At 44.0% G+C, this 66,210-nt stretch overlaps 1 protein-coding gene across 1 annotated transcript; it reads left to right on the forward strand.

Annotated features, from left to right (window-relative positions):
• The first annotated feature begins 1,505 nt into the window (after positions 1-1,505).
• zgc:195282 (uncharacterized protein LOC100192223 homolog) lies at positions 1,506-27,922 on the forward strand. Its single transcript, XM_048527701.2, has 4 exons — positions 1,506-1,621; positions 2,732-2,826; positions 11,351-11,405; positions 27,241-27,922. Exons 1-4 carry the CDS (start codon positions 1,579-1,581, stop codon positions 27,303-27,305), a joined length of 258 nt encoding a protein of 85 aa, XP_048383658.1. The 5' UTR covers positions 1,506-1,578; the 3' UTR covers positions 27,306-27,922.
• The last annotated feature ends 38,288 nt before the right edge of the window (positions 27,923-66,210 follow it).

The following is a 66,210-nucleotide window of genomic DNA, read 5'->3' on the forward strand; positions in this document are numbered from 1 at the left end:
AATCCCACCAGATGTTCTAAATTGGAGTTTGTTTATCATGTTTGGTCTAAAACCCTAGCAATGTACAGAAAAATTCATTCATTCAAAATTCAGGTCTCAAAAGCTGTTTTAAAATAAGTCACCATGCTATAGAGATAAGTACAAGTTATTTATTGACTTCAGGTACACAGAAAACCCATGTTACTAACTCAAAACCAAAATCGAAGTGTACTTTAAACGATGCTAAAAATATATATAAATCACATAGCCCACAGTGGACCTCACTTTTCTCACCCCTGCTAGAAATAAAGCCAGACTGTTCAACCTATCCTCATAACATCCCTCCACATTTGCCTATTCATTTACTTATCCAAATGTGTTTTAAACTTACAAAATCGTTTGACACTTCAACACTGCACTTGTGTGTGTTTGGACAGCACCCAGCTAAACGACTGAACTAGGCTGTATCTCAAGGCTACTTGCTTGCTCTTTTGCAATTATCTGTATGTTCACCGTATCTAAGTGATTTTTTAAAAATGCTTTGGCCCCTTAACCATATTTTAAAAAGATCCTGTACTTCTGACTTGCCTTGCAGTTTACTGCAGACATAAATCTAGGCAGCGATTCATGCTTGTCAGCATGAGCAGTGAAGTGGATGGACATACTACTGTATAGCACCATTTTGTGTCAATTACACTCCTGTACCATATGCCAGCATGGAGCTCTTTAAACTTACAATGGATTTGTCAGTAAAAGACCAGCTGGTGCAAACTGTCCTATTCAGAAGTGACACCACATCAAAGTGACTCCCGAGTCCACAAGGTACCACACAGACTCCTGGGAGAGGAAACCTAATCAAACACTGAAGGGATCAGAATGGGGGGAGGGCAGAGGTGGTCAGTGAGATCTGGAAAATTATCCTTTTATTGCCTCTAGGTTATTGAAGTTAGTCCAAATTTTGCATGACTTCTTTTACATGCTAGTCTCTTGTATAATAAGGTCTTCACTCCAGCCAGCAATCTGCTGAAGACGACTCTGAGCAACGCCAAAAGACATTGGGAACTAACCTGCAAATTTCCAATATCAGCCTCTGACATGAAAGATCTGGGTTATGTAGTATTAAAGGAGATTCTGAGAATGATTCTTTTATGAATATTCACATATTTGATCTTATTTTTTAGCACTTTTGATCTAAAAGGAATAATTGTTTTTGGTGACGGAAATGCAGTATACCATCCTGAAACATCACGCACAATATTGATCAAAATAGTATGCAAAATGAAAAATGAAATAAAATCATTTGTTTTAAAAGCTTTCAGGAAGAGTCCTGTCACATTTTTTTATGCCTTTGCATTAAGGGCTGGAAAAATAATAAGGTTTTTGCAAATACTCTTGATTGTGTAACTTTGTAGGTTTTGGTTGATAATTATATGGATGTTTTAGCTTAACATATCAGAGACTTCTCTAATGGTTGCCCTTAAAGAAAACCACATCCTGTCTCTGACGTTAAACACGTCATGCTTGTTTTTCCTGTCAGTGTTATGTTTTTTTAAAAAAACAGCATTTGCTGTACAATTGAATAAGACAAGTTTTCAGAAGATGATTTCATACTGTCCAATCTGTGCAAAACCTGTCTATTTTGGTAAGTCTGTCTTCCTTTCTAACGTGGAGCTGAGCTGAATTAAAAATTCATTCTGTAATTGAATTGATGTTGCTTGTTCCTGCTTATGTTGATGCAGTGTTGTGCAACATGACTAAAATTATTGTTTGACAAAAATGACAGTGGTAATTATTGTGTTGTCCGAAGGGAAGTGTCCTTTCCATAACTGTTTGAATTGGGCCTCATCCAGACTTTTTGAGTTGAAACAACATGTTGCAGAGATACTTTCAAACTGTTGGGTCAGTCATTACTGATGTGAGACGCATGTAAGAAGCAAGTGCTTGGCTTCTGAGTGACTTCAATCTTTATTGTTAAACTTTTCAACACAAAGCAAAGATGGATGTTGATAAGTTATAACTGAGTGAATAGATTTCCCTACTTACCAAATATACGGCGAGGTCTTAGGGTAAGCAAGAGGAAATAGGCCTGGCGATATCAGTGCAGCTTATCATACGCACATTGCTAGCACGAGGAACTGATCTTTCTATCGAGCAAATACTGATTTATTTGTCACAAAAACAGTATATTGCTGGGGAAACTCAGCAGGTGTGGCAGCATCTGCAGACAGAAAGCAGAGCTAACTGGGAGTTCTCGAGAATGGCCACTGGACCTGAGTCATCAACTTTGCTTTCTTTCCTTGAATGCTGCCAGACCTGCTGAGTTTCTCCAGCAATTTCTGCTTTTGTTTCAGACTTCCAGCATCTACATTTCTTTAGTTTATATCTGATTTAATTGTCATTGCAAAAATAGCTAAAATCATGTGGCATAATGGTAACATTTTAATTTCTGAAGAAAAACTTCATTGCAATGATACCTTGTTTTAGACACCATTTTAAAAGATGCACATTGGAAAGTGACTTCAGTATAAACTTGCTAAAGAAATCAGGGAGAAAGGATATCAGCATCACAATGTGAGAGACAAAATTAAAGCTTTCAGCAAAAATGGGAAAATGTATTCTGTTTCTAACATAGCATACTGAACCAAACATATATTGACATTTTAAAAAATATAATGTATGAAAAAAAACTTCAGCTGAAAGTGGTGACTTTTTGTTTAACAGAATCCCTCATTAACATCATTTCTTTTTACAGCGGAGAGGAAGCGATCTTTAGGTAAAGACTATCACCCTCTTTGTCTAAAATGCTATCGTTGCAAGCGCCAGTTAAGTCCAGGCCAACATGCAGAGGTATGTAATGTGTTGAACGCCCATTTGTCTACCCCAGTATTTAACTGTATAGCTGTAATGTGACTATAATCTGTCTCCTCAAACTTGCTCTATTTTTGCTCTCTTCCTGTGGGAATTATAAGCAATCAGAACGTCTTGGGCTTGTTTTTTAATCATGACCATCAACATCATTTTTCTCCAATTTACACCTAGATTTGAAAGTAATTATGTATCATCTTTTTATATATCATCTGGGCCAAAATCCTGGACTTCCCTCTCTAAGGGCATTGTGGGTCTACCTGCAGCAGAGGGACTGTTGTGTTCAAGAAGGCAGCTCATGACCACCTTCTCAAGGGCAGCTAGGAATGGGCAATAAATGCTGGCCCAGCCAGTGATGCCCACACCCCACGAGCTAATATATAATTTTTTAAAAAATCAGTGTTAGAATTCCATTGCTGAGCATTCCTTATTTACATGACAGGCTGCCTGGGAGAATGTGATTCTCATCGGGGTTGCATGTTTAAGCAGTGGCTGTATTGGCTGCAACTGGTTTGTGTGAGTTCAGTCGAGCTTGTTTCATAAGGGTGTGTGCGCTTACACATCAATGTGAAAGGATGGCTGTAATATAAGGAACTGCCACTAAAACTGTTGGTACAAATAAAGGGTATTAATTCAATCGCACTGTTTGAAGTTAGCTCCTTTCCAGGGTGAAAGTCAGACTAAATGAGTGCACTTTAAAAAAAGGTTTGCACATTTTACAGGATTACTGGTAATTCAAACCACATCCCACATCTTTTAAATAACTCCTACAGAACCAAATCCTTCGGAATGGTGACTGTTGCTGTATAAACGCATTCAAACTAAGACTGCATAAAAATTCACGCTTGTTACGGGATGTGTCAAATTGTCAACCGTAAAAAGGTAAAAGTCAATATAATGTGTAGTAATATTACAGCCTCTGTAAAACAGGATAGTAATATCTCTGTGTGTTGACAAACAGAGAATTTTGACTAACAGTGAATTCCAATAGTTAATTTGCCAAATGAGAGACTATTGAAGTGAATGCAGTTAAAGAGCAGGGGATTTCTTCTGATGGCTGAGCCAATATTTTTCTCTCTATGGTGAAGCATATATTTTTAATCAGTGCTGTTTGCAGGGCCTTGCTGATAAAGGTTGAGAGTCTGTAATTCCTTGCCACTAAGATCTGTGGGGGCAGAGTCTTTGTGTCGATATTTTTTGATTTACCAGTTCTGACGTGTTATTACACACCTCTAAAATAGGTACCCAGGTCTCCTAGCTCAGAGGCAGGGACAATATCACTGCACCGCAGGAGTCTAAATGTAGATTTAAAGCCAAGATGGACAGATAGATATTTGACCAGTAGGGAATCAGGGGTTATGGGGAAAAGGCAGGAAAGTACGCTTGAGGAATGCCAGATCAGCCATGGTCCTACAGAATGGTGGAGCAGGCTCAAGGGGCCAAAAGGCATACACCTGTTCCTAACTCTTACAGTCTTATGGTAATCTGATCAACCTCTTAGAATTGATTTTTGTCTTGCTTGCCCCAGTGGCTGTAATGATTGTAATGAGGTCAGCCATGTGAACCTCACAGAACATGAGTTTCCTGATTGGGGCTGTTATTTGTTCCAATCAGGGAGCCCTGGCTGACAGATAAGAACAGGAGTGTCAGACATCCTGTTCACTCTGAGAGCTGGCTCTGAGGGAGCTGGATCAGTGTCAAGGACTCGCCGTGTGTAAATAAAGGATGACTTGGCGATGGGATACCGGCCATTGTGGAGTACATGATCAGTGGTGTGATCGGTATGGTCAGTGGCGATGAGAGGAAAGTATGCTCCTGAAGAAATTTACTCAGATCAGTTGTCTTTGAGTTGGGGACGGCATTTCCGGCATCATGACATTATTTGAGAAGCATTTGATCCTGCTGTCAAAGACTAGGCCCAGTATGTGGAACGAATGCAGTCTTTTTTGAGCAAATGACATTGGGACTGATGAAAAGCAATGAGTAACTCTCCTGACAGCTTGTGAACTTGCAGCTTTTTTGGTTATTAGGAGTCAAACTTCCCCTGAGGTGCCATATACCTCTCAAGAAGGTGACAGATTCAGTTAAGGAATATCGCGATCCTAAGCCTCCTCTAATTCTAAGACCCTTTTCGTTTTACTTGGCAAATCCATGTCAGGACTTTTGACAAGATTACGATGACTGGCAGAGGCATGCGACTGTGACTTAACCATTAATGAGATGCTAAGAGACCATTTGGTGTGTGGGATTAATGATGAACACATGCAAAAATGGCTACTAGCTGAAGACCAACTGAACTCCAAATCGGCATCAAAACTGGCTTTATCATTGGAAAATCTAGCTAGTAGACCATATGAGTTGCAGGGTAATCTGATGGAAGTCAGGCTGACTATGCTTGGGGAACACCACTTGAGTGAAGGTAATTGTATAGCCTCACTCAGGACATATCCTGAACAGAGGGACTCTAGGCCAGCCCACAGCAAAACCCCAAAACAAAGGCAGGCCTCTGCCAAACCGTTAAAATTATCTTCAGGATCCAGGCAGGCAAGCCATTGTAGTTGCTGCCAATTTGTGAACTCGAGACAGCTAAAGAGTCCCACCAGGCCTAAATGGAGTAAGAGAACTCACAAACCAGTATTCAGGAGAGTGCACATGCTGGAAAGTCCACCTACATTTGGATCTGAACAGTTAAGTTGCTTAACAACATCCAAATCAGAACCAAAGCTAGTTAAATGGTCACCAGGTTCTAATGGAGGTTGATACCTCTACGGCTGTATCAGTCATTGCAGAACCAATCTTTATCAAAATTCTCTCTGTACTCAAACCCTTAAGTTTATGCAAGACATTGGCTAGACTGAGAACCTATACTGGGGTGTCTTTACAAATTAAAGTTATAACTCTGGTTCCTGTCTGCTAAGAGAAGCAGCTGATTCAGATACCAATGATCAGAGGAGAGGGCTCAGGCCCAAGCTTGATGCAGCGAGACTGTTGAGAAAGATTCGCTTAGATTGTCTCAACATGTTTTGATTAGAAAATGGCTGCCTGTGTGAAGTCCTAATTACAAACCCAAAGGTTTTTCAGGAAGGTCTAGGGACTATCTATGAGGCCAAGGCCACCTTGCATATTGACCAGGAAGCAATTCCACAATTTTGCAAGGCCCGCCTAGTGCCGTTTGCCTTATGGGCAAAAGTAAAGGCAGGAATCAGAAGTCTGGAAAGTGAAGGAATCATCAACCCAGCCCAGTTTGCAGAATGGGCAGCACCAGTTGTGAAGCCCGACAAGATCGGTTTTTCTTTGTGGGAATTTTAAACAAACAGTAAACTGCTTTTCGCAGCGGGATAAATACCCACACCCTCACTGAGAGGATTTATACATAAAGCTGGCAGGGGGCTGTCCTGCATGAAGCTAGGGATAAGATGTGTGTTTGCAATTGTGGTTAGATGAGGATTCCCAGAAGTACACTACAGTTAATACACATAATGGCTTGTACCAGTATAAGAGACTGCCATTTGGGGTATCATCAGCCTGTGCAATTTTTCAGCAGATGATGGAGAATATTTTAGAAAGTCTACCTCAGGTCACCATTTAACTAATAACAGAAAAGACCAATAAGAAGCACTTAGAGAAGTTGGTCATATTCCTTGGCCATTTCTCCCAGGCAGGCATATGCCTCATAAGGGGAAAATGTGGTGTTCCAGGTCCCCAAGTGACCTACTTGGGCTAAAGCATCAACAAGACCGGATTACACCCATTGGAAGCTAAAGTGAGGGTAGTCAAAGGTGCCCCAGCTCCCATGTCTGTACTGAAGCTTAGATTTTTCCTTGGGCTGGTGAATTATTGCAGAAAGTTTGTACATAACTTGGCCTCCATCCTGGCATCTTTGCATCAGTGGGAAAGGCCCTACATGGGTAAGAATCATGGTTGACATGAGGTCAGATTCAGTGACAGATAAAGTTCAGGCAAGTACGACGGTCCTGAACAAGCACATGGTACATGTGGAAGCTGCAAACTAACAAATGGGAGAAAAATGTGCCTCGCTTCTTGTCAGCCTTTCCAACTGTTCTGGAACCAATGGTTTCTCCCTCTCTGTCAAGAGTTGAAGATATCTCAGAAGCTGCGACAGACACAGCAGATGCTTCCGTCTCGATGCCTTTCCTACCTGAAGAAGAGAATGAATTTCTTCCGAGATGTTCCAGGCACAAAAAACTTGTCAGGGGCAGAGTTGGAGGAACCTGACCCAGCGCTAAAAATGCCCCAGGAGGTGCTGCAGAAAAAAAAGAACTGGCCTATGTCCTTGGACTCTGAGGGGGAGAGATGTAGTGATTGTAACCAGGTCAGCCAGATTGATAGAATGTGAGTTCCCTGATTAATCCAGATTAACAGCCCCAATCAGAGAGCCCTGGTTGACAGATAAGAACAGGAGTGACAGACATCCTGTTCACTCTGAGAGTGATCTTTGAAGCAGCTGGATCAGTGTCAAAGACTCTATGTGTATATAAAGGGTGACTTAGTGATGGGATACTGACCTCTATGGAGTTATTACAGCAGCAATCTTACAGGCCATTCATTCTAATGGAATGAAAATTAGGCTGGTTCTATAAAAGACCAGGAATCTGCTCCACTGGGTGTAGGTGTGAAAATGCACCCTTAAGAAATCATTTGAATTTACCTAAGCTTCAATAAGATTTCAGTTGGAGTACTGTGTGCAGAATAAGTTTTCACATCACAGGAAGGATGTTGAGGTTTTACAGATACTTTAATATAATCAACTCGACTTGGAATCATTTGACAAATGTATCATTTTCCAATTAGAACAATACAAATTAATGGGGTGAGCCAATAGAAATGTTCAAAATTGCAAAAGATGGAACAGGATAGGTAAACACTGATTATTTCTAGTAGCGATGGGGAATAGAATGAACAACAATAGAAATAGGAAATAAATTTAAGAGACTTAAAATGGAGAGTATAGTTGGGAGGTAGTAGACTTTGTTTTTTGATTTAGTGGTTGAGGGAGAAATTTGGGTTGTATTTTATGTTGCTAGGGTTGGAGGATTTGAACTACAGGGAGAGGCTGAATAGGTTGGGATTCTTTTCCCTGGAGTGTTGGAGGCTGAGGGGTGACCTTACAGAGATCTGTAAAATCTTAAGGGGCATGCATAGGGTGAACAGTCAAGGTCTTTACCCCAGGGTAGGGGAGTCCAAAACTGGAGGGCATAGGTTTAAGGTGAGATTTAAAAGGGACCTGAGAGGCAACCTTTTCACGCAGAGAGTGATGCTTGTATGGAATAAGCTGCCAGAGGAAATGGTGCAGGCTGATACAATTAGAACATTTAAAAGATATCTGGATGGGTAAATGAATAGGAAGGATATAGAGGAATATTGGACAAATGCTTACAATTGGGACTAGATTAATTTGGGATATCTGGCCGACATGGATGAGTTGGGCCAAAGGATCTGTTTCCATGCTGTACATCTCCATGACTCTATGAGTCTATACGGCCATGGGGTTTAGGTAGCTGGATGCTGAATGATGATATTTATTTGAGGTCCTGGTTGTTTTAGCTATCAAACCTCATTTACATCTTGGCTATCAGCTTATCAACCTAAAGAGATAGAAAGAGGCAATTGGTTAACTGTTGGAAGATAATAATTGGTTGGGCTGGAAGCAAACTGCTAATTGCAAGAAACATTTTGATGGAGTCTTCTGACCACACCAATAAAAAATTAACACTTATCTCAGGATGCCTTCTCTTCCTATAGACCAGGAGTTGTTGAGTGTGACAGCCACAGTGTGCCCCCTGGTAAATTGTCAATTAGGATGTTATTAAAGTCGAAATGAGATTATAGAACTCCAGTTTGTGACTATTAATGTCGTTCACAGACAAATGAACAGAAGCCTCAATTGCCAAGAGAGAGGACAGTCGAAGTGGTGGTAGAAAGAAGTTAAGGTTGACAATGGCAAAAGTTCAAGGTGACTGTAACAATGCATGCAAATCATCTCTTTACCTGGCATTCCACAGAAACCTGCCCGGTTTAATGTATCATCCAACTATTTTATAAGTAAACAGTGGTAATGTTGTTTGGAATAGAAAGTAAAGTATAGCTTAGGTTACGTGTTGAACAGACATGAAAGATTTCAGTATGATTAAATAGAAATATACAAAGTTGCAGTATGGGAACAGGCATTTGGATGGAAAAAATAAAAAAGAATCGTATTATCTAAACAATGAGAGGTTGCAGAGCTCTGAGATGCAGAGGGATCTAGGTGTCCTAGTGTATGAATCATGGAAGACTAGTGAGCAGATACAATAACTAATCAGGAAAGCTAACAGAATGTTATTGTTTATTGTGTGAGGAATTGAATACAAGAGCAGGGAGATAATGCTTCAGATATACAGGGCGTTGCATCTGGAGCAACGCTCGCTCTAAGCTGTGTAGTTGTGTGTGGATATAGCCACTCCAATGTTTTGCGTACAATGATCGGTATCAACACTCTGATCACAACATTGACTTCCAATTCCAGAGGCTGCTGCTGTGTACACTGCTGCGATGCCTCTGCAAGCAACAGGAAATCTCTGAGAGAGTGCTGGTTGAAGTACTGCATATAGTATTAGTCTCTGCCCATACAGAAGGATGTTAGTGCATTGGAAGCAGTTTAGAGAAGGATTACTAGACTAAGACCAGGATGGAACCAATAGGCTAAAGAGAGGGCTGAAACATGAAATTGATGACTAGGATATGGATAAGTAGAGGGAATATGTCATTGACAGCAGAGAAACATCAACTGTTTTTTAGTTTAAATACCATCTGCGGATAAAGTACACCTCTCGTCCAGGCATATTTTCATCTGATGTAAGACCATAGGACTATAAGATACAGGAATAGAATTATGCCATTTGGCCCATCAAGTGTGCTATACCATTTGATCATGGCTGATATGTTTCTCAACCCCATTCTCCTGCCTTTCCCCCCACACACGTTGATCCCCTTACTAATCAAGAACTTATCTATCTCTGTCTTAAATACTTAAATGACTTGGCCTTCATAGCTCTCCACAGCAAGGAGTTACAATGATTAACCACCCTGGCTGAGGAAATTTTTCCATGTCTCAGCTCAGTAAGTTTCAATCAAATCTCTTCTCATTCTTCTAAACTCCATCAAGTACAGACCCAGAGTCCTCAAATACTCCTCATATGACAAACTCTTCATCCTTGGGATCATTCTTGTAAACCCCTCCAAGGCCAACATATCCTTCCTGAGATACGGAGCCCAAAACTGCTCAAAATATTACAAATGTGGTCTGACCAGAGCCTACATTGTCAGCAGTACATCTCTGCTCTTGTATACTATTCCTCTTGAAATGAATGCTAACATTGCATTTGCCTTCCTAACTGCCAACTGAACCTGCATGTTAACCTTTTGAAAATCCTGAACTAGGACTCCTGTGTCCCTTTGTACTTCAGATTTCCCAAACTATTCATTATTTAGGAAATAACCTGTGCCTCTATTCTCCCTAAAGTGCATAACCTCACACATTCCCACATTATATTTCCTCTGCAACTTCTTTGTGCACTGTTGTAGCCTGTTGAAGCCACTCTGCAGCCTCCCCACAACCTCAACACCACCTGTCCCTCCACCTATTTTCACGTTATCTGCAAACTTAGCAAAAATGCTCTCAGTTCCTTCATCTACATTGTTAATATGTAACGTGAATAGCTGTGGTCCAAACATCGACCCACCGGAACTCCACTCGTCACCGGCTGTCATCCTGAAAAAGATTACTTTATCCCTGCTCTCTGCCTTCTGCCAGTCAGCCATTCCTTATCCACGCCAGTACCTTGTCCCTAATGCCAGGGGCTCTTATCTAATTTAGCTGCCTCCTGGGCGGAAACTTGGGGTCCAAATTAATTTTTTTTAAATTTAGATCTGTTTCACTTCAAGAGAATAACTTCCATCTCTGATTAGGTCGGTGCAACATCGAGGACCGAAGGGCCTGTTCTGTGCTGTATTGTTCTATGTTCTATGTTCTATGTTCCACGTTTATTACTTACATTGTTTTTCTATATTAAATGTCAACTCTAAACCTTGGCTAATTTGCCCATGGATCAAAGGGTTGTGAATTTAAAACCACTTGCAGGAGCTGAGTGCTATTCTGACAGAGGTGTTGCCTTTTAAATGGAATGTTAAACAAGCCCCCATGTGACTGTTGAGATAAATGTAAAATATGCTTTAGACTATTTGAGAAAATAATAGGTGGTTGTCCTGATTAACTCTCTGTCAATTCCCTCTCAACCATCACCACAAAATATACCAGCTGACTATTGATCTTAATGTGTTGTATGTTAGATCTTACAGTATTTGTTACGGAAAATTTGACTGCTCTTAGAGATAATTGATTATGATGAATTTTGAGACAGTGAGGATGTGATAATATTCTATTGAAATTATTTGAGAAATTAAATTATTTTTATTTTGATTATCTTTCTTTTTTTATTTTGTTTAGTATGATGAGAAGCCATACTGCAATCACTGCTACTTACAGCACTTTGGTCCAAGGGGTAAGACAATTTTTAACTAATACACAAGGACATACAAATATGGATACATACAGGCGCAGAGACACACAGATGTAGAAACACACATAGATGCACATATAACAAGGCCAGCATGTATCACCTGGTCTGGTGGTATCTGTGGAGAGAAATCAGAGTTACTGTTTCAGGTTGAGTGACCCTTCCTCAGAACTCTGACTTTTCTCCACAGACATGTTGAACTTTTCCAGCAACTTCTGTTTTTGTTTCTGATTTACAGCATCCGCAGTTCTTTCGGTTTTTACCCTTCAAAGTTGTTGAGAGCCGTTCATGTAGTTGCCTGTACTGATCTGTGGTTCACTTCAGTCCTCCTCTTAACCCTACAACAGATGATTTACTATAATTGGCTTTAACAAAGAAACTCTGTATTTAGAGGTAGAAATGCAGCACACTGGTACAAAGTTGAAGGAGGATAGCACTGTCAGAGGTTCCATCTTTCAAATGAGGGAGGAAACAAAGGCTAGCCTGAACTCTCAGGGGTTCATACATGATCCCATGGGACTATCTGGAAGATGCTATGCAGATGACCTGAACAAGATTTATCCATCAAACAGCATCATGACAACAGATAGCAATTCAAAGTAATTCATTGTCTGTGAAAGAGTTTAGCATTTCCTGAGAATGTGAAAGATATTGTACAACATGTTGGTTTGGTCTTTATTTTTATAAATGCATTGACAGTTGATGACTGCATTAACCTTTCATACACTTCTGTTATTATACTTCTGCTTTTTGAAAAATTGAACAAACTGTGGAACATTGGCCGTACACCTCCCTACTATGTGGGCTAGGATATATATTTTATTATTCTGTCGAGGTAACACTGCAAGATGACTATTTATTGCTTTTATGTAATTACCCTGAGATTGTAGTGGTAGGCTTTCTTCTTGATTTTTCGTAATTGAACAGTTTCCTGGAGCACCTCAGAAAGTAGCAAATATCAACCCTATGTTGTGAAGTAAAGTCACATATCATTCAGACCAGGTTCCCTATTTCTAAATAGCAGGCGATTGCAACAGTTCAGTAACTGAGTGTTTTCTTTGTGGTCTCAATCTACAAATAACCAAACTGATCAAATTCAACTTCATACCTTGTCATGGTGGAATCAGTATTTGTAACCTTTGGGTTAATAAAATGACAAAACATACTTACGTTGTAAAAAAAAACTGTATTAAACGTCCTACAAACAATGCTCTCATTTGCCCTTCACCTACTCTACCAGAGTATTTAGAGGTAGGATGCTACCTCTCAGGTGGGCATCTGCCAGCCCATATGGACCGAAAATCCTATAAGCCTTTGACATTTAGATGAGTTGGGTGGCACGGCCCATGCCAATGTAATTGGGTCTCTCAGGCTGCCTCAAGAGTCATGAAAGGTCTAGCAATTTGACAGTGTCTTGAAAGAAATTGCTGTTTTAATTTTAGAATGGAAAACCTGTTGTCAGCTACAAGGATCCATAATAGATTTAATTCTATCTGTGAAAAAGCAAAATGTTGAAATCAATGATTTAAAGTGAAATTAAATGGTGGCACTATTTTTATATTTTGATAAAACATAACTTACATCTAACTAATTTGTGATGTCACTGTGCTCTTTTGCCACAAATTGTGAGGAAAAATACATTGGCAGTCAGAGCTGGCGATTAACGCTGTGAGAGATATAGGAAGCACCAATGCTGGAGAATCTGAGATAACAAGGTGTAGAGCTGGAATCACACAGCAGGCCAAGCAGCATCAGAGGAGCAGGAAAGCTGATGTTTCGGGTGTGGACCCTCCTTCTTGTTATCTCAGATTAATGCTGTGTATTGTTTTAGGATCAAAATAAGGTAGCTGGTACCTGATAGGAAAAGGCCATTTGCCTATAGGGCAGGGATGTAGAATATACTGTTCAAGAAACACAAGTATAGATAGATGTACAAATATACTAAAGACACATTTAACATGTTCACAAACAAGCTGAGACATATATAAGTATTATGTATACAAGGCTGTGGTCATATAAAAATATGGACACACAATGTAATACACAGACAAGTATGCACACGTACAAACAGGTGCATTGTTCAGGTTTCCATGCTGAGTCTCCACATGGAGCATTCTTAAAAACAATTGCTCCAGCACTTAGTAATGGAACATTGCAAAATTTACTTGAAGATGTCTGCCATCTTTCAGAGGTAAATCGTCTTCTCATCTATCTCCTTCTTCTCTACTCAGTGCCTTCTTGTTGAAGGCAACACAGAGAACAGAAACTTAAAGATGATCATGCATTAAACACAGATCCTTCCACACCGAATATGTAGTGTCTGTTAGAGCTTACGTTGGCACTTTGCTTCCAACCTCAAGCTTTCCTCCGATCAAGGAATGTTGGTGTAGATGACAAATGTCTCTATAACGGAATAAGCAAGTCAACCAATAGAAATCTTTGCAAACTTGAAAGTTCAAAACAAATCTTAGTGATTGGTGAAATAACTCCATAGAGGCCCGTATTCTGTCACCAAGTCATCCATTATTTACACATGGAGAGCCCTTGACACTGATCCAGCTCCCTCAGAGCCAGCGCATAGTGTGAACAGAATCTCTGACACTCCTGTTTATACTGAATGGCCTGGACAGAGTGGATGTTGGGAAGATGTTTCCATTGGTAGGAGAGACAAGGACCCGAGGGCACTGCCTTAGAGAAAGGTAAGACCTAGTAGAACAGAGATAAGGAGAAACTTCTTCAGCCAGACAGTGATGAATCTATGGAATTCACTGCCACAGAAGGCTGTGGAGGGCAGGTCATTGAGTACATTTAAGACTGAGATAGATTGGTTCCTAATTATCAAGGGTTACAGGGAGAAAGAGGGATAATGAGGTTGAGGTATTTATCAGCCATGATTGAATGCCAGAGCAGACTTCATGGGCCAACTGGCCTAATTTCTGCTCCTATGTCTAATGGTCTTATATGTCAGCCAGGGCTGTGATTGGACAGAATTAAGAACCCCAGTTGGGAAACTCATATTCTATGAGGTCCAGCTGGCTGACCTTGTTACAGTCACCACAATTGGTTCTACTCCACTAATTGAATATCATTTAAATATAGGAATTTGCATTGAACCCAATTGGTCGATGCAAATTTTATGTTCCACACAGGCCTCCTCCAAACCTACATCATGTGGCCCCATCAGCATATCCTTCACAACTCACAATTTTCTATGGGAGATGTCATTTTGCAATGACAAGAAGAACTAAAAGCGCTTACCCAAGGTAGTGAGATGAATTCTACACCCTCATGAGTGGACATTAACAGGCTTTATAAAACGCAACTGTGTCCAAGTAAGGGTAAGAGAGATAGCGTCTGGAACCTGGCAGACTCCGGTTTCAGTTCCATGATCTGATGTCACAGTGACATAACTCCTTTCACATGTGCTCAGGAGCTATTGTAGAGCAAAGGTATAATTAATCCTTTATTCTATATCGCCCCAAGTTCTTTTGCAATATTCCATTTAATCATTAACATTTAACTATGAACATTTAACTCTTTACTCCTCTTCATCCCCCTCTTGCTCTTCCCTTTCACTTAAGGCATTAACTCTAACGGTGTTCTCAGCCATCTGATGAGTGCAGGAGGATGGCGGCTTGTTTACAGAGAAGAAAATTTCCAGAATTCCATTTGACAGTAGGAGTGTTAAATGAGGAGATCAGGAGTGACATGGTGGCTCAGTGGTCGGCATGCTGCCTCACAGTGCCAGGGACACGGGCTCAATTGTAGCGTCAGGTGATTGTCTGTGTGGAGTTTGCACATCAACCCTGTATCTCCATGGGTTTCTTGCGGGTGCTGCAGTTTCCTCCCACAGTCCAAAGAGATGTGCTGGTTAGGTAGATTAGGCATGGGGAGTGGGGAATTATGAGGATGGGGGTGGGGTTGCAGGAGGGGTGTCAGTATGGATTCTGTACTTGAGGATCATTGGCATTCTCCTAAGTCTCATGCTCTCATCCACTTAAGACAATTTGATTCAAGACCTGGAAGAATAAGTTTGTAATCTTTTAGGACTCAGCAGTCAATAACTTAATAGTCTATGAAGTTCTGAGAATCTTTTCTTGGCATTGCAGTAGAATTGCAGCCAAAGCTTTAAACTTGTTAGCTGAGAGTAATGTCTACTTCAGGTCTTCATTACCCATTTCTTTGGGCTCTCAGTTTCACTTGACCTCCTGGGATGAAGATTGTCCCACCATATTGTCTGGATTTTACCATTGATGGTTTCATTTATAGGTCTCTGTCTTGAACCCCTTCTTACAGGTCTGCAAAGCTTATGATGTTGCATGAAGCTCTGATACCTCGCCACCATATTTTCAAGAGCAACGAGATACGGCCAATAAATGCTGGACCAGCCCCTGATGCTCATGTCCCATGACTGAATTTTAAAAAGTGTCCTTCTGATACTTCAAGTTCACACGTTGCTCTCTTTCTGCTGTCATCATTCTAACAGTACAAATCATTGTCCCCTTTAGATCTGATTATGCTGATATGTTGAATCGTGTAAAATGACTCATCAGACTCATTGACTGATATCTGTCCAGCAGCTACTGTTATAGCCCTGTTTGGCTTCTTCCTAGCCAAACATTTGTGTGTAAAGTGATTCAGCGTCCTCCTGTGAGAACATTGCTTTCCCCACTCCACTTATGCTTTCTTTTCTTTTGTGTGATGCCCTCCACTATATTCACATCCTGTTCTCTAGCCTTGATCTTTCTGCTGGCTGTTCTGCAAATATTTCTTCTTTTCTTTCCCATATATTATTTCTGGTCTGCCATGTCTCAGTATAATGCAAAGCTTTGTCTGTTCCTTCATTAGCACTCCCTAGTTGATGTTTGACAATCTCAGTGCTTTTGCAAATGTTGATTAGCTTTCTTGAGACTAGGTTTCTCCTGTCTTAGCAGATGTGATCTCTGGCAGGATATCTTATGCCTAAGACAATCATAGCTCATCTGTCCAAACAAATAGGATTCAGGCAGACAAGTCTTCCCCTCCCCCAAGCACTGATGTTGAGCACATGCCATTTATAAGTAACATTAGTAGAAACTTCAAAGTATGTCTTTAAAGCCTTCAAAATCTCTACAGCCTGGATTCTCTGCTCTGTGCATTTTAGAATGCAATACAGCTTATAGTGCATTTTCCCCAGCACCAATAACAGGGTTGCTGCTCTAAATTGCTGTTTTGTTCTATTCTATAGCTATTTCATAGTTTTGCCCTTGAGAGTAGCAAAAATTTCAACTCTGTCTCATTTTCTTTCATTTCCACATTAAAAGTCACATTTACCCTGACTTGTCAAGAATGACTGAGTTGAAAAATATGGTTTCAGTTCTTCTTTCTTGTTTTCTTTGTGTAGCTGTCTTTCTTTACAACTCAGAAAATTTCCTCCGTCTTGGCTTCACACCTCGGACATTGTGTCATTTATTTTAGTGACTGCTACAACCTAAAGGGAAAACAAGTTACTGCAGAGCTACAGATTACATGATGACCCCAACCATAAATGCATTTCTGCAGTCAGCTGGAACTTCAACCTGCCACTGTTCAGTTGCAAACCGATAAAAATGGCTGATAACCAAGACCATAGGCTGCATAGAACACTGCATCTGGATACTCATAATCATTCATTTCAAAGATTTCAGTGGGCAGCAGAAAGCATGCACTACAAAGCACCTCTGTAAACAGACCTTCCAAACCCAAATGGTGCTTAGAACCAACACCAAGAATAAGAGCTGGTTTGTAGATGTTAAATGTAGAGTAAGTAAAATGTAGAATAGCCATGAGGATGCAGTTTAGCTGAGATTTAGGTGACAGCACTGAGATTAATTATAATAATGTAGGAAATCTGATCAGCAAAAGGTCATGTGCAAGCATTTAATAGCCATAGCGAGTTTTGAGAAGATTTATAGCTCAGGTTGAGGTTCTGGATGTAAGTTTGCTCGCTGAGCTGGAAGGTTAGTTTTCAGATGTTTTGTCACTTTTTTTTATTTGAAAAAATATACTTTATTCATAAGATGTACAAAAAAAAACATTTATACACCTACCCAGTCATGCAAGCCGCTCCGGGTTACCCAGGGGGTACGTACACCAACTAAAGGGAAAAAAACAAACAAAGAAGAAAAAAAACACAAAACAAAGAAAACACCCTGGCAGTCGTCACCCCGCACAGTCCCCATTGGCCCCCTGACCAGTTGGGGAAGGCGCCAGCTGGGCCCAGTTACCAGATAGGGTTCTTTTTTCTATTCTGGACGAGGGGTTTCATACGGTGGTCTTTCCCCACCGCGCCTTGGCGGTGGCTGCCCCACGCTTTAGCGCATCCCTCAGCACGTAGTCCTGGACCTTGGAGTGCGCCAGTCTGCAACACTCGGTCGGGGTCAGTTCTTTCAGCTGGCAGACCAGCAAGTTGCGGGCAGACCAAAGAGCATCTTTCACCGCATTGATGGTCCTCCAGGCGCAGTTGATGTTGGTCTCGGTGTGCGTCCCAGGAAACAGCCCGTAGAGCACGGAGTCCCGCGTCACGGAGCTGCTCGGGACGAACCTCGACAAATACCACTGCATCCCCCTCCAGACCTCCTGCGCATAGGCACACTCCAGAAGGAGGTGATCAACAGTCTCGTCCCCCCCGCAGCCACCTCGAGGGCAGCGTGCGGTGGCGCACAGATTCCGGGCATGCATAAAGGATCTCACTGGCAGGGCCCCTCTCACCGCCAGCCAAGCAATGTCCTCGTGCTTGTTTGAAAGTTCTGGCAATGAGGCATTCTACCAAACGACTTTGGCAGTCTGCGTGGGGAACCACACGACGGGATCCACCCTCTCCTTTTCCCGAAGGGTCCTGAGGATACTACGTGCTGACCGCTGCTTGACGGCCTTGTGGTCAAAGGTGTTTCCTTTCAAAAATTTCTCCACGAAGGACAGGTGGTACTGGATGGTCCAACTACTCGGAGCGTTCCGCGGCAACGAGGCCAGGCCCATCCTTCGCAACACCGGGGACAGGTAGAACCTCAGTAAGTAGTGACACTTGGTGTTTGCGTACTGAGGATCTACGCACAGCTTGATGCAGCCGCACACAAAGGTAGCCGTCAGGGCGAGGGTGGCGTTCGGTATGCCCTTTCCCCCATTTTCCAGGTCTTTGTACATGGTGTCCCTGTGGACCCGGTACATCCTCGACACCCAAATGAAGTGGAAGATGGCCCAGGTGACTGCAGCGGCGCAGGTCCAGGGAATAGGCCAGGCCTGCGCCACATACAACAGTACCGAAAGCCCCTCGCACCTGACAACCAGGTTCTTACCCGCTATGGAGAGGGACCGGAGCGTCCACCTGCCCAGCTTCTGCTTCAATTTGGTGATACGCTCCTCCCAAGTCTTAGTGCATGCCCCAGCTCCACCAAACCAAACACCCAGCACCTTCAGGTAGTCTGTCCTGACGGTGAAGGGGATGAAGGAGCGGTCGTCCCAGTTCCCGAAGAACATGACCTTGCTCTTACCCTTATTGACTTTGGCACCCGAGGCAAGTTCAAACTGGCCGCAGATGTCCAATAGTCTACTCACCGACCGACGATCGGTGCAGAAGACGGCGACATCGTCCATGTACAGGGAGGTCTTGACCTGAAGGCCTCCCCTGCCTGGGATAGTCACGCCCTTCAGGCTCACGTCCTTCCTGATGGATGCGGCGAAGGGCTCCACACAGCACACGAACAAGGCAGGAGAGAGCGGGCAGCCCTGCCTGACTCCAGATCTAACAGGAAAACTGTCCGATTCCCACTTGTTGATCGAGACTGCGCTAACGATGTTGGCGTAGAGCAGCCGGATGCCCTCCCCGAACCCCAATTTGGAGAGGACGTCCCTCATGTAAGCATGAGAGACCCTGCCGAAGGCCTTCTCCAGGTCCAGGCTGACGAGGCAGGTGTCCACCCGCCTGTCCTATACGTAGGCGATCGTATCCCTGATGAGCGCGAGGCTCTCAGCGATCTTCCTGCCCGGCACAGCACAGGTTTGGTCAGGGTGAATCACCGACTCCAGGACAGACCTGACCCGGTTGTCTATGACCTTGGCCAGGATTTTGTAGTCCACGATTAATAGTGAAATGGGACGCCAATTCTTAATTTCTTCCCTCTCCCCCTTCCTCTTGTAAATGAGGGTGATGATGCCCTTCCTCATGGACTTGCACATTTCCCCTGCCCGAAGCGCACTATCATACACCTCCAGCAGGTCCTGGCCGACCAGGTCCCACAGAGCGGAATACAGCTCGACCGGTAATCCGTCGCTCCCGGGAGTCCTATTCCTCTCCAAGGACTTGAGGGCTCTGGTCAGCTCGTCCAGGGATATCGGCTGGTCCAGCCACTCCCTTGTGCCGTCGTCTAAAACCTCCGTGATAGACAACAGGAAAGACTCGGAGGCTGTGCTGTCCGTGGGCTTTGTGTCGTACAGTCCGGCAGAGAAGGATGTTCTCTGGGGTCAACAGAGTCGTGTTGAGCTTCCAAGTCCCCTTGCCAGCCGGCTGGTCGTCCTGTAAGTGACAGTCGGCCAGCAGAAGGCAGTGGTCAGAGAAGAACACCGGCTCGACGCCGGTGGACCTGACCGAGAACGCCCGTGACACAAACAGGAAGTCTATCCTTGAGGGGATAGGCCCGTCTGGCCGCAACCAGGTGTACCTCCGCTGCGCTCCGTCTGCAGGGGTGCTGAAGACGTCAAGCAGCTTGGCGTCCTTCACCGTGCGCATCAGGAATCTGGACGTGACGTCCAGTTGACTTCCCCCACCCGCTGTCCCCACGCCGGATCTTCCACCTGCATCGATGATGCAGTTGAAGTCTCGGCCTAGGATAACCGGCTTGGACGTAGCCAGCAGGGGTGGAAGCCACTGCAGGACGGCCAACCACTCACTCCGTACCGCTGGGGCATACACATTGATCAGCCTCAGGGGCGCGTTCCTGTAGGTGACGTCAGCCACTAGGAGGCGCCCCCCCACCACCTCCTGAACTTGAGAGATGGTGAAGTCATGCCCCCGCAGCAGAATAGCCAGGCCTGAGGAGCGACAGTCGTTACCCCCCCCGACCAGATCGAAGGCCCACAGGTCCAGGCGCCGGACCATTTCCCCTACCTGCTGACGTGCGGTATCCCGCACTCCTGCAGAAATAGGAGGTCCGCCTTCACGGTGGTCAGGTAGGCCAACGTGGACACACATCTTGCGGTGGACTTGACGCTGCGCACATTAATGCTCACAACTCGTACCCCCATTGTGGGCAGTGACCGCAGTACCCTCCCCAAGTCCAAGGTCCAGCCCCTCCATCTGTCCCTTCATGCCCATTGCCCGGGCTAACTGCTGGACGCTGTCCGGGCTCAGGAAACCGTCCGTTCTGCCTTCCGGGTGGCATCCCCCCGTCAGGGGTGAGGAGGCAGGAGGGTCTGGCTCTGGGTCAGGCTGGGGACACGCTGTTTCCTCCTTCCCGCCTGGAAGTTCCGGGCGGCCCTCCAGTGCCCCAGCGGCACTTGACTGGGTGTCGGAGGGAGCCTCAGGACACCTCCCGTCACCTGGGAGCGTGGTGCTGCTTTCCTTCTCCCTCGAGATCTTTAGCTTCTGCTTTGGACGGGCCCCCTCCGAATCTCCCTCGTCAGAGGAGCTCTTATAGCCCCCCTGAAGCTGCCTCTTCCCGCCTGATGGTTGCGGTTCCTGGGTAGCCCACAAACCCACCAACACACTAAAACAGCAGCTAATGAACTTAAAAGACCCTATACAAACAACAAGCAAAACGAACATCATCTACAAAATACCTTGCAAGAACTGTACAAACACTACATTGGACAAACTGGCAGGAAGCTAGCCACCAGGATACATGAACATCAACTAGCCACAAAACGACATGACCCACTATCACTCGTATCCTTACACACAGATAAGGAAGGACACCACTTTGATTGGGACAACACATCCATCCTAGGACAAGCCAAACAGAGACACGCACGAGAATTCCTAGAAGCATGGCATTCCAACCGGAACTCCATCAACAAACACATTGATTTGGAGCCAATCTACCATCCCCTGAGAAAAAGAACAGGAAATGACATCACCAACGCAGGAAATGACATCACCAACCCAAGGAAACCTAAACAGATAAATAGAAAGCGGGACATAACACAGGCGCTTCATCGGAGGCTCACTGATGATGTTACCTAGAATGGTGACGAAACATCTGGGAACACACCTTCAAGCTCAGTGAACAGCTTACATCTGGAACAAAATAAAGACCCACGCTCTTGTGGACCGAGAGGAGGAGAGCGCTGTGTTGGAGGTGAAAGGAGGACGTCGGGTTGGCTGTGCACCCATGCAACCAGTGGATCTGAACGCTGGCTTCGGCCGAACGCTGGTTCAGGGGAGCAGCCAACCTGCAACGATGGCTGCGGCAAGTGCTCATGCCCCAGGTCAGGGGGTCCGGAACATCATCCGTGTTTCCGTAAAGAAGGTGGATGAAGGTGCACCTGTGGACCGCACCTTCTTCGTGAAGAGGGTCCTGTTGGACTGTTGTGGGTTCGCTGCTGCGGACATTTACTGCCTGCAGGATTTCCCCGGAGGAGGTTTTTACGATGTGACCTTCAGGAGTGCCAAGCTTTGCGAGCACTTCCTGGAGGTTTTCAAGGAGAAAGGAGGTGAGGGCCCCCTCTCTGTATTGACCGCTGTCCCGCTGTTTGTGATGCCAGCGCAGAGGAGCCGTATGGTGACTGTACACATGTACAACCCACATGTGCCAGCAGTTGATGTCCTGACCTTCCTTGGAAGGTACGTGAAGGTGGATGGGGACCTAACCGACATCATGGACCCCTTTGGCATCTGGATCAGTAAGAGGCAGGTCAAGGTGACGCTGAGGATGGGCGCGGACGGGAATGTCGTACACCCACCGTCCAGCTTCGCGATCGGCGGGAGCAAGGGCTACCTGACCTATGCAGGGCAACCTAAAGTCTGCCATGCCTGTGGTAGGTCAGGTCACGTGGCGGCCGACTGCAAAGCCACCGTCTGCAGGAACTGCAGGGAGGAGGGACACCTTGCAAAGGATTGCCCACAAGAGAAACGCTTCAACCTTTGCGAGGAAGCGGGCCACCTCTCTAGGGCATGACCGCAGCGGGGGACCACCTCCGCCCAGGTCGCCAGCAGGGGCAATGCGGGGCCAGCCCCCCCCGGAGGAGAGGAAGGCACCAGGACCCAGCAAGGACCCCACTAATGTGCAGGAGGGCCCAGCCCTGCAGGATGGGCCCGAGGCCAGCAAAGCGCCCCTGCAGGCTCCGCTCCCCGCCGACAACCCGGAGCCGATGGAGGCAGCGACAGGCGACCCAGGGGAGTGGACGACAGTCCGGAAAGCGAGGAGGAAGGTGCGTCGACGGGCCCAGGAACCACAACCATCAGGCGGGAAGAGGCAGCTACAGGGGGGCTATAAGAGCTCCTCTGATGAGGGGGCTTCGGAGAGGGCCCGCCCGAAACAGAAGTTAAAGATCTCGAGGGAGAAGGAAAGCAGCACCCCGCTTCCAGGTGACGGGAGGCATCCTGAGGCTCCCTCCGACACCCAGTCAAGTGCCGCCGGGGCACTGGAGGGCCGCCCGGAACCTTCAGGCGGGAAGGAGGAAACAGCGCGTCCCCAGCTTGACCCAGAGCCGACCCTCCTGCCTCCGCACCCCTGACGGGGGGATGCCACCCAGAAGGCAGAACGGACGGTTTCCTGAGCCTGGAGAGCATCCAGCAGTTAGCCCGGGCAATGGGCATGAAGGGACAGATGGAGAGGCTGGACCTTGGACTTGGGGAGGGTACTGCGGCCACTGCTCGCAATCGGGGTACGAGTTGCGAGCATTAATGTGCGCAGTGTCAAGTCCACCGCAAGATGTGTGTCCACGTTGGCCTACCTGACCACCATCGAGGCGGACCTCCTGTTTCTGCAGGAGTGCGGGATACCGCACCTCGGCAGGTAGGGGAAATGGTCCGGCGCCTGGACCTGTGGGCCTTCGATCTGGTCGGGGGGTAATGACTGTCGCTGCTCGGGCCTGGCTATTCTGCTGCGGGGGCGCGACTTCACCATCTCTCAAGTTCAGGAGGTGGTGGGGGGCGCCTCCTAGTAGCTGATGTCACCTGCAGGAACGCTCCCCTGAGGCTGATCAACGTGTACGCCCCAGCGGTACGGAATGAGCGGTTGGCCATCCTACAGCGGCTTCCACCCCTGCTGGCTACGTCCAGGCCGGTCATCCTAGGCGGAGACTTCAACTGCATCATCGATGCAGATGGAAGATACGGCATGGGTGCAGCGGGTGGGGGGAGTCAACTGGACGTCACGTCCAGATTCCTGATAGGCACGGTGAAGGACGCCGAGCTGCTTGACATCTTCAGCACCCCTGCAGACGGAGCGCAGCGGAGGTACACCTGGTCGCGGCCAGACGGGTCTATCCGCTCAAGGATAGACTTGCTGTTTGTGTCACGGGCGTTCTCGGTCAGGTCCACTGGCGTCGAGCCAGTGTTCTTCTCTGACCACTGCCTCCTGCTGGCCAACTGTCACTTACAGGACGACCAGCCGACCGGCAAGGGGACGTGGAAGCTCAACACGACTCTGTTGACCCCAGAGAACGTCGAGGAGCTTAAGAGGGAGTACGCCAGTTGGAGAATTGTGAAACCCCTCTTTGAGTCTCTGGGCGACTGGTGGGAGGCGGTGAAGGAGAACATCAAGAGGTTCTTTGTCCTCAAGGGTGTTCGGAAGGCGAGAGAGAGGCAGGGAATGGTGTCGCGACTCCAGGAAAGGGTGCAGAACCTGCTCCTTCTGCAGTTGATGGGGGTCGATGTCACGGAGGACCTCCGCGAGGTGAGGGGCCAGCAAGCCTCGCTCTTCGCCGCGGAGGCCTCCAGGATAATCTTCCGGTCCAGGGTCCGCTCCGTGGAGCAGGACGAGACGTGCTCGCGTTTCTTCTTTCAGATGGTGCACAAAGAGAGCTCTGTGCTTAGCCGGCTGAAGGAGGACGACGGCTCGGTGACGTCGTCTCGGCCTGCCATTTTGAGGATCAGCAGATCCTTCTATGCCGGACTGTACAACACGAAGCCCACAGACAGCACGGCCTCCGAGTCATTCCTGTCGTCTATCACGGAGGTCTTAGGAGACGGCATGAGGGTGTGGCTGGACCGGCCGATATCCCTGGACGAGCTGACCAGAGCCCTCAAGTCCTTGGAGAGGAATAGGACTCCCGGGAGCGACGGTTTACCGGTCGAGCTGTATTCCGCTCTGTGGGACCTGGTCGGCCAGGACCTGCTGGAGGTGTACGATAGTGCGCTTCGGGCAGGGGAAATGTGCAAGTCCATGAGGAAGGGCATCATCACCCTCATTTACAAGAGGAAGCGGGGGGAGGGAAGAAATTAAGAATTGGCGTCCCATTCCACTATTGAACGTGGACTACAAAATCCTGGACAAGGTCATAGCCAACCGGGTCAGGTCTGTCCTGGAGTCGGTGATTCACCCTGACCAAACCTGTGCTGTGCCGGGCAGGGAGATCGCTGAGAGCCTCTCGCTCATCAGGGATACGATCGCCTACGTGCAGGACAGGCGGGTGGACACCTGCCTCGTCAGCCTGGACCAGGAGAAGGCCTTCGACAGGGTCCCTCATGCTTACATGAGGGATGTCCTCTCCAAATTGGGGTTCGGGGAGGGCATCCGCAATTGGATCCGGCTGCTCTACGCCAACATCGTTAGCCCAGTCTCGATCAACGGGTGGGAATCAGACAGTTTTCCTGTTAGATCTGGAGTCAGGCAGGGCTGCCCGCTCTCTCCTGCCTTGTTCGTGTGCTGTGTGGAGCCCTTCGCCGCATCCATCAGGAAGGACGTGAGCCTGAAGGGCGTGACTATCCCAGGCAGCGGAGGCCTTCAGGTCAGGACCTCCCTGTACATGGACGACGTCGCCGTCTTCTGCACCGATCGTCGGTTGGTGAGTAGACTATTGGACATCTGCGGCCAGTTTGAACTGGCCTCGGGTGCCAAAGTCAATAAGGGTAAGAGCGAGGTCATGTCATTCGGGGACTGTGACGACCGCTCCTTCATCCACTTCACCATCAGGACAGACTACCTGAAGGTGCTGGGTGTTTGGTTTGGTGGAGCTGGGGCGTGCACTAAGACTTGGGAGGAGCGTATCACCAAATTGAAGCAGAAGCTGGGCAGGTGGACGCTCCGGTCCCTCTCCATCGCGGGTAAGAACCTGGTTGTCAGGTGTGAGGGGCTTTCGGTACTGTTGTATGTGGCGCAGGCCTGGCCTATTCCCTGGGCCTGCGCCGCTGCGGTCACCCGGGCCATCTTCCACTTCATTTGGGGGTCAAGGATGGACCGGGTCCGCAGGGACACCATGTACAAAGACCTGGCAAATGGGGGAAAGGGCATACCGAACGCCACCCTCGCCCTGACGGCTACCTTTGTGTGCGGCTGCATCAAGCTGTGCGTAGATCCTCAGTACGCAAACACCAAGTGTCACTACTTACTGAGGTTCTACCTGTCCCTGGTGTTGCGAAGGATGGGCCTGGCCTCGTTGCCGCGGAACGCTCCGAGTAGTTGGACCGTTCCGTACCACCTGTCCTTCGTGGAGAAATTTTCGAAAGGAAACACCTTTGACCACAAGGCCGTCAGGCAGTGGTCAGCATGTAGTATCCTCGAGACCCTTCGGGAAAAGGAGAGGGTGGATCCCATTGTGTGGTTCCCCACGCAGACTGCCAAAGTCGTTTGGCAGAATGCCTCATCGCCAGAACTTTCAAACAAGCACAAGGACATTGCTTGGCTGGCGGTGAGAGGGGCCCTGCCAGTGAGATCCTTTATGCATGCCCGGAATCTCTGCACCACCGCACGCTGCCCTCGAGGTGGCTGCGGGGGGGACGTGACTGTTGATCACCTCCTTCTGGAGTGTGCCTATGCGCAGGAGGTCTGGAGGGGGATGCAGTGGTATTTGTCGAGGTTCGTCCCGAGCAGCTCCGTGACGCGGGACTCCGTGCTCTACGGGCTGTTTCCGGGGACGCACACCGAGACCAACATCAACTCTGCTTGGAGGATCATCAATGCGGTGAAAGACGCTCTTTGGTCTGCCCGCAACTTGCTGGTCTGCCAGCTGAAAGAACTGACCCCGACCGAATGTTGCAGACTGGCGCACTCCAAGGTCCAGGACTACGTGCTGAGGGACGCGCTAAAGCTTGGGGCAGCTGCCGCCAAGGCGCGGTGGGGAAAGACCACCGTATGAAACCCCTCGTCCAGAATAGAAAAAAGAACCCTATCTGGTAACTGGGCCCAGCTGGCGCCTTCCCCAACTGGTCAGGGGGCCAACGGGGACTGTGCGAGGTGACGACTGCCGGGGTGTTTTCTTTGTTTTGTTTTTTTTTCCTTCTTTGTTTTTATCCTTTAGTTGGTGTACGTACCCCCTGGGTAACCCGGAGCGGCTTGCATGACTGGGTAGGTGTGTAAATATGTTTTTTTTTGTACATCTTACGAATAAAGTATATTTTTTCAAATAAAAAAAAAGGTGACGTAACATCTGAAAACTAACCTTCCAACTCAGCGAGCAAACTTACATCCATTTCATAGGCATGCATTAAATTCTTCAGTGTACAATTTTTGTACAGACATTAACCTGTTTCAAACAGACATATTTAAATACATAAACAAACTGATATCTGAGCACTGTGGGAGAAGAATGCCAAGTAATAATCATTAATTTCAGAGGTGGAGCTTCTATTGTCCTGTCCTTTAATTGGTAAGTCCTTCAAGTTTCAGTTATTATTTTTCTCATGAGTATTTCTGCTTCACTGCAGGAGCAAGACGGCCAACATCTCGAACTACTCCTGGAGCAGCTGGATCCAATGTTCCAAGTACTTAAAACAAGCCAGCTCGAGGATAATTTTACGCCCTTCAGGATGAAGAAACTTGAGACAGCAACACAAAAAGGGGAGAATTTTGACAGAAATTGTCTAAGCGTTCGAAAATAATTTGCCATTATGTACTATTATTGTGCAGATGAAGATACAGACAAAAGCATTCGCTCTGAAGAGTGTTTAGAATTGAACTAGGTTTTATTGTCATGAAGTTTGGTTGTGCATTTTGCAATTGATACCAAGATGGTAGCTCCCAACATCTGATAATAATGCTGTGATCCCATCCATACCTTGCCTTCTGGAATGTGTTTGTAGTTCCAACAAATTTCAGTTTTCATTTGATGATATCAATATCTCAAATTCTTCACGAAATAACTTGGTGAGTTCACTCTCTCTCCCCATTCTATTGATCTGATTGATGGGACATGAGCTGCTGTGAAAATGACATAGCCAGCTCATCTCAATTGGCATTAGTCTCAATCATTTATTTTCCGTCTCCCATGCAGTGACCATAATATAGACTGTTATTTGCAGCTATGCATTAATAATAATTGCAATTTCATTTAACCTGTAAGTATTTTATATCATTCCGTAATAAAAAGGTACATGCTTTCTGCCTGCACCCTTGGATTTTCTAATTTTTTTAAATCATTTTTTCTTTGTTAGTTTTCAATTTCATTTTAATGGAATGTCTTGTTGTAAGAACAAGCCTAATTATTCTGGTTGTGATATATTGACACTGAGCTGTCACAACTCTCTCAATTCCAATTACCATCTAACGCCCTCCTTCAGCTGTTAGAGATAATGGGAACTGCAGATGCTGGAGAATTCCAAGATAATAAAATGTGAGGCTGGATGAACACAGCAGGCCAAGCAGCATCTCAGGAGCACAAAAGCTGACGTTTCGGGCCTAGACCCTTCATCAGAGAGCCTGATGAAGGGTCTAGGCCCGAAACGTCAGCTTTTGTGCTCCTGAGATGCTGCTTGGCCTGCTGTGTTCATCCAGCCTCACATTTTATTATCTTGGAGCCCTCCTTCAGCTGTTCTCTTCTGTGCTGAACACCACTTAGCTGAGGGTAGTTGCGGCACCTCAGTTTGAAGCTGCTAGTTTCATTCTAAATCTGTCACATTCAGCACAATGGTAGTGTAATACAACATGATGGATGGTATTGGGTATCATGGTGACTCAATGGTTAGTACTGCTGCCTCACAGCATCAGAGACCAAGATTCAATTCCAGACCTGGGCAACTGTCTGTGTGGAGTTTGGACATTTTCCCCATGTCTGTGTGAGTTTTCTCCAAGTGCTCTGGTTTCCTCCGAAAAGTGTGCAGGTTAGGTGGATTGGCCATGCTAAATTTCCCATTGTGTCCATGGTTGTGTAGGCTAGGTAGATTAGCCATGGGAAATGCAGCGTTATAAGGATAGGGTAGGGGCTAGGTCTGGGTGCGATGCTCTTCAGAGAGTCATTGTGGATTTGATGGGCTGACTGGCTTGCTTCCACACTGTGTAGAAATTCTATCATTCATTTATTCTCAGTGTGAAAACAAGACATCACCTCCAAAAAAGAGAGTGGTCAATCTCAGCTACATTATCATTGTCAGACATAAACCATAACAGGTAGAATGGTGAGAGTAATATCAAATACCTTGTTCCCTTATTAGTTATCTCACCATATGCAAAGGCCCCTTCTAGCAGTAATATCCTTCAGTTGTGGGCCAGCTTGGTCAGGAGTAGCATTACTGAAATATTCTTGGTAATGGAGTCTCCCACTCAGAATATATTTGGCACATATCCCCATCTTCAATGATTGGGGAGTCCATAACGTTAATGCAAGGCTGGAACATTTGAAACCATTTCCAGCCTAAAGTGCTAAGTGGATGATTCCTAAGGTCCCTAGCATAACAGATGACAATTTTCCTTCTTCTTTTCATATCCAGATGTGATCCTACACACAACTGAATTTTGTTTTTATTCCATCACCAAATCACCCATCCTATTCTTTTCATCTATTAACCACCACCAGTAAATCACACGTGTCTTCCAACTGATTAATTTCACAGATGTTACAAGGTGTGGAGCTGGATGAACACAGCAGGCCAAGCAGCATCTTACGAGCAAGAAAGCTGATGTTTCTGGCCTAGACCCTTCATCTGATGTAGGATCTAGGCCCGAAATGTCAGCTTTCCTACTCCTACGATGTGACTTAGCCTGCTGTGTTCATCCAGCTCCATACCTTGTTATCTTGGACTCTCCAGCATCTGCAGTTCTTACTATCTCTAATTTCACAGATGTCACTTTTTAGCTAATTTCATTCACTTCACATGGTTTCAACATGATCTCTGCATGCACTGGATTTAGCACTGGCTGCAGTCTTTAAGATCATCCCAGCTGTCCTCCAGAGCTAGTTGTATGTTTAGCAACGCTAACATTTGACGATGTGAAAAACTGCCGAGTTATTTTCCACCCACACAAACCCACAACAAATCTAACCTGTTCAAATATCATTCCATTAGTCTACTTTTAATTATCATCAAAGTGTTGGAACTTGTTAAGCAAGACGTAATAATCAATGACCTGCTCTTGATGCCAGCTTGGGTTCCATCAAGGACATTGTTCCAGTCTTCATTACTTCAATCCAGTCTTCAAATTGGATTGATTGATATTGGATACAGCAAAAGCTATTGATACCCCTGACACAGCAGCTGTGAAGCTGGAGAACTGTGTACCACAACTATCCATACACTGAGCCAAGTTGTTTGAGTATGACTGCAGCAATAGAACTAACCTGCCAATGTGGAAAATTGTGCAGGTACGTCCCATTAAAGTAAAGGAAAACAGATGAAATTTGGCCAATTATGTTTCCATTTGTCTACTCCACCTGCCATAAAATTTACTGATGATTTGCACCAACAGTGTTATCAAGTGGCACTTACTCATCAACAAACTGCTCACCGATACTCAGTTTGAGTTTTGCTAGTAGCTCCCAGCTTCTGTTCTCATTATAACCTTGGTCGAAACTTGGACAAGAGGTCTGGCTACTACAGATGATATGAGAGTGACTGCCCTTAATAGCAAGAAAACACTGATTGAGACTAACGTCAAGAAAAAAGTTTGCGTTTTTACAAACATACCAGCCAAGGACATCCTTATAGGAGTCTTCAGGGTAGCGTCCTAGGTCCAAACATCTTTACCTGCTTCAGCAATGAGCCTCCCTCTCTAAGAGAAATGGGGAAACTCATTGGTGATTACACACTATTCAGTACCATTTGTGACTGTTCAGGTACTATCGCAGTTCATGCCCATATACAGCAAGACTTGGATGTCATGGAGACTTCCGTTGGTAGGTGGCAAGTAACACTCATATGACACAAGTTCCAGGTAATGACCATATATGACAAGATAGAGTCTAACCAGTTTCTATCATCATTCAACAACATTGCCATCACTTATTTCCCAACCATTAACATTCAGGGGTTTATGTTGTCTAGAAACCTACATGGATCAGCCATATAAATATTATGATGGCCAGACTAGATCAGAAGTTAAGAATACTATGATGACTAGCTCACCTTTTGATTTTCCGAAGCCTAAACAATGAGGAATATTCTCCACTTGCCTGGATGTGTGTCTTTGCAACAACAGTGGAGATGCTGAGCAACTTCCACCACCCTGCTTGATCAGCATCCCAATCACCGCCTTAAACCTTCCACCACCAGCGCACTGTGGCAGCAGCATGCACTATCTACAGAATGCACTGCATGGCTGAGGAGCTGGCACAGGGGTGAAGGGTTCACATTTTTGGATCATTGGAATCTCTTTTGGAGTAGTATAGTAAGGAAGGGGACTAATATACTGGAGGGGAGATTTTCTAGCGTTGCTCAGGAGGATTTAAACTCATAAGTGGGGGCTGGGATCCAGGGAGCTAGTAAGGAAAGAGATCTGTCAGAGACTGGTACAGTTGGGAAAAGGAGCGTGTCAAACTGTCAGGGCAGGCAGGAACAAAGCAGAGAACAAGGTAGGGCATATAAATTAAACTGCATTTATTTCAACGCAAGATGCCTAACTGGTAAAACAGATGAACTCAGGGCATGGTCAGGAATATGGGTCTGGAATACCATAGCAATCACAGAGATGTTGCTCAGGGATGGACAGGACCGCAGCTTGATGTTCCAGAGTATAGATGCTGTAGGAAAGGTAGAAGGGGGGGGGGGGGCAAAAAGGTGGGGGGGAGGAAACCTGGTATTTTTGATTAGGGATAATATTACTACTGCACATAGGGAGAATATTCCTGGGAATACGCCCAGGAATGTTATTTGGATGGAACTGAGAAATAAGAAAGGAATGATCACCTTACTGGGATTGTAATATAGAATGCCCTCCCCCACCAATAGTCAGCAGAAAATTGAGAAACAAATTTGTAAGGCGATCTCAATTATCTGTAAGAATAATACGGTGGTAATGGCAGGGGATTTTAACTTTCAAAACATAGACTGGGACTGCCATAATGTTAAGGGCTTGGATGGAGGGGGTATCAAGAAAATTTTCTGATTCAGTATGTGAGCATACTTACTAGAGAAGGTGCAAAACTAGTCCTACTCTTGGGAAATAAGGCAGGGCAGGTGACTGAGATGTCAGTGGAAGGGGGAACCACTTCTGGGCCAATGACCATAATTCCATTCGATTTAAAATAGTGATGAAAGAGAATAGACTGGATCTAAAAGGCCTGGAAAAAGACCAATTTTGATGGTATTAGGCAAGGAAAATTCAAGCGGATTCTACAAATACATTGAGGACAATAGGGTAATTAGGGAGAGAATAAGGCCTGTTAAAGATCAGCAAAGCCACCTAAGTGTGGAAACGCAGGAGACAGGGGAGATACTAAACGAGTATTTTACATCAGTGTTTACTGTGGAGAAGGATACAGAAGATAGAGAATGTGGGGAAATAAATAGAAACATCTTGAAAAGTATCCAAATTACAGAGGAAGAGGTGCTGGACGGCTTAAAACACACAAGGGTGGATAAATCCCCAGAAACTGATCAAATGTACCCTGGAACTCTGTGGGAAGCTAGGGAAGAGATGGGCCCTTTACTGAGATATCTGTATCATCGATAGTCACAGGAAGACTGGAGATTGGCTAACGTGGTGATACAATTTAAGAAAGGTGGTAAGGAAAAGCGAGGGAACTTTAGCCTGTTCAGCCTGACATCAGTGGTGGGCAAGTTGTTGAAGGGAATCCTGAGGGACAGGATTTACATGTATTACATACACAGATTGATTAGGGATAGTCAACATGGCTTCATTCATTTTTGAAGTAATGAAGAGGATTGATGAGGGCAAAGTGGTGGGCATGATCTATATGGACATCGGTAAAGCGTTCGACAAGGCTCCTCATGGCAGACTGGATAGGCCACATCGAATACAGAGAGAACTAACCATTTGGATATAGAACTGGTTTGAAGGTAGAAGACAGAGGATGGTGGTGAAGGGTCATTTTTCAGGCTGCAGGTCTGTGGCCAGCAGTGTGCCAAAAGGATTGGTGCTGAGTCCATTGCTTTTTGTCACTTATATAAATGATTTGGATGAAGATGTGGTTAGTAATTTTACAGATGACACCAAAATTGGAGTTGTAGTAGACAGGGAAGAAGTTTACTTTTGGTTACAATGGGATCTTGATCAAATGAGCCAATGGGCCAAGGAGTGGCAGATGGAGTTGAATATAGATAGATGTCAGGTGCTGCATTTTGGAAAGGCAAATCAGGGCAGGACTTATACACTTAATAATAAGGTTCTGGGAAGTGTTCTGACCAAAGAGACTTTGGAGCATAGGTTCATTGTGTCTTGAAAGTGGAATCACAGGTATATAGGATAGTGAAGAAGCATTTGGTACGCTTGCCTTTATTGGCCAGTGCATTGAGTATAGAAGTTGGGAGGTCATGTTACGGCTGTACAGAATATTGGTTAAGCCACTGTTGGAATACGTGTGCAATTCTGGTCTCCCTGCTGTAGGAGGGATGTTATGAAACTTGGAGGATTCAGAAAAGATTTACAAGGATATTGCCAGGATTGAAGGATTTGAGCTACACGGAGAGGATGTATAGAATGGGGCTACTTTCTCTGGCGCATCGGAGGCTGAGGGGTGACCTTATAGAGATTTATTAAATCATGAGCGGCATGGATAGGGTAAGTGAACAAGTTCTTTTCCCCGGGGTGGCGGAGTCCAAAACTAGACAGCATAGGTTTAGGGTGAGAACGGAAAGATTTAAAAGGGACCTATGGGGCAATGTTTTCATGTAAAGCTTGATGCATTTATGGATTGAGCTGCTAGAAGAAGTGGTGGAGGCTGGTAGAATTATAACATTTAAAAGGCATCTGGACGGCCATATGAATAGCAAGAGTTTAGAGTAATATGGGCTGAATACTAGCTATCGGGACTAGATTTATTTAGGATATCTGGTCAGATGGATGAATCGGAACGAAGGGTCCGTTTCTGTTCTATATATCTCTATGACTCTATAACTGACTGGATAACAGGTGTTTACTCGCATTGTACACAGCTCACAGTTCCATGTCAATGGTATGATGAAGGAGTGGAATCCCATTTTATCCCTGAACACTTCCAAGTCTGACTGAGGTGTTCACATTGTCATATGTGTGACTCAACTGATCCTCAGTCCATGGGAAATCCTGCAATCTAGTTGAATCTGAATGTTCTCCACCTCTGGTTGTCACTAACAACAGGGGCTGTTATGTAGTCATTTCACCAAGGCTATGAAGCTCTAGAGAACTCCCCTCAATAAAAGTGCCAAAGATGGTGAAATGTGATACGACATACAGCAACCTTCCACATGTCCATAGTATAAAACATTGTGAAATGCAATCCTGACTGTGTTCTGAGGAATGTGGTATTTTTCCATGCAATTGCAGATCTCTGTCATTATTTCACTAATAAAGCACAGTCTCTTCCTGTCGAGGTCTTGGATTGTGCAAATGCACAAATCATGCTCTAGAAGTCATGCTCTAGAAGATAGCAGCTCCTGCTGAGAACTCGTCTTGACACCCTCATTGTTCTTCTACAGAAGCTGATGCTTCTCATGACCTCATTTATTTCTCCTATCACTCCCTCAGATTGGCCTGAGCAGGAAGGCTATATACCAATGACTCCCTTCTCATAGTGACTTCCATCAGGTCAACATAGCACCCAGTCTCCTTAACAGAAACCCTCTGAAACTTCCAGGAATTCCTCGACCACTTATTTCCATCAATGTAAAATTGCCTAACTATTTTATTTTAGTTCATCTGGTGCCAAAGCCTTTATTCATGCCTTTGTTATGTCACAAACAAAGAATTATGAAATTATAGATTGTTGTAAAAACAATTCTGACTTTAAATGGGCACAAGAAGCCACAAACATGGCTGCCACAAATCACCAGACTATATATCTGCATGTTTGAAGTAAGAGACACGTACCTAGGCAAATAAAGATTCTTGAAACACCAGGAGTTTGCAAACATACATTAGGGGGATGAGAATCCAGGCTTCAGAGAGAACAGCAGGAAGGAGGAAGAACTTCAAAGGAGCTTAGTCTAATTGACTTCTTCGTTTGTGGAACCCTTGATTCCAAAAATCATCATTGCTCTTTTTTGAGAAATAGCCTAGAACAGCTCGTGTACAGAACTTCGGGAAAAGACTCTGAGCAAAATCCTCAGATCGTCTGAGGGGAGGATGTGGGTGGAGGCGTTGTACTGATTGCAACGAGGTCAGCCAGATGGACCTCATGGAATAGGAACCAAAAGAACTGCTGATGCTGTAAATCAGGAACAAAAACAAAGTTGCTAGAAAAGCTCAGCAGGTCTGGCAGTATCTGTGGAGGAGAAAACAGAGTTAACGCTTTGGGGTTCTGAGGAAGGGTCACCGGACACGAAACGTTAACTCTGTTTTCTCCTCCACAAATGCTGCCAGACCTACTGAGCATTTCCAGCAACTTTGCTTTTGTTCCTCATAGAATAGGAGTTCTCTGATTAGGCTGTCGATCTGGTCCAATCAGGGAGGCCTGGCTGACAGATATAAACAGGAGTGTCAGAGCTGGCTCTGAGCGAGCTGAATCAATGTCAAGGACATGCCACATGTAAATAAAGGATGAGTTGTTGATGGGATACTGGCTGTTGTGAAATTATTTTGGGGCAGGGTAATTGAGAGTAGATATAAAGAGAGGTATATCGAAACCTAATGCTGTTTTTGTGAAGGGAACTCAGGCAGTGTGTGAGTGCTGAAAACACACCAACAATGGAAGTATAGAACTTTTCCCTTCCAAAATCAGCTGAGATGTTGTGTCCACCCGTACAAGTAAGCATTAACTATTCACTTACACAAGCCATTACAGCTGCTGGGTCTGACTTGAACGATTAAAATATTAATTTCAGCTAAAGGGCACTCAGATCATGGTCCCAATAGCGTACCACGGAGACTTACTGGCACTTCTTCCTTATAGGTCTTTGTACTTGGTAATTTGCATTTTTAAGGTTAATTTTACCTGTTTATTCTCAAGAAACTTTAACCAATAGCTTGCAATAAACTAACCTTTCACCTGTTTAGGCAGAAGCTTGAGTACTAGCCTATTTTGACATGAAATATTAAAACATGAAAGAAAGGTAGGAGGATAAACAAGAAATTAATTCACAGTTCACTGACCACATTGTGGATATGCTTAATGGTCATGACAGTTAACTCTTTTCTGGTTCATTGGCTCAGTGTTGACCTATGCCCTAATTCTAAAACTTGGCAATCTTGTTTACAAATCCCTCCATAGCCCTTACCTTCCCTGGCTCTCTAATCTTACCCTGTTCCATAACATTCTAAGAAGTATAAGCTGCTCCTTCTGGCCCCTTGTGCCTTCCCAATTTTGATTGTTCCATCATTTGTACCCTGAAGCTGTAGGCTCTAGTCTCTGCAATTCCATTTCTAAACCTTTTCGAATCTCTATCTGTTCCCTCCTCTACCACAGCTTTAAACCTGTTTCTTATCTGTCCTAATATCTCTTTATTTGATGTATTTTGTCCAATTTAATTTGATGGGGGTCTTATAAAGTCTCTTGGAATGTTTCATACATTAAAGGCACCACATATTTGCAACTTATTGCTGTTAATGAACAACTTTCAACTTCACCTTAATTATAGACGCCTTGTAGGGGAGTTCCTCGAAAAGGAATAAATAAAATTTACAGGATAATCCAAGAAACCCACTTTGACAGGAGACTAGCAAGCGAATTTAAGAAAAACTGCGTAATGCACATTTTTCAGGTGCATGCTGTATCTCTACATTTTTCACAGTTTGAGTTTGGAGAACTTCGTGGAAATTCAGGATGCACGATCCTTCAGATCTCACAGTGCCTTGTGTGATTGCATTAATTGTTGCATTAATGAAGTGGTGTCATATAAATATCAACTGCATTACTTCAAAATATTTCTAATATGCTTTCGTGCTAAGAAGCCAGATGTAGAGAGAATGAGGGCAGGAAATGGCTTTGATGACACCCAGATTAGGAAGCATATTTTATCTGTTGCCAACTTTTGTGCGACAACAATGAGGTTGAGACCGGAAATTAGTAAAACACAATATTGCAATTAAATGTTTTTGGATTGCTTAAAACAAAACTTTTTGTTGAAACGCAATTGTACCAAAATTATATTTCTAGCAGGAGGAAATTTAAATGCTCTCTTATGCAACAAAACACAACACATTATTCAAAGAAAGAAAAGCAGTAAAATTGTACATATTAGTCTGACCCATCTTGTATATTTCAAAATGGAACTCCAGCCCAATCAGAATATTCATTTCCAAGCATTACTTTTTTTTAAACCGCTGTCCTGACTTCTCTTTCCAACCACTTGAAGTAATTACTTAGCTTTATTTAGTTCCTCTAAAGGAATCCCATGATACAGACTAACTGTAAGTGCTGTCAATGAACCAGAAGTGAGAACATTTTTCAGAGTGGCCCAGAATAATGGTCTGAATTTCCCGCTGCCCTTATCCTTAAGTGTCTTAAGTAAATTGCCTTGAATTTTCTCTGGTTTTCCAGTACAGTCAGGGCAAAATTTGAGGTAGGATCCATCTCTGCTGGGTTTCTATATATATTTCACCTGCTCTTTGCCTCCTCTGTGCATGACACTATATAATACTCAGTAATGACACATGGTTTCGAGGATGGGAGTTTCAACAAGTTATTTTTTAGAGGCTGCACATTCTTCCAGAAGAAATAATTTCCAGTGTGTTCCCAGTAGAGACAAATAACTTAAAGAAATAAAATCAAACTTTCAGTTTTTAATTTTCATAGGGTACTAGATGGAGATGTTTTGCAGTCAGGAACTGGAAACCGAACATCAGTCAAGATTTGACAGAATTGCCCCATTCACCATGACCTCATGATCATTGGATTTTGAACATGGAAGGGGACAAAGTGGACACGAGATCTTTTGTGGACGAGATTTTAGCCAGTAAAGGTCTGTCAGTGTATAAATGCAGTCAGAAAGGGGAGAAATTTGGGAAAAGTGGGAAACGACCTAAATCACTATCTGAGCTGGAAATTCATTAACACAGCTATTGGCTGACAAGGCATGATTTCATGTTTTAGGACTTTTACTGCTGCCTTAAGACTAAAAATACTATTGGCTAAACACCACTGAATTTGCTGTGGACAACTCACATTTTTAACTGTGGAACTGAACTTTTCCATTTTACTTTTAACACAACTGAAAGGCTCACTTCACAGTACACCTTATACCAACTCTTAAATAGTCACTCCATTTTCTCAGGTCCAGACCAAAGTGATTCTTAATTCACCTCTTTCCTTTTCCAGTCTAGTGTCTGGTAACTGAGAACTATATTTCACAGCCAGGTATTTCCAGCAGATAGTCCCTCGAGGGAAAACTATGCAAATCTTCCATCTTTGTTTCAAATCCTCACAAATTTGATCTTTTCACTCCGAATATGAGCTCCCCCCCCCCCCCCCACAACCGCCCCATTTATTGGACAGTGAGCCGTACAAAATTCTGTGATCCTGTGTGACCTTTAACCTCTGGCTCCTCGTGCTTTCTTTCCCAGCTGACAGGGATAGTTTTCTCCTCTCAAAGTTGGGAGGCAGGAAAGATTAGGTGACAAAAGAAAAGATAGTCCAAGAAAGAAGGGAGTGGTAACAGGACAGGTAAAGGAACAAAGATGCAATTAGATGAGGTGAAAATGGCAATAAAGGAATAAGCACCAGCTGTCAGTGATTTAAAAACAGGAACCTTGGCAAGGATCTGAAATTGTCAAACTTCCCATCCCAAAGCAATCATGTAATCGATGATAAAGTTAGTCTAGATCTCATCTTCCACTCCCACCAGCCCTTGCATTCACCAGGTTATCCTCCATCATTTCTGCTACTTCTAGCAAGATACCACCAGCAAATACATCTTCCCCTCCTGTTTCAGCTTTCTGAAGGGCCCATTCCTACTGTTGCATTGGTCATCTGTCACACCCAACATCCCTCCCCAAGGCACATTTCCATGCAAGTACATGATGTAGAACATAGCATTTACAGTACAGAAGAAGGCCATTTGCACCATCATGTTTGTACCAGTTCCCAAAAGAGCTACCCAGCTAGTCCCATTCTCCAGTCCGATCTCCATAGCCCTCTAAATTCATCACATTCAAATATATTTCCAGCTCATTTTTGAAACTTCATACAGAATCTACCTCCACCATTCTCCCACACAGCACCTGCCAAATCCTAACAATTCTCTAAGTAAAGAAGTGGGGTTCTAGGCTCTGTTTCAATCTTGAAATTGTGACCCCTAGTTACTGACAGACCAACTACTGGAAACAGAATATTCTCCTTTACCCTGTCAAAGTAGTTTATAATTTTGATCATCTCAGTAAGGTCACCTCTTAATCTTGAGATAGTAGGAACTGCAGATGCTGGAGAACCCGAGATAACAAGGTGTAGAGCTGGATGAACACAGCAGGTCAAGCAGCTTTCCTGCACCTATGATGCTGCTTGGCCTGCTATGTTCATCCAGCTCTACACCTTGTCATCTCACCTCTTAATCTTCTCTGCTCTAAGGAGAATAAGCCCAGCTTCTCTAATCTTTCTTTGTATCCAAAATCACTCATTCCTGGTATCATTATAGTAAATCTCTTTTTCTCTCTCTCCAGGGATTTAAGATCTTTGTAAAGCCTGTTCCTTATTCTTCTTACTTCCTACCATCGCAGGTCATAAGAACTGAATCTCCCCTCAAAACTACTCTGCCTCTCTCACATTTTCTTACCCTTTAAGATGTTCCTCAAAGCCTACACGCTTGATCAAGCTTTTATTCCGCCTGTAATGTCATTCATAATCCCCAAAGTAAAATTATATTGGATTACACTCCTGTAAAATGTCTTGGGGTGCTCTACTACATTAAATGTGCTTTATATATGCAAGATAATGTTCCTCTGCATGTTTCACCTCCAGATTTCATAGCTTTCTGTTGTGATGTATCTCAAAATAACTCAAAAGAATAGGTATCGCTTGCACTACATACATTTTTTTTCTGTCCAATAATCAAACAAATAAATTTTCATGAGAGTCATAATGAAACTGTATGAACTCCTGCCATTGTTTCTGTCTAAGTAACTGCAATAATAGTGCCTTAGTACACCATGAACTGGAGTGAAACTATGTCATGTTGCCTATTCCTGTGGAGCAGGCTGATAAAAATGTCAACCCTTGTTTCTGAGATATTTTAATAATATGGACCTACATGCAATGCTATCACTGATCCCATTGATATAGGGGGAAAGCAACCTTATTATAATACAGTTTTCACCAGGCAAAAACAAGATCAATCCCAAAAGACCAATCTGTTCAGGTTTCAGAGTGTCGACTTGATAATTGGTCTGTAATAAATAGCAACATGTACCAATCAGTCAGAAGGCAAGGGTGCAGCTCATTGACAAATGAAGTCAACCATTGTGTGACAAGCTGCCACAAAATCCATAGATGAAAGGAATTTGCTAATATTCAGAGCATATATTAGTAAACTAATTCAGTTAGTGTTATTTCTGCAGCTGATGTGTGCACTTCTCTTGAATATTTGTCATTATTTAACTGTATTTTGTGCTGCAGATCTCTGCTGTTTGAGACCTAACCTATATTATTATCTGAACACAGACTACTGCTGAATGAAACCAAGCATTCAGCTCCTTACAGTTTCTGTCATTTAAGTGCACAATATGGAAACTAATAGTCAGATGTTTTATTGTATAATTCTGTGAGTGACAATGAAGGAGGAAGAATGGAAACTGCAGCCACATGAACAGGTGAACAATTATAATTTGCTGTGTAGTCTTTTTAATTTAAATTTATTTCTGAAAGTCTGCCTTTTGTCCATTTTGAGGCATTTTAAGCTGGTGGTTTCAATAGCTGCTATCTTTAGCTCATAGGCTCTTGATAAGTACTTATATTAATATGGAAATTAAGTGTTGCAAAGGCTTTTAGTACGTGCAAATTGGAAGGCAGGGCATTAGAATTTGTGTGTAAAATATATGGGAGGGAAGAGTGCATGGTCCCTTTAAAAGATTGTGTGTTTTTTTTGGGCTTGGAGATTAAAACAAAAGCCTGCAGGCATGTGAAAATTGGGGTGAGAGCAAACTGCCATCTTTAAGAGAACAGCTGTCAACAGCCATCAGCTGTTAAGAAAGAGAAAATCATTGCTGACAGAGTTTCTGTTTATGCAGGCAAGTTCTAGGCATAAATTTGCCATTCATCTACATTATGAAGAAGTGGTCGACACTTCTCCAGTAATCATTGCTTGGCAAGATGTTGGAAGCAGGTTCAAACAGGCCACCCAAAATGGAATTGAATAAGCAAGAAAAGATTTGTGGGGATGTAGCCGGGGTTGGAAGGTTTCAGCTGTAGAGAGAGACTGAATAGGCTGGGGATATTTTCCCTGGAACGTTGGAAGCTGAGGAGTGGCCTTATAGAGGTTTATAATATCATGAGGGACATGGATAGGATAAATAGACAAGGTCTTTTCCGCAGTGAGTGGGTGTCCAAAAACGAGAGGCTATGGGTTTAAAGTGAGAGGGGAAAGATTTAAAATGGACAAAGGGGCAACTTTTTCACGCAGAGAGGGATGCATGTATGGAATAAGCTGCCACAGGAAGTGTTGCAGGCTGGCATAATTACAATATTTAAAAGGCATCTGGATGGATATATGGACAGGAAGGACATAGAGGGATATGGGGCAATGCTAGCAAATGGGACTAGATTTATATAGGATAAGTGGTCGGCGTGGACAAGTTAGACTGAAGGGTCTGTTTCTGTGCTCTGTGTTTCTATGACGCTATGCTGCCTTCAATGCCAATCCCAGGTCATAGGACCATAGGTCATCCTGAAGCAGTTCAATGACTACTTCCCTCTGACATCAGCTCTCTTTCACTTGCTGGTAGCTAATGTTTGTTCAGAGGAATCTGCAATATGTGAGCTCCCATCATAGTACAGGCCTCAGTTGTATCCATTCTAAACATCATCAGTGTCTGGTGCCACGCCCTACTGGCCTCCTGGTTGTTTGAGTCGTACCTAAGGCCATTCTCTCTTGGTTTCTTTCCTCCTCCATCCAAGGCTTCAAGAATACTTTGTCAGCAAGACCCAGGCGGTCTCCAGAAAATGAATCCTAAGACAATATGAAATAGAGACAGCAATAGATCTTTTGGCTTCTCAAGCCTCCTCCACAATTCAATAGGATTATGGCTGATCCAAACTCCCTCATGTCCACTTCCCTGCCCTTTCACCATAACCCTTGATTCCCCAATTGGTCAAGAGCATATCTATCTCAGCTTTAAATATATACAAGGACTCTGTCCCCCGAGTTTCCTGTGACAAGGAACTGTGGATAAAGGTAGGCGAAGGTATGTCCGAATTGTGCCAGATGTTTACACCAATAGATGAAATGGCCCTGAGAGGAGGCAATGGAGATTTAGGAGAGTGATTCCGGGAATAAAGGTCAGAGGAGTTGGCGTTTATCTCCTTGGAACAAAGGAGGCCACGGGAAGACCTGATGGACATGTACAAGGTGGTAACAGGTTTAGATGATATAGATAAAGAAAAGCTGTTCCCATTACCTGATGGCGCTGGGAGTAAGTGACACACATTTAAGATTTTGGGCAAGAGAAGTAGGAGATGTGTGGAAGAATTTTATTCTGCAAAGTGTGGTAGTGAATTGGAACTTGCTGCCTACATGAGAGGTGGAAGTGGAGAAGACTGATGATTTTGTAAAGAAATTGGATTGGCGCTAAGGAAAATAACTTCCAGGGCTATGGGGATAAAGTTAGAGAATTGGACTGAGTGGATTGTTTTCCAGAAAACTGGCATAAACTCAATGAACCAAACTCACCTCTGTGCCGTAAACAACTGACTCTCTAAGACCTGGGAGTTAGTGCATGGAGGAGGCAGCAATTCTGAAGTTTCTGCTTGATGCTAAAAGATGACAGTCTCTCAATCGTCTGATATAAAAGCAGTTGCCAGTGAATGATTCTAGTCTGAGGAGATAAAAGTTTGGGCAAATAATGAACACGGCACAGAACAAACAGTCTCTGGGAACACATCTACCAAAACGAAAGTAGCGTCCTGGGTTCCACAGGCAAGTAGAACACGCAAGGGCACAGACTAATGAAAGCAAAATACTTTAGATGCTGGAAAATTTGGAATTAAAAAGAAGTGCTGGAGGAACTCCACAGGTTTGGCAGCATCTGTGGAAAAATAAACATTTTGACATTTCAAGTCCAACATGACTTTCCTTCAGAACTGAAAGAAGCTGGAAAAAGTAGATTTTATATTTTTGGTCTACGTTTCATCTCGTTTCTCCAGCTGCTGCATGGATATTTGAGGTCTGTGCACAGCAGTGGCTGGTCAAACCAGAAGGGAATGTATCTGTATAGCTGGACCTTGGAAGCATTAAACGGAACGTTGCAGTTGACAAAGAGGAGGAGAGTGAATGGAACAGATGGTGAGGGTTCTGGAAGCAAAAGCCAAAGGCATTGCTATTGGTGGTAAAGGAGAGATAGAGAAAGATGTAAAGGAAAAGGTGAAAATGGATCCTCTCCACTGACAGCAAAGCCAATAAAGTACAAACAAGACATTGAACATTAGGTAGTCATTGGTCATCATGCCAGAATTCGGTTAGCATCATAGCGGCCAACTATAGCCTCTACTCATGTTTGTTGGTAAATCAAAACCAAAAGTTTTGACGAAGGGTCATCAGACTCGAAAGGTTAACTCAGATTTTACTTCACAGATGTTGACAGACGGTGGAACTTTTCCAGCAACTTTTATTTTTGTTCATTTATGTTGGTGTTCTCTTAACACTGACAGTAAATAAACGCTCAGCTTTGGAATTGTCTGATCACTTGCCTCTTTGTGATCTTCCCAAACTTGACAATGTCAAGCTGCAGGCCTCCAGTCAGCACTGGGGACAGAGTAACGGTGACTTAGAGAGAGTGTTTTATTGCAATGTAGCTGTGGACAGGTAAACTGTGTGGCCTGGTGGTTTAAACAGAGTCTAGGGTGAGAGAATAGGTATGTGTGTGTGAGAAAGTGTCAGCCACAATGCTGTGCGCAGCATAGCTTTTTGGCTGCTGTGCCATTAAGTTGCAAAACTCATCTGAGAGCACAGCAACCTTTTAAACGTGGCTCTGGGTGCCAGGATGCTGGTCTTCCAGCGGACAACTGCCAAGTAGTGAGCAATATTCCCTCAAAGCTGCGCAGTGTCAGCATGCTGACTGCAGCATTGACTTCTGGCTCCAGAAACATCCAACATGCACCAGTCTCGGCGGTTGGGGGGGGGGGGGGGGCGCGGTGGGCAGCTGGGGAATATTAGAGAGAACGTTGGTGGTGAGTTGTTCCAGGAATGACATGTGGTGAGATGTTAGCCATGATGTGGAGGTACCAGTGTTGGACTGGGGTGGACAAAGTCAGAAGTCACACAACACCAGGTTATGGTCCAATTGCTTGGCCTGCTGTGTTCATCCAGCTTCACACTTTGTTCTCTTGGATTCTCCAGCATCTGCAGTTCCCATCTTCTCATGGTCCAATAGGTTTATTTGAACGTCACTTGACGAAGGAGCAGCGCTCAGAAAGCTTGCGATTTCAAATAAGCTGTTGGACTGTAACCTTGTATGGTGTGACTTCTGACTACATGGTAAGATGGGGCTGGGATCAAAATGATCCTAGGAGTAGGTAATTAATGAGACAAGTTTGGTCAGATACAGCATACAATTTCATTTGGCTTTGAGGTGAAAATGCTTTCAAAAACTCAATGTAAAACATACACAGCCAAAGAAATATAATATTCAGCCCACTAAACCTGTTTTAAATTTTAGAACACTTGTGTTTATCCAGGAACTAGTTAACCATCCAATGGGCCTAACTCCTCACCTTGCTTAAATAGCACAATCTTTCTGTCTATTTCTTTAATGGAAGAATGTTGCTGCAGCTACATTTTTTCTATCTATTTTCTCATTTTCCTGTTAAAATTTATTGTTTTTCCTTCCTTCTTTGAATTTTTGTTCAGTTTATTGTTTTACCATGTTTAATGCAAATTATGTTTTTCCTTCATTTTGATTTTTTTTTCTGAAATCGCATGTAAAGAAGAAAAGGTATATTTCTGATAGGTGTAAGATAGCAAATACAAGTGAGAACCAAACTGAATACAAAAGGTCAGAGCGGAGCTGAAAAAGCAAATAGCAGAATGAAAAAGAATTATAAGAAAAGGTTGGCAGCTAGCATAGGCTGCTCAAAGTGTTCTAGAGGTGGACAAACAGTAAAACAGTGCTTAAAGAAAGAGTACAGCTGATTAGAGACCACACAAGGGATTTATGTATAGAGGCAAAAAGCATGGCTGAGGTTGTAAATGAATACTTTATATCTGTCTTAACCACAGAGGGAGATTCTACCCAGGCCATAGAGGATGGAACTCAGTCATTAGCAGGGTTCAAAATTAATAAGGAAGAAGTGTTGGATACACTTGAAGTGTTGGCACTTCAAGTTGATAAGGTAATGAGACTGGGTGAGATGCATCCAATGAAATGAGAACAGAGATTGCCACAATTACTGGCCACAATTATTCAGTTTTTCCTGAACTCAGAGGTGGTTCCAGAAGACTGGAGAATTGCAAACATTATGGTCTTCTTCAAGAAAGGCTGTAAGGATAATCCCAGCAATTACAGACCCATCAGTTTAGCTTTGGGGGCTCGGAAACAATTAGTCTGGATAAAATCAGTAGTCACGTGGTCAACGTTGGTTTGGTTAGGAAGTCAGCATGAGTTTCTAAATGGAAATCACATTTAACTAGCTTGCTAAAGTTTTTTGAAGATGTAACAGAAAGGCTGAATGAGGATAACACTGTTGATATAGTAGGTTTGTCGTGGAGTTTTCCAGGGTTTGGTATTGGGGGCCTTCCTTTTCTTTATGTGTATTAATGACTAGACCTTGGCGTGCAGGAGACAATTTCAAAGATTGAAGCTGACATGAAACTTAAAAGAATTGTAAATGGTAAGGAGGTCAGTTTGGAATTCCAAAAGGACATAGACACAGAGGGATGTGAGGTGCAGACAGGGTTTGACACAGCGAAGTGTAAGGTGATGCATTTTTGTATGAAGAACATTGAAATACAATCTAACGTGGGGGTACAATTCTAAAGGGGTGCAAGAACACAGGGATCTGACAGTATATGAGCAGAGATCACTAAAAGTGGCAGGATAGGTGGAGAAAACAGTTTATAAAGCATATTATGTTCCCGGCATTATTAATAGAAGCCTTGGGTTACAAGAGCAAGGAGGTGATCTTGAACTTGCAATAGACACTTGTCAGACCTCAACTGGAGTCTTGTGTACAATTCTGCTACCTCATTATGGAAAGGATGTAAAACAATTTGAAGGAGTGCACAAATGGTTTACAAGAATGGTTCCAGGGATGAGAAACTTCAGTTATGGGGTTAGACTAAAGATGTTGGCACTAATTTCCTTGTAGAGAAGAAGTCAAAAATGAGGTCTAATAAAAGCTTTCAAAATCATGAGTGGGTTTGATATCTCCATAATTATTTGAAGGCCTCAATCTCTCAGTTCTTGCACTCTGTCTATTGCTTCACAGTACTTTTGCCTAAAATATACCAGCTCAAATTTCTCCGTTTGAAACCGCAGTAGGAGAATTTGGAGAGTCCTGACTTACTTAAACATGACAGTTACCGAGGAAAATTTAGAGGATTAAAAGCCTGCTTTAATTCCTGGTAATGGTTAAACAAACCCCTGACTCATCTCGGTTCACCACTCCCAACCCACTCCCCAACCAACTACAAACCACCCCAGACTTTTCCCAGCCCTGTAGTAAAGGCACTTAAAACCCTCAAACCAACTACCACACCTTTCCTGACCCTACCCCAATGGTTCTAGCCCCCAACTCTCCCCAGCTGCTAGACTCCCCTCAACCAACAGATCCCATCAGACCAAACACTCTCCCCAACCCGAACAACAAATCCCATCTTCAAACCAGATCCCTCCTGACTTACCACCAAGAACTCATCCATGTACCTGGTACATTGGCATCCCATCAACCTGGCAGCCCATCTTTTCACCCAACTAGCAGACTACCCATATGGTAAAGTACCTCCTCACACACTGGATGCCCTAGCCCCTTTACCCACATGGCACCCTTGTCCCTTACCCACCTGGAAGATTACTTCCCCTCACCCAACTGTAACCTAGTCCCTCACCTACCTGACATCCTAACCCTTCACTCATCTAGAACTCAACCCCCTTACCTACCTGGCATCCAATGCATTGTACACATCTGTACCCTGCTGGCACCTTGCCTCTTCATTGACATTTCCCTCCTACTACCTCACCCACTTAGCCTCAACTCCTCATCCATCTGGTATCCATTTCCACAGCACCCACTTGGCAACCTAATCCCTCACGTGGAACCTAAGCCACCAGTCAGCTACTTTCACCGCTCTCATGTAAATTCTGCTTGCATTACATTTATTAGTGTAAAACTTACCCTGAAGAGTTCAAAACAAACAGCATTGGTAATCTGCCTGTCTTTTCAGCAATATTCAACTTCTGTGTGGCCACGTGATCACTGCAAACCAGCTTAAATTTTTGACAAATCCCATTTTCTACTTATCTTCACTGTTGAGTGATCTCTAATACCATTCCAATATGATAACACACTTATTATTTCTAAAGTAGTCACTCAGATTCTCTGTGGGCAGCACCATTAAAAATACCTTCTATTTTATAGCATTAATTTTATCTTCCTTTGTCTTTCCCACCTGCATATTTTATAGAAGGGAATGTTAAGTACCCAGTCTTGTCCCAGATGGAGCTAAGATACTTTCAAAGCTAGAACAACTTGTTCTTCCATTGTAATCATGCTTTGAGTTCTCCTGTTTTCTCTCTAATTCTGTACCTAATGGCACTGTATTTCAAAACATTCAAACTTCTTTGTACACATCCTCTATTTTAAAATAGTCCTCCCTCCCACTGCCCTTAGTTTCTTGCCAGTTTGTATATGTCTGTCCAGACTGTACTCCTCCTCAAGCTTACCATCACAGAATTTCTTTACTCACACACTCGAAAAAAATTATAAATCACTTGGCCAAGTGCAATCTCTCCCGCATCCAATTCTTGCAAAAGCATAACCTCAGACTTCATATAAGCCAAGTGACCGACAAATTGTTCATTAAAGAAGTCCTCAAATGATGCTCAATGCAGCTAAAGCGATATTAGGCAAACTCCCTGAAATATTACAGTTTATGCACTGAAATATGTAAAGGTGTTGTTTGATTCTTGTATAGAAAAACCACAACTTATTTTTAATTCAATGACAGCGTAAACTTTTTGTTTCATTTACAGATGTGTCTGGTTGGGGCAGCATCCACTACCCAGCTGTATTAGCCCTCGAAAAGGTGGTGGTGAGCTAATTTCCTGAACCACTGCAGCCAATTTGCTGCATGTAGACCTGCAATGCCATTAGGGAGAGTTCCAGGATTTTAACTCAGCGACGCCAAAGAAACAGCAATGTGCTTCCAAGTCAGGGTGAACAGTAGCTTGGAGGGGTACTTGTTTGGTGGTGTTCCAATGTATTTGCTGCCCTTGTCCTTCTAGATCAGTGATTTTCCAATGGTGTAAGATGGGGAGTGGCAAGATGAGGAGTGTGCCATAACATTTCTGGGACACAGTGCTGCTTTACCCGAGTGTGGAAACTGTGTCCATGTTTCCAAACTCCTCTGGAGCCTCAGTGTCTATTACAGATGTCAGTATCTGTTGACACCAGGCACCCCTATCGATTACACATGTGCAAGCTTTAAGAGCCATGTGTTTGTAGACATCTGATACTGCACTTGCAGATGAATAAAATGGATGTATTGTGGAATTGTTTGTCTCATTGAAGCATATTTTGATACTCAAAAGGTTGGGAGCATTTGATTTAGATAGCAGTGTCCATGGGTTTGGAAAGTGCTGTCTAAGGAGCTTTAATGAATTTATGCAGTGAATTTTGGGCACCTTTCTCCTGAGTGTACCATCACCTCTGCTGATTCTACCCTGCCAATGGGACAGGACGTACCAGGGCTGGTGATAATATTGCAAGGTACAACACCAAAAAGCTTTGTGTGATTGATTAGTTTGTGAGACAGATCTTCCAGTTTCTGTTCCCCACGTGTTTGTAAAGAGGGTCTTTCAGGATCAACGGGCATGCGTTTGCCAGTGTTGTTTCTGGTGCCTTAGGTAATGTAAGGGTATTCTGTCTGGATTCTGGGGGTTGATACAACTGAATGGCTTGCTAGGTCATTTCACAGGGTATTGAGGAGTCAACTGTATTGCTGTATGTTTGGAGTCACACATAAGCCAGGACAGGATGCCAGATTTTTAATCCTAACAGGCATTAATAAATCAGATGGGTTTTTACAACAAGCAATAATGTTCTGGACTTTGAATTCCAGATTTTTAAAAACGATTTGAATCAAATTCTACTGGCTGCTATGTTTGGGGTTGAACCCAGGTCCTTGAAACATTACCTGGGTTTCTGCAATTCCAACAGTAACATCAAATATCTCTGCTGAGCATGAATATGTTTGATATTTTGCATTCATATTATATTCAAAATCAGTATAAGTTCTGTGTATTCTATTCAATGATGGCAACTTCCACTTTCTATTGCTGCAGAGGCCCAGGTTCAAGACCTGCTCTAGAGGGTGTTGGAATATTTCTGAACAGGTTGATTAGAAAATTTAGTTCAGTTGGTAGAACAATCACCTGTCTTTGTGAACCTTATCAATTTTCACCTTATTGAAATCAAGATAAGAGAATTAGCTGAAGTCTGCTACTGTTTGTGTACTATTTGCCAAGTTACCAGCCGAGCAGTGAAATTGAGAACGATCCCCAATATCTCTGTTCGGTTAATTCCCCTTGTAGGCTTATTTATAAATGATGATTACCAAGAGGGCATGACACAATCAATTTCGGGGTTGGTAAGTACAATTGTGTGAAGAACTAGTCTCTCAGATATTCTGTTGCCTTCTATTAGTGAACAGGAATGAGGAATGAACACAGCTGGTGCATTGGAAATTAGTGCTGAGTTAGATACAGGGTGAGTAGCTATAGGGGTTGCAAAAGAAAATGTGATGGTATGGATGGGCATGGAGATATGTGGGAATGTACAACTATAAATTGGCACAGGGACATAAAATAGCATGAGGGTGGACAGGGGATATAAGTTGGCCCCAGAAGGACTTACCAACTCCAGCAGCACAACACATTAGATTACCAATACCACATGGGATGCAATATTGATTCAGAATGGATCTTCACATTAAACCTCCAATCCCAAAGATTGTCCTGCCAAACGACCTCCTTAATGTCTTTGATCTCTCTCTGCACCTGCTGTAAGAAATAATATACTTCCCATACACATCACGATACCTGCCTTTCCCTCATTAGATTTTCATGTAATGGAGTGCAGCATATGAAATCTGATCCACAAATTGGTTGTGATCAATCTAAAGGTTCCCATAGACACTAAATGTCTCTTCCTTCCACCTAGGGACATCCATGCTATCATGTGAGCCAGGTGGAAAAGGTACATGGAGTGAAACACACCATGCTGTTTTGTGCTCTGTTGTTACACAATCCTCTCCTCCCCATGTATCCGACTTAGGACACTCCCATATTTATTGATGTTCCCTGAATAGCACAATTAACAGGCATTAAAATCACACAAAGCTTTTTGGTGTTGTAGATAGAGTAGGAGCGGACAATGGCCGCGTTCCCATTTTATACACCATCAGGGTGGAGACTGAAATCACGTCCCTGTCTGTACAGCATAAGGGGAAATCATAGAATCACAGTGTCATCGAGCCGTTCAGTCCAACCAGTCCATGCCAACCATAATCCCAAGCTAAACTAGACTCACCTGCCTGCACTTGGCCTATATCACTCCAAACATTTCTTATTCATGTACTTGTATAAATATCTTTTAAATGTTGTAATTGTACTCACATCCACTACTTCCTCTGGAGGTGCATAAACACAAACCACCGGCTTTGTAAAAAAATTACCCCTCATGCCTTCTTAAATCTTTCTCCTCTCACTTTAAAACTATGGACCCTAGTCTTGAAATCACACACCTCAAGGAAAAGATACCTTCCAATTTGCTTATCTATACCCCTCATGATTTTATAAACCTGTATTAGAATGTTGTTATACCCGGTAATGTCTCTCATGTATAACTCCAACGTTTTGTACTTGGTGTACCTGTGTGGGTTTCTCCTTCCCTGAAATGATGTGAATGGCTAACACTATCCAGTCAAGATTCCATGTTTAATCACATAATCAGGCTTAACCAGACAAACACGTGCTAAACACGAAATGGCAACAGGTCAAATTCGTTGATCCTGACATATAGTTCTTGAGCTGGGAAGACAACCTTTCACTGATGTATTTGTTACAAATTTTCCTGGATCTGCCTCAACATCCAACTAGCACATATGGAACTGATATGATTTTGTATCAATTTCTCCACATGTTGTTTCTGGGCCTTGAACAAAGCAGCAATAGTGTTTACATACTGTTCCAGGCTAGGGATCAGCATCTGCACCCCTCTGACCAGATCCTGGGAGTTCTGTCATCTCTTCATCTGGATCTGTAGACCTGATTTCAATTCCTTTTAACTGGCGAGTGGGCCTTTTCATCTAGACTAGTCAAATGTTGTAGTTAATCACGCCTACTCCTATATTAAACCCACTCATCAGATCATTAACTAATTTCTTTCTTTCCCATCATATTATTGCCTTTCCTTGATTTAGTCTCAATGCAGAAAGCTGGTCTCCAGGCCAGAACCATGACCTGTGATCCCTGCGCTGAGTTCCTTGCCTAATTACTTGTTCCAACAGCTCCAAAGAGAGTAATCTGGTCAATTTAGAACACCAATCAAGTAACTGAATCTCTGGGATTTTCGAGATTATGAATGCCATCTCATCATGTACATATTTATATAAAACTCTTGTTTTCCTTGACTCAAGCCGGGCTATTTGGGAGTCGGGGTATGTCGGAGAGCATTGGACAAAATCACTGATCACTACCATTGGTGCAACCGCAGTCAGACCAAGAATGAGCTGTGGCAGGCCCCAACACAATAGGGCTGTTCAGATTCCAAGATCATCTACCATGCCACACCTCTTCATGGCCCTCATCTTCAGGTTTTTCAATGTCACCTCCACTACTTTATCCTGAAATGTCACACGGTGGTGATTAAACTCTGACCCAAGTTCTGGAGGGAGCAAAGGATTGGTTCCCAATTCCAGAGATCCAACAGACACCAAGCATTCTGGGGGGTCCAAGCTCAACTGATATTAACCTCACACTGGACATATATTATCCTCATTTCTGAATTAACATATTCCAGCAAGTTGGTCAATTGAAGTATTATCCCAGTGGCCTTGCCTGATCCTTCAACCAGATTTGTCCCAATTACCAAGGTGACAATGGTTATGACCATAATCTGTTGTGACTCCATTCTTCTACAAAAAAAAACCCAAAAAGCACTGAGTAAGGCCTCACAGCATGAACCTTAACCTTACGGTTAATTATAAATTTGAGACGAAGAGACTCTATGTTTTACAGAGCCTTGGAGGTGGCTTCCATTTCCAGACAGTCCTTTGAGTGGGACTGTACTTGAATATTTCCCATACCCTCCTGCTTTGCAGGGGACTACGTCATCATCCCAAATCATTGGGTTTCCCAACGAGTCGGCCTCTTTTCGGGATGTGCAGGCAGCCACCATTCCTGTGTGCACGTTTGGCAGACACACTTTATTGATTTGATTAATGTGTAACCATTTGAATCATTAGGGCTGTTGGATAGCGTGTATCATGAGACTAGCATTGTCCACAATACTGTGTAGGTCCCTATACGGGGGCTCAAACACTCCCACTATTGCAGCATTCCATATCACCACCCTAATTCCCAAATTCCCACTCCTGTCTTCTGTTTAGCATCAGCAATATTTTAATTTGCTGGTGTCTTCTCCCAATACCTCACCCCATTTCTGAGGCTGACCCATCAGCTCATTCCACGCAGCAGTTTTCATGGTCCTGTTCATATGCTTCACTGTTCCTGAAGATTGCAGGACACATGCCATTTACCCACCATCCCTATCACTTATCCCAGAAAATGATCTCTCTGATCAGATTCCACTGTATTGGCAAATCCCAAGTTAAAACACTTCCTTTGTGAGGATTCTTGCTGTCCATTAGGTCATGGCCAACCTACAGAGGAAGGCTTCCACCCACTCTGTGAAATGATCCTCCAGGGCCACACAATACTTATTCCCCCTTTAAGTCCTGGCAGATGAGCAATATTGTTGATCTGCATGGATCGCCTCAGGCCCTCCACCCATCAGGTAACTCCCAATTCGATCTTCTGGGGGTCTGATCTATTCTACAAACAGACCAAACATCCTTTCACACAAGCTGCCACATCCAATCATATTCCCGGTCACCAGACTACCTACCTAATATGTTCTCTTGTTTCCTCACTTCCTGGGCGTCCCACACCAGGGCCTCCATGTATTACCTTGTTGGTAATTCTCAGACACCACCCACTTATTCCTGCTTTAATAATGTTCCTTCTTTCACTGCTATATCACTAGTCTGCCAGAGTTCGTCAATATAATTTCCTCCTTCCTCATTCACTATGGTTACCACTATCCCTGATTCATAGATATTCCATCTCAGCCCTATTTTTGGCCAATTCTTCAGCTCTTTTGTTCTCCTCCATCAGCTTACTAGTGGGTGTTTTCTTCTACTGGTTTTGCTTTTCTCTCCAAGTAATTTTTTCTTTCTGCCTCAGTTTTCCTTTATTTTTTCTTGTTGATGCTCCTTTGTTGGGCTTTGCCTATTTAAACCTGTTCCTTCATGTAATGCAGGATTGCAGTAACAAGTTCTCCTTCGAGGTCACACTCACACTAATTAAGCAAACATTACACCACTCAGACTCACATTTACTTTGTTTCAATTTGAAAAAAACAATTTAGTGAAATGAACAAATCTTTGGATTAGGTTGTTAGGTTTCTTCAGTGGTATTTTCTTTCAGGAGAGCCATGTAGCTGTGCAATCGGGAGGACTTGACTGCCTTTGTTTAATATTGGAACTACAGGCAATTAGGTTTTGTTTTAAAGCGAGGCAGGTCTTCCTACCTGAAAGAGCATAGATTTTAATCAGAAAGTAAGTAACTTAATGTTCTAGCTGTCCCATGCCCAATCTACAGATATGTCCTCTTCACACGCTTCCAGGGGGACGAGGAGCCACACCATTTAAAACGATTAGATCATTTATTAAGGAGGTGTTTGTTCTGCAAGAAAGCAAGCTAGGTTATCGAGTGAGCTTTTACCTCATGGATGTAATAATGTTGCTCTGGATTTTTGTCGACCCGTCAGAATCGTTTTCTCAGAGTTGAAATATCTAATACTAGGGGTCATACATTTAAGGTGAGAATGGGAAAAGTTCAAAGGAGATGTAAGGGGCAGGTTTTCTATACAGAAAGTGGTCAGTGTTTGGAACTTCTGCCAGGGGTGGTGGTGGAGGCAGATACAATAGGGGCATTTAAAGGACTTTTAGACAAGCACATGAATATGCAAAGAATGGAGGGATATGGACCAAGGGCTGGCAGAAGGGATTAGTTTAAGTTGGCATCATCATCAGGGGCTGAAGGGCCTGTTCCTGTGTTGTACTGTTCAATGTTTGTTCGATGTTCTACTTCCAAAATCATGTGGAGATTGAGCTGATCGTGAGGTTTACCTCAGCTGAGGTAAACTCTCTCCAGGTCTACAGAACCAGATACAGCTCAGCACACAGGTTACCGGTGAACATATGGTTAGAGGAGATAGCATGAAGAATTCCCAGGGGCATGACCACATGGGTTACTTCCAGTAGCCAGTCTTGGCCTATTGGGCACTCAGAGTTGAGGGCAACATCAAGACCAAATACACACCTCTTTCTGGATCATAATCACCACATCCTTTCTGCTTTTACCACCGAGCTTGAATTATCTAAGTTGCCTTGTCCTGCATCCAAACCACCCTTAGTACCCCCATACTCTTTCTATAGTAATAAAGAAACAAGTTTTTAAGAAGGGCAACTGGACCCAAAATGTTAACTCTGCTTTCTCTATCCACCGACGTTGCCACACCTGCTGTTTTTCCAGCAAATTCTGCTTTGTTTTTGATTTCCCAGCATCCGCAATTCTTTCCGGTTTTTCCACCTTTCTATAATACGTGGGCAAGCCTCACCCGCCTAATCCTAATCCATGTTTCCTGCCAGCATTAGTTCAATGAGTGAGGACTGAAATGACTGGGGGTGCTGGAAATCAGAAACAAAAGCTGAAATTGCTGGATAAACTCATCAGGTCTGGCAACATCCATGGAGAGAAAGCAGAATTGACGTTTCTCAGATCTGAGGAAGGGATACTAGACCTGAAACGTTAACCTTGATTTCTCTGCACAGATGCTGCCAGACCTGCTGAGCTTTTCCAGCAATTTCTGTTCTTCGTTCATTGAATGGTTTGGCCTTTAGATCCATCCCATTCAGGAACAAGGTCCCCCTGGGCTCGCAGAGCCATCCATAGTCCTGCCCTCCCCGCAAAGTCTGGTTGGTGGTTGGTAGAGGTTACACTGCGAGCCACTGTACGCCATAAAATGCTTAAAGCCCAGAAAGCGGCCAGGAGGTGTCGCTCACGGATAGGATATGCCTTCACATCGACATGATGTGGGAGGCCAATGCTCCGGTCAGGTCTGTCCGTTTACCTCCTGCATCAGTCCACGCTAAGGCTGAAGTCCAGCTGTTATCTCCAGGGTGAAATTCCAATAGGATGTACGGCCCCTTTGGCGGCGGAAGTCTGCAAATAGGACTTGAGTCAGATGAAGTCTCTTCTCACTCCTCCGATCATTCCCAATCTTCCCTTTTCCGGGGCAACCGAAATAGGGAGACTGCCGCATTTACACAATCCTCGATAGACTCCTTGGCAAACCCTGATGGGTCGTTTTAAACCCCGCACTGCCGTCGATTTCCCTTCCCAGCTGAGCCTTGTTGGGGTTGATCTTGAGTCCCACCTCCCGCAACATTTGCAACAATTCCCCCCAGAAGTGCTAAGTGCTGATTTCCACATGCTGAAAACAGCACTGAGCCTTCCATAGCACTTTGGAGGAACGAACTCCTGCATCGCTTATGCTGTGCTCAGGTGGGAGCTGGAGGGACTATTGCGGAACCCTTGGGGAAAACAACTCCGCGTATATTATTGGTCCTTAAACATAACCACAAACTTATCCTGGTCCTCGGCCGTCGCCTGTGTGGACTGTCACAAGTCGCCAATTGGCCGCACTCGAGCAGACACTAGCTTTGGTTTACTATCTAAATGAAAACTCCCTCCCTTGGCCTGATTTTACTCAACACTTTGAGACAGGACCACTTGGCTGAAGAACAGTCAGTGTAATTTCTGGGGACACACCGTGTAGCTGTGAGGAGAGTGGAGCACGGTGCCATACGCCACAAGTCCACCCTCCAGACTGAACGTTTCGAATAAAGATGAAGAACTGCCGGTCTTTGTGGCGGCAAGATAAAAGTACTGAGAGTCTTTAAACTCTGGTTGAGGGGACAAAGTGCAATAAAGCAAGGCAGGCATACTATGAGCCAGCGATGGGCCTGAGATAAACCCGGGTTGAATCCACAAGTTGAGGACAAAGTGTCCTGGCAGCAGCGTTACAATGAAAGGCGCCATTGTGCTCCAACGTGCTGTATTGAAATGCAGGATTTTACTGTAACTAGACCGGAGATATAAAATGAGGCTGTAGTGAGGTTGGTGCATGTCTGATACCATCCTCTGGGATAGAGCGTGCGGGTAGTTACTTCCCACAGAGCAAACCTGAGATGTTGGGGACTGCAGTCCCGGGTACAGGCCTATAGGAGGCAGCAGTGAGCAGGTACCCACTGTAATTTCCCGGAACTGAACTGCCTCCAAATAGTGAGGATAACAAAGTGTGGAGCTGGAGGTCTCCCCTGCCCCCATTGCATCCCAAAACCAGCCCAGCTCTTCACCGCCTGTTCTTCCTCTTCACCTATCCCCTCCGCCCACCTGCAGCCGCACCTCTATTTCCCACCTACTAACCTCATCCCGCCCCCTTGACCTGTCCGTCCTCCCCGGGCTGACCTATCCCCTCCCTACGCCCCCACCTACACTCACCTCTACTGGCTCCATCCCCGCCTCTTCAACTTGTCTGTCTTCTCTCCACCTATCTTCTCCTCTACCCACCTTTGATCCGCCCCCCTCTCCCTATTTATTTCAGAATCCCCTTACCCCATTTCTGATGAAGGGTCCTAGGCCCGAAACGACAGCTTTCCTGCTCGTGAGATGCTGCTTGGCCTACTGTGTTCATCCAGCTTCACACTTTGTTATCTCGGATTCTCCAGCATCTGCAGTTCCCATTATCTCTGCCTCCAATTAGTTTCTGTCCAGCGGGTGGGAGAAGAGGAAACTGCATATCGATGAGGTGAGCTTCGGTATTAATGTCAAGAAAATGTGTGTGAATGGGTGCAAATAGTTCTCTCGACACTCACTAGCGAGATTCTCATCTTACTGTTAAAAACTTGATTGCATAATTGAACTTATGTTCTCAATGCCAAGAAAATCATTTTTACGATCTCAGTTTTTTTTCGACCTCGTTGCATTTTCCGAATTGATTCTCCAATGACGATGTCATTCTGGGGCCGGGAAGATTCTACCCATTGCTACTAACGTTATGAGGAAAACTTTGGTTCGTTATTTTTCTCCACGATCCAAGCTTAATGAATTCCTCAGCGTTAGCCCTTTTAGATGCTTACACGACAGATGAGGCTGCTGGAACGTGTTGCCTGTCCATCCTGATTAATAGGAGAATTTCAGGACCCGCAGGTTACTCAAGTTCAAGTTTCTTAGGAGCTTGAGAGGCAGCTTGACTCATTGCAGTGCAGCTGGGAATCCGATCGAACATGTGTGTACTCCAAAAGATGGTTACAGACAGGGTAGAAGGAAGGTACTGCAGAAATTCTCTAGCCATTATTCAGTTTTGAATAGCGGGGAGACGCACTCTTCCTTGGATAAATGCTTCGAAGACCCAAAATGTTGGCACTATGGGAGATTTGAGCGCAAGTAGGAATCAAATAAAGCAGCACTGCAATAGTCAGAGAGGATTCAATAGTTCGGGGCCTAGACCAATTTATTTATAACCACAGCATTTATCGCCTCCCTAGGGTGGCACGGTGGCTCAGTAGTTAGCACTGCAGCCTCACAGCGCCCGGGACGCGGGTACGAATCCAGCCTCGGGTAACTGTCTGCGCGGAGTCTGCACGTTCTCCCCGTGTCTGCGTCGGTTTCCTCCCACAATCTAAAGATGTGCAGGCTAGGATGACCGGCCATGCCAAATTGCCTGTAGTGCTTGGTGGGATGCTCCAAGGGGCGGAGTGGACTTCTTGGGGCGAAGGACCTGTTTCCACACTGTAGGGAATCTAATCTAGTGTCAGGGTGTGAAGATTCCACTGAGTGGATATAGCATGTTCTGTGAGAAGTCCAGCCAGATTTTATAGTCTACGTTTAAACCAATGTCAAAGCAGGGGAAAAAATATCAATGTTCTTCAGGTATAATTTCAAGAAATAAGGAAAAAATTCTAAAATGGTATTTCAAAGGTAGTAATTTTAAGATTATTACAAGTGCCATGTGCCATTGCATGTACATATAGGAAGGTGGTGGAAATAAATGTGTAGTTGGATAGGTGATGCAGGGAGGAGGCGTTTAGATGTTTGGAGCATTGGGAAATGGTAAGAGACACCTGTACAAGATGGGTGGGTAGTACCTGAATAAAGCTGGAAGCTAAGAGCTGAACTAGTTTTGTTGGCGAGGATTTAAACTAATTTGATAGAGATGGGAACCCAGAAAAGAGTTCAGGGACTAGGAAGATAAAAATAGCAGTAAAGTTAGAAATATCCCAAAAAATTCAGGATCCAGATTGAGCAATGGTACAAATGCAACAAACATGTATTAATTTGCCTGCATGGCAATATCAATAGTGTCACTGATTACGTTAATGAGCTGCAAGCACAAATTGCTACTTGATATTGTTTCTAGTGATGTATGTTTAATGGCTGCCACAGACTGCACACAGAAGTATTTAGTGTACTCTGCACACACTGTGAGGTTACATCATCCTGATTTGTTGCCTGCAGTGAAGGCACAGCTTCTCTGGTTTTGCATGCATGTCTGTGGTTCCAATGTTTTAACTAATCTTTTACATTCACTGTGTAAGATCAAAGTGCTAACTGCTCTACTCAAGTCACAAGTTGACTTGTGGGCTGAATTTTGTTGAGAATGCCAGTACACGAAGAGTGTGTTTGCATTCTCCATACAGAGATTATGCTGTGTTCCATCAGCAGAAACATAGCTCAAAGATAGTTTGGCTATTCTGATTACCAAGTGTTTAGGAATGATAGTTGGAGTAACTCCACAGAGGCCAGTATCCCATCACCAAGACATTCCTTATTTACATGTGGAGGGTCCATGACGCTAATCCAGCTCCCTCAGAGCCAGCTGTCAGAGTGAACATGATGTCTGACACTCCTGTTTATATCAGTCAGGCAGGACACCCTGATCGGACCAGATTAACAGTTCCAATCAGGGAATTCATATTCTATAAAGTCCAGCTGCCAGACCTCATTATAATCACTGCAATAGTGAATGATAAAAAGGACAAGGTGTGGAAGTTCGCAACATGGATGAAGTTACATTGCTAAATTGTAAAAAGGACTTCCTCAAGGTTCCAGGACTAAATCTATTTGGCTTATGTCAAGGAGTAGACAGAGTGTTGTGAGTATTTTTTTAACAACTTCTAAGCAGTTAGAAGGTGAGAGATGAGCAAATCACTTTAAAGTTTTTTAACAAAAATATTGATGTAATATTAAGAGACATGAATTATCCTAACATTGTCTGGGAAAAACAATGCAGGGAAGAAGAAGAGCTTCTAATATGTACACAGGAAAATGAATATGTTTCAGTTCACCAAAGAAAAAAAGCATTTTGGAGTAGGTTAAGTGGACTCTAATATAGGCCCGAGATGTCAGCTTTCCTGCTCATAAGATGCTGCTTAGCCTGCCGTGTTCATCCAGCTCTACACCTTGTTATCTCTAATATGGTGTTGATCATCTAGTTAACATTGACCACAATATAATCTGGTTTAAAGTAGACAGGAAAAGAAATAATGAAATATCTAAAGTGAAATTGCTGAAACAGAGAACTAATTTCTGTGACTTAAGAAGGAACGAAGCTCAAGTAGAGATTGGAAAAGGTGAAAGATTTAGGACAGATTTCCAGTATAAGGCAGTAACAAAGGTTAGCACTCAGGAATGAGTTAGTTCAGGTACAAGCTAGACATTTTTAAAGGAAAATGGCAGAGTATCGAAAGCTCACGTGTTCAAGATGATAATGGAAATTAAAATAAAAATTAAGTTCAAAAAAGGAGGCTGATGACCAAACATCAGAAGCAAAATCCAGTTATCAAACAGGAAGAATATGTAAAATACACAAAGAAATTTAAAATGATAATATGGGAGACAAATACAGGCTCTGAGTAGAGGATTAAAGGAATAGTGTTGTCTATATACGTAAAAGTTTAAAGGTCACAGACAAGTTGAGAACTTGCTTAAAAACGCATATGGGCTACTTCGATTTGTACATATAAAAAATTATTATAAAAGCAAAATTACCATGTCAAAACAATTTATATCACTGATTAAGCCTCAGCTAAAATATCTTGGACAATTTTGGGCATCACACTTCAGGAAAGATTCAAGGACATTCACCAGATATAAAACATTTCAGTTACAAGGAGATTGGAAAGGTAGGCTCATTCTTTTGAAATGGAGAAAGTTAACTTCTCAGGGAATTTCAAGATGATAGTAAGTTTTGGTAGCACGAATAACAAAATGAACAAAATTCCTCCGGTAAATGGGGTCAATAACTTACAATGTTGCCATAGTCCTAGTAGACCATAAAGCTGCTTTCTCATGAGGAAGAAATGATGGTTTTCTCTGAGGGTCACCATGCCTCAAGCAAGGAGAGAGGTTAAGAAGGAGAGTACTTCATGGTAACCTGAAATGGTGCTGAAATTAAAGTCACACTGTCAGCATTACTCGAATCAGCTATCCAGAAAACTGAGCTAGGCAACAGTCATCAGTAACGAGAGATAGTTGAAGTCAAAATCACTAGAAAAACATCTGAGGAGATGAAAATTTCATTTAACTGGGAGTTATTAGCGTTTGAAACACACTACCTGAAAATGTGGTGGAAGTTGATTCCATAAACAATTTTAAAAGAGGACTGGACAGGTGCTTGAGAATGAGGAACATACAGAATAATGGGGGAAAAAGCACACCTCATCCTGTGTTGTTCTTATTTGTAATTCTAAATTTAACCTAAATTGGCAATATCACCTGAAAAAATGATTGGATGTCTGGTACCAGAAAAAGGGGATGATTTTACACTGGTGTGACAGATGTTGTGCTGTTCTGCATTTGGTCCTGAGGCATTCTGACAGTCATGCAGATGTAGTTTCTCTAACCTAAGAATGTTTGATACTGACACTAGATGCCCAGAACAGAAAACTTTCCATTTCTTATGCTAACATCCTTATAAAAATACACAAAGAAGAACAATGGGGAAAGGTGAGATAAATGGAAAAATAAGGCCCATGACCATGGCTTCAAGAGCATGTCGGCACTAAGGAAAAAAAGGGATTCAAGGCTGACAAATTCTCTGAACTTGAGGGCTTGCATTCTCAAAATAGGTAGCTGTAGAGATATTGTTTGGATTGATTGTAATTGCCCAAGGCTCCCTACATTCTTCAAAGGTCCAAGCATTTGGTAAAAACAGAAAATGTGTTATATCTCTTCATGAGAAGGGTAGGGTGGTAAACAGGAAACCTTATACCATCTGTCATTTGGAAAATGCTAGATTCCATTATTGGTGAACTATTAGCAGGACATTAGAAACTTATTTTACAACCACATATAATCACCATGGTTTTCTGAAAAGGAATCCATGTTTTCCAAATTTATTAGAGGCTTTTGAGAATGAAACATAGAACATGTAAAATTACAGCGCAATACAGGCCCTTCGGCCCTCGATGTTGCGCTGACATGGTGAAACCAATCTGAAGCCCATCTAACCCACACTATTCCATTATCATCCATATGTTTATCCAACGACCATTTAAATGCCCTTAAAGTTGGCGCGTCTACTACTGTTGCAGGCAGGGCATTCCACACCCTTACTACTCTGAGTAAACATAGAACATAGAACATTACAGCACAGTACAGGCCCTTCGGCCCTCGATGTTGTGCCGACCTGTCATACCGATCTCAAGCCCATCTAACCTACACTATTCCATGTACGTCCATATGCTTATCCAATGACGACTTAAATGTACCTAAAGTTGGTGAATCTACTACCGTTGGAGGCAAAGCGTTCCATTCCCTTACTACTCTCTGAGTAAAGAAACTACCTCTGACATCTGTCCTATATCTTTCACCCCTCAATTTAAAGCTATGCCCCCTCGTGCTCGCCGTCACCGTCCTAGGAAAAAGGCTCTCCCTATCCACCCTATCTAACCCTCTGATTATTTTATGTGTTTCAATTAAGTCACCTCTCAACCTTCTTCTCTCTAATGAAAACAGCCTCAAGTCCCTCAGCCTTTCCTTGTAAGACCTTCCCTCCATACCAGACAACATCCTAGTAAATCTCCTCTGCACCCTTTCCAAAGCTTCCACATCCTTCTTATAATGCAGTGACCAGAACTGTACACAATACTCCAAGTGCAGCCGCACCAGAGTTTTGTACAGCTTCACCATAACCTCTTGGTTCCGGAACTCGATCCCTCTATTAATAAAAGCTAAAACACTGTACGTCTTCTTAACAGCCCTGTCAACCTGGGTGGAAACTTTCAAGGATCTGTGTACATGGATACAGAGATCTCTCTGCTCATCTACACTGCTAAGAATCTTACCATTAGCCCTGTACTTTGCCTTCTGGTTACTCCTACCAAAGTGCATCACTTCACACTTGTCTGCATTAAACTCCATTTGCCACCTCTCAGCCCAGCTCTGCAGCTTATCTATGTCTCTCTGCAACCTACAGCATCCTTCGTCACTATCCACAACTCCACTGACCTTAGTGTCGTCTGCAAATTTACTAACCCATCCTTCTACGCCCTCATCCATTTATAAAAATGACAAACAGCAGTGGGCCCAACACCAACCCTTGCAGTACAACACTAGTAACTGGTCTCCAGGATGAACATTTCCCATCAACTGCCACCCTCTGTCTTCTTTCAGTAAAGAATCTACCTCTGACATCTGTCCTATATCTATCACCCCTCAGTTTAAACCTATGTCCTCTCATGCTAGCCATCACCATCCGAGGAAAAAAGGCTCTCACTGTCTACCCTATCGAATCCTGTGATCATCTTGTATATCTCAATTGAGTCACCTCTTAACCTTCTTCTCTCTAATGAAAACAGCCTCAAGTCCCTCAGCCTTTCCTCATAAGACCTTCCCTCCATATCAGGCAACATCCTGGTAAATCCTCTCTGCACCCTTTCCAATACTTCCACACTTTCCTATACTCCAAATGCGGCCGCACCAGAGTTTTGTACAACTGCAACATGGCCTCATGGCTCCGAAACGAAATCCCTCTATCAATGAAACCTAACACACCGTATGCCTTCTTAACAACCCTATCAACCTGGGTGGCAACTTTCAGGGATCTATGCACATGGACACCAAGAACACTCTGCTCGTCCACATTACCAGGAATCTTACCATTAGCCCACTACTCTGTATTCCTGTTACTCCTTCCAAAGTGAATCACCTCATACTTTTCCGCATTAAAGTCCAATTGCCACCTCTCAGCCCAGCTCTGCAGCTTATCTATGTCCCTCTGTAACCCGCAACATCCTTCTGCACATTCTACAAGTCCACCAACTTTAGTGTCATTCGCAGTAGAAACAAGCAAATGGACAAAGAAGAACCAGTAGAGGTTGAGTACTAGATTTCTAAAATGCATTTGGTAATGTGCCACATAAAAGGTTGTTACACTAAAGTTCAATATCAGAGATAATATGGATAGTCATTAAAAAATAAGAGCAACAGGATAAATGGATCATTTTCAGTTTTACAAATTAGAAGCATTCCATGTTTCAGGAATCAGTGTTTTTACCTCATCTGATATCACCTGTATTAAAGACTTGGATGAAGAAACAAAGTGCATTGTAGTCAAAATTTCTGACGATTAGCAGGCAGAAATTTGGTAGATGGTATACAATGTGGGTATATGTGAGGTTGTCTAGTTTCGGCACAAAGAACAGAAAAATAGATTATTTAATCTATTGTAAGATATTAAAGTGTGAAGCTGGATGAACACAGCAGGCCAAGCAGCATCTCAGGAGCACAAACGCTGACGTTTCGAGCCTAGACCCTTCATCAGAGAGGGGGATGGGGAGAAGGAACTGGAATAAATAGGGAGAGAGGGGGAGGTGGACCGAAGATGGAGAGAAAAGAAGATAGGTGGAGAGGAGAGTGTAGGTGGGGAGGTAGGGAGGGGATAGGTCAGTCCAGGGAAGACGGACAGGTCAAGGAGGTGGGATGAGGTTAGTAGGTAGGAGATGGAGGTGCGGCTTGGGGTGGGAGGAAGGGATGGGTGAGAGGAAGAACAGGTTAGGGAGGCAGAGACAGGATGGGCTGGTTTTGGGATACAGTGGGGGGAGGGGAAGAGCTGGGCTGGTTGTGTGATGCAGTGGGGCGAGGGGACAAACTGGGCTGGTTTTGGGATGCGGTGGGGGAAGAGGAAATTTCTCCGCTCGGTTCGCAATAAACAACTGCACCTCCCAGTCACGAACCATTTCAACTCCCCCACCCATTCTTTAGATGACATGTCCATCATGGGCCTCCTGCAGTGCCACAATGATGCCACCTGAAGGTTGCAGGAACAGCAACTCATATTCCACTTGGGAACCCTGCAGCCCAATGGTATCAATGTGGACTTCACCAGCTTCAAAATCTCCCCTTCCCCCACCGCATCCCAAAACCAGCCCAGTTCGTCCCCTCCCCCCACTGCATCACACAACCAGCCCAGCTCTTCCCCTCCCCCCACTGCATCCCAAAACCAGCCCAGCCTGTCTCTGCCTCCCTAACCTGTTCTTCCTCTCACCCATCCCCTCCTCCAACCCCAAGCTGCACCTCCATTTCCTACCTACTAACCTCATCCCAACTCCTTGACCTGTCCGCCTTCCCTGGACTGACCTATCCCCTCCCTATGTCCCCACCTATACTCTCCTCTCTACCTATCTTCTTTTCTCTCCATCTTCGGTCTGCCTCCTCCTCTCTCCCTATTTATTCCAGAACCCTCACCCCATCCCTCTCTCTGATGAAGGGTCTAGGCCCGAAACGTCACCTTTTGTGCTCCTGAGATGCTGCTTGGCCTGCTGTGTTCATCCAGCTTCACACTTTAATATCTTGGATTCTCCATCATCTGCAGTTCCCATTATCTCTCTTTAATCTATTGTACAATCTTGTGGTACAGAGGGATCTGGGAGTCTTTCTACATTAATCAAGTTAGCATTTATAACAACTAATTAAGAGGTTAAATGCAGTGCCAGCCTTTATTCCAAGGGGCTTGGAATATAAAAGTCAGAAAGTATTGATCACTACAACTGATACAGTTATAGACAGGTGTATCTGCAACAGGTAGATCAGTGAGGATGAGGTCAAGTAAGATTTTCTCTAGAAGCTCTATTCTTTGGGACTGGGCCAGCTTGATCAATAGTGGTGCTACCGTGCCAGAGATACTTCACCTAGAGTACATTCTGTGCCTTTTCCACCTTCAGTGCCTACTTCAAATGATGTTCAAAATGGAGGAATATTGATTCATCAGCTGACAAGGGCTTGGAGGTAGTGGGGGTGGGTGTTGCAGTATGTGGTAGTCAACAACAGGTTTCCTTTTCCACATTTGACTTGGTGCTATGAGATTCCATGGAATCCAGAGTCAACATTGAGGACTTTGAGGGCAACTCCCTCCTGACTGTATACCAGTGTGCCACCGCCTCTGCTGGGAATGGATCTCTCCTGCCAATGGGACAGGAATAGTGATGGTGGTACCCAGGGCATTGTCTGTAGGGTATGATTCTACATGGCTATATCAGGTTGCTGCTTGACTAGTCTGCAGTTTTGGCAGTCAGCATCAGCTTCTTTTCAATCCCCTAAAGAAC

This window comes from Stegostoma tigrinum, chromosome 3, assembly GCF_030684315.1.
Source record: "Stegostoma tigrinum isolate sSteTig4 chromosome 3, sSteTig4.hap1, whole genome shotgun sequence".
NCBI classification, from domain to species: Eukaryota; Metazoa; Chordata; class Chondrichthyes; order Orectolobiformes; family Stegostomatidae; genus Stegostoma; species Stegostoma tigrinum.

Excerpts from the sequence above, each read along its gene's own strand:
- zgc:195282 (XM_048527701.2), top strand. The coding sequence starts at position 1,579 with ATGATTTCATACTGTCCAATCTGTGCAAAACCTGTCTATTTTG. Across the intron at positions 1,622-2,731 it reads TGCAAAACCTGTCTATTTTG|CGGAGAGGAAGCGATCTTTA; the intron begins GTAAGTCTGTCT and ends TTCTTTTTACAG. Across the intron at positions 2,827-11,350 it reads GTCCAGGCCAACATGCAGAG|TATGATGAGAAGCCATACTG; the intron begins GTATGTAATGTG and ends TATTTTGTTTAG.